Source organism: Gouania willdenowi, chromosome 22 (assembly GCF_900634775.1).
Source record: "Gouania willdenowi chromosome 22, fGouWil2.1, whole genome shotgun sequence".
Classification (NCBI taxonomy): domain Eukaryota; kingdom Metazoa; phylum Chordata; class Actinopteri; order Blenniiformes; family Gobiesocidae; genus Gouania; species Gouania willdenowi.
Window position 1 is genome coordinate 32057446 of NC_041065.1, and position 72089 is coordinate 32129534.

Sequence of the window (72089 nt, forward strand, 5' to 3'; positions counted from 1 at the left end):
TAAGTCCTGTGATCCTCAGCTTTTTAGGGACAGGAACGATGGTGGAGGCCTTAAAACAGGCTGGTACGGTGCATGTCTCCAGTGAGGTGTCTCTAACGTGCGCTCACTGTGTAACAAAGTGGACGAACTCCAGCTGCTGTTAGGTAGAAACAGAGACTTCTCCTCATCTTCTGTTCTGTGCTTCACGGAAACGTGGCTGTGTGGAGCGGTACCGGACTCTGCGCTGCAGCTGGCCGGCTTCCAACTTCACAGAGCGGACCGAGACGCGGAGCTCACCGGGAAGATTTCTATAGCACCTTTCACAGACAGAGGTCACAAAGTGCTTTACAAATCCACTCATTCACACACCAATGGGACAGAAAAAAAAGCGGCGGGTCAAATATCCCGTCCGGGACCACTAGCGCGATGAGGATGTGGCTCTTTTCTGCGTCAGAAAGCCTAGTGAGGTCAAGCCAACGCGCTCGTTCTTGAAGCACCATGTTGCTTATCACGCTACCCAAGGCCCGCACTAGGTGCAGAGACACACACCTGCTACGGATGAAAATTATTTCCACTGTCGCTGGGTCCTGAGACCAAGCGAAAACCCTCACACAGTTCAGCTTGGTAAGCCGTGTGAAGGGAGAGGACATTTAGAGCTCTCACTGAGAGCGCCGCTGCAGTGTATGTGTTGTCCGGTGGGTCCGACTGAAGACGGTCGGTAGCATGGATCTGTGGGGAGACCGAGCAGGCTGGCATGGCAACAGGTGAGCAGCAACCGGCGGCTCCACTGTCGGCATTCTGAGCAGTCCGAGGCTCTCCACATCCTCATAGTCAAGGGTGGAGGAGCCCGTCACATGAGCCTTACCACTTAAAGGGCAGTCCTTCCATGGATGCACTACTTCCAGCAACAGCGCCGGGAAAACTGGGAGGATTTATCCCGGCGTGCCCTCGGAGGGGGGAAGCTTACTCACATAGCGGGACCTAGTGGCCTCCGTTATGACCACGTGTCACGGGATGACAAGGTGCATCACCGCGCGCCTGCACAGCTCCACGGTGTCCACGCTTGGGAGAGAGGAGGAATGCGACGAAGGCGGCAGGTCACTGGGTTGGAAGGAGCAGTCAGCCGGAGCTGAGGCCAGAGTTTTCACGCCTTGCAGCAGTGAAGGACATCACACACGAGCCCGAAGGAGTCAAGTGGTAATGTCCGGGAGCTCTGGACCTGTCGGTGTAGAGCTCAGAGCGGCAAACAGACACTGAGTAAGACAGCCGCTTGAGGACCAACGTGCGCCGAAGCAAAAACATTGGAGGAGAGCCGACAGCCGGAGCAGAGGCTCTGAATTTCACTTACCTGTGAAGGAGCAGCGATTACAAAGCAAGGTAAGCACTGGTTGCTTCTCGACCTGTTGTGGTCTACGCAATGCGTTTATACTTATCGGCGACTGGAAAACCCGAAGGAATCCGCCTGTGGACAGTTTAGCTGATAGGAACGTGAGATGTACACGAGAGAGAGGTGTTTAAATGAGATACTGTACATCCGCCCTCCCTCTATTAGAGAGTGGGAGTGTCCCTGGCGGATGGAAAGTTCTTTCCAGGCAATCAGGGCTTGGCGGATTGAGAAAAGTGCTTCTGAGGGTTACAGAGAGTGTGTATCCCATAGTGAGACATCTCACGAAATATTATAAAATAGAACAAAATACTAATAAATAAAAAACTAATAATTAAACAAAAATGTACTTCAAAACTAAAGTAAGATACAATTAAAAGGAACAAATACAGTGGATATAAAAAGTCTACACACCCCTGTTCAAATGCCAAGTTTTTGTGATGTAAAAACATGACACCAAGATAAATAATTTCACAACTTTTTCCACCTTTAATGTGAACTATAACAATGCAATTGCAAAACAAACTGAAACCTTTAATAGGGATAAATAAAAAATAAAAAACTTAAAATAACCTGGTTGCATAAATATGCACACCCTTAAATTAATACTTTGTTGCAGCACCTTTGGCTTTTATTACAGCACTCAGTCTTTTTGGGTAAAAGTCTATCAGTGTGGCACATCTTGATGAGGCAATATTTGCCCACTCTTCTTTACAAAACCGCTCCAAATCTGACAGATTTCGAGGGCATCTCCTGTGCACAGCCCTCTTCAGATCATCCCACAGATGTTCAATGGGATTCAGGTCTGGCCTGTGGCTGGGCTATTCCAAAACCTCGATCATTTTGTGGTGAAGCCATTCTTTTGTTGATTTGGCTGTGTGCTTAGGGTCATTGTTGTGTTGAAATATAAAGGTCCTCTTCATCTTCAACTTTCTAACAGAAGCCTGAAGGTTTTGTGCCAACACTGCCTGGTATTTGGAACTGTTCATAATTCCCTCTACCCCAGTTCCAGCTAAAGAAGAACCATGCTTCATTGCAGGTATGGTGTTCTTTGAGTGATGAGCAGTGTTGTTTTTGTGCCACATAAACCTTTTGGAATTATAGCCAAAAAGTTCAACCTTGGTTTCACCGGACCATAAAACATTTTTCTTCGTAAGATAAGGCTTCCATCTTGCCTACCCCATAGCACAGACATATTAAGACGATGGGAGATTGTTGTCACATGTTCTACACAGCCAGTACTTGCCAGAAATTCCTGCATCTCCTTCAACGTTGCTGTCAGCCTCTTGGCAGCCTCCCTGACCAGTTCTCTTCTCGTCTTGTCATTAATTTTGGACGGACTGTTCTTGATAAAGTCACTGTTGTGCCATATTTTCTCCACTTGATAATGACTGCCTTCGCTGTGTTATTTTTAATTCCTTGGAAATTCTTTTGTACCCTTCACCTGATTGATATCTTTGAACAATGAGATCCTCTGATGCCTTGGAAGCTCTCTGTGGACCATGGCTTGTGCTGGAAGATGTGGCTGCAAAAATGTCAGGAAAAGCTACTAGAACAGCTGAACTTTATTTGAGGTTAATCAGAGGCACATGTGTGTAGACTCCAATTTAACATGAGTTTGAATGTGATTGGTTAAATCCGACCACAGTCCTGTCCCCAGATAAAAGAGGGCGTGCACACTTTTACAACCTCAATCTCTCAGTTTTTATATTTACTTCACCTCCCTGAAAGGTTTTATTTTGTTTTTCAAATGCATTGTACAGCTTATAGTTCACATTAAAGGTGGAAAAAGTTGTGAAAATATTTATCTTGGTGTCATGTTTTTACATCACAAAAACCTGGCATTTGAAGAGGAGTGTGTGGACTTTTTATATCCACTGTTATCTCCACTGTGAGGAAACAAAATCAATGACATCATTCCAGACCGTAATGATTACAAAAAATAAATAAATGGACACAAGGATGCATCAGTTATTTCAGCACTGGGGCCCAGCATATTTTACAGTATCAGAAGTTATCATTAATCTACGATGTTTCAGACTCTACAATTCCTGGCATCGATGGTCTCATCCACAACAACAGAACAACTTCATCCACAGATCTTCTATAGCTCTGATGAGATGTTTAAACGCTCTGAGCAGGTGAAGCTGATTAAAGCTGACTCATGTTTTCATGGAGCGACGAGAAACGGACGGAGTTTCACTGACATGTTAAAATTAAGCGGCCACTGGTCGGCTCTGATTTAGGAGTCAGTGATGATTTGCATAGTTTTTTGACAGTTTAGATGGTGTTTGAAGTGGCCAGGAAGGGAGGGGGGAGGGTGGTACATCTAATGAGCGATCCCTAGAAACATTTCCTCATTAAAAAAAAATGTTCTTTTCCTCACTGTGACTGAGGTTAGGTGATGGCAGTAGTGAAAACCTCAATATCTATGCGATTAGGGTTAATCGTTCAGCATTATCAGCAACATATACACAACAACACTAAGATGTGGAGGAGACAGTAAACACAGAGACAGACAGACACAGACACACAAAAGCCTGGCTGGTGTCTGTGGTGCATTCACTGACCCTCAGAGGGCTGGGACATACTCACATCCTGGTTGTACTCCAGGAAGACATGGAAGTTGAGGTCCTTCCTGAGGACAGGATGAGCTGCTACTCTGCACAGGAACACCTCGTGCATCGCCACCGTCTTCTTAAAGATGGCCAGGTACTCTCTGAGGGACACACAGGGTGTGTGTGAGTGTGTGTGTCACAATATGTGTGTGTGTCATAAACTGTTTCAATCTCTCCCTTCTGGAAGGAGGTTTCGGTCCATCAGGACCAGAACCTCCAGACACAAAAACAGCTTCTTTCCCTCTGCCACCATCCACATGAACACACCCCAAGTCACCCACTGAACCCCCCCCCACCTATATATATATATATATATATATATATATTTATCCTTTATTCTCTATCTATCCCTCATCCTTTATATTTATCATTATTATTATTATTGTTGCTGGGTTGTTCTTTGTTTTTTTTAATTTATTTATTTTATTTTATTTTATTTATTTTTTTTGTGCACCAACTACCAGGACAAATTCCTTGTACTGTCCTTAAAACTGTACATGGCCATTAAAAACATTTCTGATTCTGATTTCTGGTGTGTGTGTGTGTGTGTGTGTGGTTCTCACGCCTCCAACTCCTGTTTCATCTTAGTGAACTCCTCTTTGGTCATCGATCCTTCACCTTCTCCAAGTTTCTGCAGCTTCTCACGAGACGCATCGAAGTCTGGTCTGGGAGGGGCCGGAGGGATCTACACACACACACACAGTGCAGTGTGTACAGTAGAAAAGATTTCTCTGTGTGTATGTGCACGTGTGTGTGTGTCGTACTATGTATCCTGCATATTCTTCATTCTCCACAAACGAGTCGTGGAGCCAGATGAACTCCTCATGCTGTCTGACCACCGAGAACTCATTGAGTTTGAAGTTAGGGAGGGAGCTCTGTGATGACATCATCACCTTCCATCATCATCATTATCACTATAATCATTGCATCGCCACCCTCCTCCTCTTCCTCACCTTGGTGTGAACAGTGAACTTCACCTTGTCTCTCTCACTCAGAGCGTCTGAAATGTCCACCTGTAGCGTAGCATCAGTCTGTAGGTCTACGTTTACTGCTCTAGGCTGGAACACACGCACATGCACGCACACACACAGTCATGTGACAGGGTTCTCTCCAGAATAATAATAAAAAGAACAGACAAACAACAACAAAATACACAAAATTATGATAGAAATGAGCTCGAACAGAACATGAACTGAAAATAAAAGGGTACCTGCATTCAAAAGTTAGAGAACTAGTAGATCTCCTATAGTAAATAGAACTGATCTCTTTACTACAGTAGATCTGCTCTTCTTCACCCGAGGACCCCTTGCAGCCACTTAGCTTCCCTCGATGTTGCCTGTGTGTATCCTCCTCTTGGAAACCATAGTTACCGCCCATTATAAACAGTTGTTTAAACAGACGTAGCATGTAGCGACACATTAAGCTGCTCTTCATGTTTACAACTCAGATCTTTCTACATGTGAACACATGATGTGAATACTGTGAAAACCGTCTGGTTGAAACGGGTTCATCTTAAAAAGACATCGCCTTCATTCTGGTCAGACTGGAACATGGCTCGGGAAAAGCATTTTTTCTGCCCTATTAAAGCTCTACTGTTGACATTATCTGTTTTGTAACCCTTAATCCCATAAGTGGGTGAGGGGTGGGACGGGGGGCATGTCCATAACACTCCCAATATTACTGCAGGTCCCACATATACCATGGTTGGTATATATATATATATATATATATATATATATATATATATATATATATATATATACCATGGTTGGTATATGTATGTATATTAAAAACAAACACAAGCATCGCTAGTGCACCGTGTGATACCCCTACACTGTTGTAAAACATTCCTGGTGTGTATTTGTGTTGGTGTGTGTGTGACGGTCATGTGACAGTGTGTGTCACATTGTGTTAGTGCGTTTGTGAGTGTTGTGATCATGTAACACAGTGTCAGTGTGTGTGTGTGTGTGTGTGTGTGTGTGTAGTCATGTGACACACTGACTGAGTTTATGTTATTGTATTATTGTGTGGTCATGTGACACAGTGTCTGTCTCTCTCTCGGTTGTCGGTTCCATTCCCGCCCTGACGCCCTGCTGCTAGCTAATATTAACGTTAGCCCTGACACACACACACACAAGCACACGCACAGGTACGCTGACCGTGTGTGTGTGTGTGCCCGTGCACGCGCACAGGTCACTCACCGCTCGGTCCTCCTCCGACAGAAAGTCCGGTCCGTCGTCCAGTCCTTCCTGCTACGGACACACCGACACTCATTAGTCACAGACAGACAAACAAACACACAACAACAGACAGAGACAACAGACACAGACACCGACCATCATGGCTGCCCACGGGTGGAGACCGGAAACGGACTGACGTCATCGCGACCAGGAGCTCTTTCAGGAAGCGCGGGAAATAAACAAAACACGAAAAGAAGAAAAAGCGATAAAAGGCGACACTACGAAGTGATCGATGTGAAATATCACCAGGAAATGTTAATAAAGGTCCATTGATCATAGATTTAAACAGGTGAATAAGTAAACATTTATTAAATAGTCTGCTGAACTGAAAAGATTGTGAGGTGATCGAAACAGTTTAAATCCTTCATCCTATAGAAACATCCAGATGTTGATGTGATCAGATCTGTCTCCAGACCTCTGTCTTCGGGGGGCTGTAAAAACCCTGGGTGGACACAATCACTGATGCAATTCCATACTCAATAAAATGGGCTCAGATATAAACAGAGGCACTGATTTAACAATTGGCACCAAATAAGAGCACTTAAACCTTTTTATAACAATTGGCTTAAAAAATATATGTCATATAACAAGAGCTATTACAGTGTGTGTGTGTGTGTTATCCAGGATACACACACACACGTCTGTATGCAACCACCTTCAGGTACATTGGGGGTCGCCGGTCTCTATATTTTGGGGGTCGCGGGCTGAAGGTCGAGTCCCACTGGGTTAGAGGTTTCCACAGATCAAAGCTGCCTGGTTGAAATGAATATTTATGTCCACAAAAAAAGTAATTTGTGATATCTGTGATGTAATCTGCACACACCAATGCTTTTGCACGCACGGGCGTGGATGTGACGGAGCTACAGTCAGCTGATGGAGCCGGAGTGTGATTTATTCATTTACTGAGTCGTCAAAGCCACAGACTCCGCCCACAATGATGCTGAAACACTTGTGCTGCTTCTTCATGTTTGTGATTGGTCAGACGCTGTTAAGCCCACCCCTTTAATAATTGAGTAACATAATTGTAGTTGAGATCACTTTGTAATTGTCATCACAATTCAATTAGAATTGTCAATTACACACAAAATGTGGGGACATTTCTTTAGCTATAAAACACGTTGGTAATTATTAAAACATGTTTCATATCCCAATACAGGTGGGAAGGGTTAGTTAGAATATAATTGCATTTTATTTAAAAACGGACAATACAATTTAACGTAAAAAACACAGGGAATAAAACTAATGTTTTGTACAGTTCGTAGCTGTCGCTAATTTCCAAATTTTGGCCCAAGTTGTGTTTTATAATCCAAATGTAAATGTAAACATTGAAACGAATAGCATATAGTACACATTAACATCCTACAGCGATACTACACACCTTATGTAAAGCATTTGTTTCAAAGCACTGTATAAAAAAATAAATAAAGTTAATGGATACACTTATTTTTCATTTAGCAAAGTTAAACCCTTTATGGTAAAGTTTTATTTCTGAAATTAAATTAACTTCAGTTAATTTACCTGTTTCACATTAGTCTAATGATTAGACAAAATAATGAATATAAAGTTAAACTTCAGGCTTGGTAATAATTGTAATTCATTGTGTTTTTACTTTAGTAATTAAGAATGTACGTGAATTTTTGCAAAATAAGGAACAATTGTATTTGGGAAAAAAGACAGTCACTATAATTGCAGTTAAACATGGATAATAAAAAACACAATCGTAATTGAAATATTTGACTCCAGCTTGGTTGATGTGCACTGATCCAAGTTTAAAAAACCCTGGTTAAAGTGAACATGATAACTGTTTAAAAATTTATTTTTCCCCACTCATGGGACTTTATTTTTTACTTTTTAAAAATATGTGATTTCACATTTTGTTGTTTTACAAGTTTTCAAGAAGAATAATCACAATTTTGACCTTTTTCAATAAAGGTTGCATTTTTTTACACATTTTAAACTTTTCGGGTCCTGAAAAAAAAATATTTAAAGGGGGCACAACAGAAAAAGTTGAGGAACCATTGGGTTAAGTCAACCTTGTTAACACAAATATATCCTGATATGTTGATCCAGTTTTGTAGCATCTCTGGTTCTCCAAATCCTCTCAGGGTTCCTCCTCCCTATGGAGACTGAGAAATGCTCCACGCTGAGCTTCCCGTGGAGCATCATCATAGAAAAGTCTGGTTACATGGAGAACATGCAAACCCTCCCCTCACTGACACCTGGACCTGAGCAACATGAAGGTCTACAGACATATATAGAATAGATCTGTTCCTTAATGTACAAACATGATCCAAGAGAGCACAATCCACCTTATGTGCTCTGACTGTTACCTAATGACCGCAGGTGGGCATGGCGTGGTATGTTGAATACCCAATGAACACAGGTGGGTGTGGCCTATTGTGCTGAAGCAGAGGAGGCAGGACTCATTGTTCAGCCACAGGTTTTTATTGACCCGTGGCTTCCTGTGATATCAGAAACAACTTCTTTTTAAGGCTCCGGATATCCAATCTGCTTCCTGTAGTGTTTCAAAATAAAAGTGCACTCTAATTGGGGTGTTTCAAAATAAAAGTGCACTCTAACATTCAAAGTAAAAGTGATGAGCAAACCTTCAAATGACCAAAAGTGACACAAACCGTGTGTGTGTGTGTGTGTAGCAGTGCTGGGTTTGTGCATAGCTTCCTGTTTACAAACACGTTTCTTTTGATAATAAATAAAGTCACAGAGTACGCTGAGGGGGCGGAGCTTCTTCCACTGTTTGGCAAAATCAGAGAGGTGACTGTCAGGTTTGTGACTGGTCTGTCAGCTCCACGAAGGGGGCGGAGTTTGCATATTATTATATTAATGAGATATCCTTCATGTTTGAAACAAAGAAAAGGAGGAACACACAAAGACAAACAGGGACAGGAACAGACGCAGCAGACCAGAGGCGGTGTGCAGAAGGGGCGGGGCTTAGATCTGATGGCACGGCGGCGGTTGGCTGGGCTCTGTTTGGCTACGCCCTCACAGCGGTTTTCCCTCCAGAGAGATGACCACGTTTCCTCCGAGCTTCTCAGCCAGCGTGGTTCGGTCCTGGATGTCGTCCAAACCGTTCACCTGCCACTCGTGTTTGATTCCTGAGGAAAGAGTACACACTTTAGTTACGCTACTCTACTACTTTAGGTTCTAGATGTAAAACAGGAACTTTATTTTTAAAAGCTTTTGTTCCTGAACGAGGCTTTTATTTTGAAAAAAAGGCTAAACCATGAAATCATATTTTTATTTTGAAAAAATGCTTTAGGGAGACCAGAATGAAGCCGATGTCTCTTTAAGCTCAAACACGTTTCAACAGTGTTCACATCCGTACACGTACATGTAGAGATTAATCAGTATCTAGATACAAACTTGTGCGATGCGAGTGAATCGATTCATTCCGTGTGCATCGGCTCAATTTACGGGTGAAATCGAGATGCATCGGTCACTGCGTGCCTGCATCATCCATCCACCCATCTTCAGACCCGCTTGTTCCTGTTTTCAGGGTCATGGGGCAGTTTTGTCATGTTGTATTACATTCAATCCTGTGTTTCCGAGGCACATTGAATGCACTGCATTGAATCACTGCTGTGCATTTTGTTTTGAACATGAACTGAAGCTCGGAAGCAAATTGATACCACAACAAAGTTATAATAACACGGAGGCCAGTAAGAGCAGCAGCAGCAGCAGCCATTGATGAGATTTACAACGTACCTAAAAATTTAAATCTGTTGTAGAAAGATGTTAAACTTGACCAGACGCAGGTGGTTTGTAAAGAATGCCGTGCTGCTAAACCTTACACAAACTGAGGGCCTCACTCGTATCTATATTTTGCTGTGTTTTTTAAGTGACTAAAAAGAACTTGCCTAAAGCGATGCATAGTTCTTAGTAGAGATTAAAAGCAAAATTAGCACATTGTTAAATTTGCTGCTTATAATGAATACAATAAATCCTCTGCCTCTAGTACCACTAGCTACTTATTTACTATTTAAATTTTTGGTATAATTTCCTTGCATCATGTTGAATTGTCTAGTATTGCACAAAATCGCATTGTATTGTGTAGAATTGAACATTGGATCAAATCGTGAACCTTAGACAGGGAATTCAATGTATCGCTAATGCATTGTATCACTGATCATGTATTGAGGTACGTATCAAATCGTTGTCTGCGATGGAGATTCACATGCCGAGTGTAGATGTAGAATGAGCCGTTGTGAGTTATAAACATGACGAGCAGCTTCATGTGCACTACATCTGGTTGAAGCACTGTTTATATTGAATGGTGCACTCAGGCACCATCGAGGGCAGCTAAAGGGCTGCAGGGGTCCTCAGGTAAAGACGGGAGCATCCGAGCAGTTCACCTGTATTAAATAAATGTGGCTGATGAATGTGTTTCTGGGTTATTCAGAATAAAAAGAGTTAAAACCACCTGTGCACGCCTGGAAGTCCTTTTTGTGTCCAAGTGTGAAACCATTATTACGACTGTACCAATTAAAAAAGTTAAAAACAACAGACAATCCCACCTATGTTGCTGAAAACTGAACGTAGGGGGCGCTATCGCTCCATAGGGGAGCAAAATTACAGCTTCGGGGCCCCTACGCTCAACAGCTCTGGAGAGAACCCTGATAGGTATATATTTTAAAAATATTATAAAACTGATCAATAAACATCCAACCCTGTCTTTAAATGTCAGAGTGAAAATACATGGATGAGAATTCTACGTGTGGTCAACTGTATGAAATAATCCAGTGGAAAGTGTAAGTATGTACTAACCTGTGAACTTCTTCTTGATGGCGTCTTTGGAGCTGGCGTAGATCATCTTACTTTTCAGAGGAGCATTCTCTGGAGCCCTGGACACACACAAAGGTCAAAGGTCACATCACTGTGGTGAACCTCCGCACTGGTTGTTCAACAAACAAGTTGTCTGAGATTTAAGAGCATGTTAGCATCCATGCTAAACTCTACACACTAGGGCTGTACATTGCCATCAATCTGACATTACAATACACGATTCACATGTCACGATACAATATAACCCGATACTAAACACAATATACTTCATAATATCAATTACAAATGTCACCTTTACAAGTACAAATCAGTATGAAATACAAATTATTTTATTTTTTAAACTTGTAAGAACAAGTTAACAGTAAATAACTGTAATTCAAGAACCAATATCAAAAACAAGTGCTATGTTTATCAAACTGTCAAATCACATTTTTCAAAAAAGTTTAACTTTGGCTCCTACAACAGATTCTGTTAAGTTATTAAATTAATTACGAAAAGCTAACCACATCCATCTATCAAAGGGCCCAGTATGTTTTATGAAAATAAAGCTAAAATTCATTGAGGAGTGAGGTAGTTTAACAAGGTCTGATGGTGCGTTCACTGACACCTAGCGACAGAGTTTACATTCTATGCTAATGTTAGCGACATTAAAGCTGATATCCGGAGTTTCTGAGAGGACGTCTCGATGCCCCGCCCTCAACAGCTTCACTTCCTCCCCCTGCCTCTGCAATCTACTAGAAGCCACGTCTCTACTTTTTTGCACGCGCATCGCGGAACATAACAAGGTTGCATCAAGTCGCATTGATATAAGTCTATGGGTCGGGTAAGAGCTAAAATCATATTTACCTGTTTGCTGTTGTGACGCGCGGCCTTGTTTCCGTGCACAGTTCCACATTCACTTTGTGTTTTTGAGACTGTCAAAGTCAAAGCCTATTGGCTGGGCGCAGTCAGCGATCGTTTCCATTTGTATAGGGGTCTATAGGACGAAGGAGGGACTTATATACAATAATGTATATGAATGGTCACCGGCAGTAGACAACAGTTAAAGACTAGTTAGGTATTTTTTCGTATTTCAAAAGGATCATACATCAACATATTTCTCAAAAACTCCGTATATCTGCTTTAAATGTTTTTCCATAAAATACATGATTTAAAAAAATCAATTTGGGCATTTTTTTTGATCAATACAATAATCTTGTGGAGAAATATCATGGAACTGCTTTTACTATAAAGAGATGAAGGTGATGATGTACGTACCAGAAGATAAAGACCAGGTCCTCCTTCTTGGACTCCTTGGTCTCGTAGGTGGCGTCGTACAGGCCGTACCTGCAGTCGTTGAGGGGGAGGAGCTTAACGAAGCAGGCATAGGGGTCGTCCACAGTCTCTCCGATGTCCCCCACCAGGATCTGCTTGCCCTCCTCCACGATGATCTTCTTCCTGTCCTCGCTGAGACAAAACAGCACTGCCTTCTTCCTCTTCTTCACCTCGTCCTGGGTGGAGCTCTTCCTCACCTTCATGTCGTTGAACACCCTGATCACCTCGTCGTTCACGGTCACACCTGATGCCTGGGGAGGGACACACGCCGCCACATGAAAACACGACTAACAGGAAATCAAGAACCCTCCATCAGTGTCAGAGGTGATACCAACCAATCCTGATCAGAGGGCGGAGCCTCAGTCTGATGACAGAAACAATACACTGATACGCAGATGTGGAGCAGAGAGGAGGAGAAGTGAACCTCAACTTCTACTAGGATAGGTTCTGGTGTCTCAGCCAATAGGAGCCAAGAGACCTGGTATTGGCTGAAGATGAACCAACCAGAGTGAGAGCAAGCTACTGTTTGTGCCACGCCTTCAAACTTTATCATATCACAGTAAAAAAAACTGAAGAACTCCACAGTCATATGCTCCATCAGCACAACCTTAGATCATTTTTTACTAAATCTAAAGACTTATGACAATAAAGTTTAACTAAAACGTTTGAAACTCACATAAAGTTCCTTCACAGCTGTTTGGTTCTATTCAACTTTATTAATAAAGCACAAATTAAAACAATAGTGATCTCAAAGCACTTTCAGGATTGTTTAAGTTTATATACATTTCAGTCAAAATAGCTTAATTGAGAATTATTTTCATTTCTGAGACAGCATTTCTCTGATGGCTGTAAACTCAGGTTTAGAGATGAATTCAGAGTTAAATAAACCTGGGTTTCTGCTGTTAATCTTGGTTAGATGATAAACTCAGAGTTAAATCATTCTCCAGAAGTCTTTGTGGAATGTTATTCTGGGTTCAATGATGAATCTAGGATTAAATATACCTTTCATTTACTTTAAATCCAGAAACTCAGATGTCTCTAATTCAGAGATGAATTCAGAGTTAAATAAACCTGTGTTTTACAAGTTGCCCAATGACTGGTAACCTGGGTTAAATGATCAATGTAGAGTTAAATTGTGTTATGTTTAATGTCGACTCAAATTAATCCTAGTTTCGCCAGATATTAAAATCAGACTTGCTGCAAAATTCAGAGTTGATATACACTTGAATCTTTAATCCAGACACAGTTAACTAGGGCCCAGTGATAAATTCAGAGTAGAATAATCCCTATAGTTTTAAATTGTTAAGTGAATCAGAAAACTGGATAAAGTTATCTCAGGTTTAAATGGTTCATTCTGAACCTTTGAATAAATGAAAGCAGACCCACACTAGTGACTCTTTACTAACAGGTTAAATAGTAACATTTTACTAAGTTAACAGTAGAGGTGTCCCAATCCGATATTGATATTGGATATCGATTTGATATAGGTATCATATCAGAAGTGAAAACGTATTGGGACATCCCTAGTTAACAGGTTAAATAGGAACATTATACTTAGTTAACAGGTTAAATAGTAATCTTTCAATAAGTTAACATGCTAGATACTAACTAATTAGTTAATAGATTAAATGCTGACCGCTGCCCGGGCTCGTCCTCGTGTTCCGGAGTCCATTTAACCCATTATTTTAAACGGTATACCTTCCACGGGCCACGCAGACGCATCGGGCTCGGGTAATTGGCACGGCCAGGGCAGGGTGCTTCCTGTCCGGCTGTCCGCGGCTATTAATCCCGGTGGAGCAGCGGGACAGTAAGATGGCGGCCATGGCCACACGGCCAGAGTTCGTCCCGATCCACCTGCTCCAAACCCGCACCGATACCAACCAAACTCTTAGAAACCGTGTTAAATTAGCCAACTGACCGTATGTACCAGCGACACTTAACGGAGACTTTAAACACGCACAAACCGTCTGTCACGAACGGGACCACAGCGGCCATGCTGGCTTTTAACATCACGCCGCCGGAGAGTCGCACATAACGGTCTGTTGGAGCAGGAAAAGCCGCCCCAAGCCACGTGTCTCAGTCCGCTTCGAGACCGGAGTCAGGCCCAGCTCTGGGCCCGGTTCTTACCATGATGTCCCGGTGTCTGTCCGCGGTGCTTCGCCGTTAGATGAAGGATCTCCGGTGTGAAGACAGAAGGGGAGAGGAATGTGTCCGGTACACCGGGGAGGAGCAGTGGAGGGGCGGAGCCTGAGAGCCGCAGTAGCACAAGCAGCAGGGTTCAAGCCCCGCCCACCGGCACAGACAATTATAAAAATACTAAATCAATAAACATCTGATCACATTATTATTATTATTATTATTATTATTATTATTATTATTATTATTATTATCATTATTATTTTTAATAATAATAATAATGATTTAAAAAGATCAAATTTAGACCTAAAAGTCTACATTAAAAAGATTAAAAATATACTCCTATTGGTGTTTTTCAACCTTGGGGTCAGCTGGAGTTTAAATGAGGTCAACTGAAATGTAAAGTAATTGATACAAAAAAAAAAAAAAAAAAATACTGACTTTTAAATTGTTCTTTTTCAAATTAAAACAAACAATCTTGAACAACTGTTCAAAACTTTCACTTTGCTAAATCTAATTTAAAATACATTTCTGAGCTGGCACAACTTGTCACTAATCGTGTTTACTCTGCATTTGTAACACAGTAGAACAAACATGGGCAAAAACAAAGGATGAAAAACGTCTTTGGGGTCGCCAGAAATTCTTAATATTGTTTTTGTTTTTCTTCTTTTTTTGTGGTTTGTATATATTGTGTGTTTGTAATATTAGTACAGTGCCCATCAGAAATATGTGGGAGCAGCTTAAGTAGTTTTTTAAAATTTGTATTTATTTTTTCAAGCATGTGACATTTAATACATTTTGTGCATTCACATACATATCAAATATTCCTACACACATCCAAAAATATATCACCATGTGATGTTAATAAATACATATAAACACAAAATGTCAATGTCTTCCCAATATGCCTGTAAAAACCCAAAACCTATATACAAAATTATATCTACAATCATCCGTGTATAATCCTGTTTGCAGTGGAAGAGACACCCAATAGTTTCTTCACTGTACTTCGTGTCTGTGTTCTGTTAATATTTTAAGTTTGAGCCTTTTTTAAACAGTCTAATGCTTGGACATTGTTTCAGGTCTTGACTGAGTTTGTTTCAAATTCTCACTCCACTGACTGAAGTGCACATCTTCCTCATTGTTGTTCAAACACTCTGAAGTCCAGATTCCCCCTGTAATTATAACCCCCCTGTCTATCAGTAAAAAGTTTCTGTATGTTATCTGGTAGTTGCTTGTTTCTAACTTTGTGCATTAATTTAGCTGTTTCAAATTCTACCAGATGTGGGAGTTTTAGTAAGCTGGAATTAATAAATAAGGCATTAGTGTGGTCCAGGAATCCTGTCTTATGAACCAGTCTGATGGCTCTTTTCTGGAGTGTGCATAACGGTCTGAGTGAGGATTTGTAGCTGTTGTCCCACTTTTCTACACAGTAATTCAAATAAGGCAGTAATAGTGAGCAGTATAAAATATATAGTGCTTTGTTGTTTAAGAGGTATTTTTGCTTTGCTGAGGACTGAAACACTTTTTAATATCTTAGTTTGAATATGTTTATTATGAGGTTTCCAACAGATGTTTTCATCAATTATCACACCCAGAAACTTAATTTATTTAACCCTTTCTACTTTTACACCTTCTATCATAACTTTTATATCAGTCGTCTCCTTATACTTACCAAACACCATACATTTTGTTTTATCTACATTTAGCGATAGCTTATTCATGTCAAACCACTTTTTAAATGTGTTTAAAAAAACCAAAATGAAGTATTTCAGAGATTTTACAGATGTCATTTATATAAAGAATAAATAGTTTAGGTCCCAACACAGACCCCTGGGGAACACCAGAAACAATGTCCAAGCATGAAGACTGAAAATCCTCCATTTTCACAAACTGCTGTCTGTTGCTTAGATAAATTTTCATCCACTGTAGAACCACATCCCTGATACCATAATGCTCCAGTTTATTGATTCAAATTTCATGATTTATTGTGTCGAATCCTTTTTTTTTTAGGTCTATGAACACGCCTACTGCCCATTTCTTTTTGTCTATGGAACTGGTGATTTCTTCTATTGATTCAGTTAATGCCATTGAGGTGGATCTTTGTGATCTGAATCCATATTGGCTTTCAAACAGCAGTTTGTGTTTATCAATAAATTTGTCCAATCTATGAATGAAAAGCTTCTCTAGGATTTTGGAAAATTGTAGCAGTAGAAAAATGGGCCTGTAGTTATTGAATTGGTGTCTGTCTCCAGTTTAATAAAGTGGTATGACTTTTGCAGTTTTCATTTCTTTTGGGAATTTACCAGATTGGAATGACAGATTGCAGATGTATGTTAGAGGATGAACAATTTCTTCAATAACCTTTTTGACTATTGTCATATCTATGCCAACACAGTCGAGTGAGGTCTTGCTTTTACATTTATTTACAATATGTATGTTAATTTTCATGTTTCTTTCCACTCATCATCTGCTCCAGGATTATTGATATTGTCTGTCAGATTCAGTCCAACATTTACAAAACACTCATTGAAGTCATTAACCACATCATTCATACTGGCAATGTTCTTTTCATTATCAGTAAAATGTTGAGGTTATGTGCTTTGTTTTGAGCTGTTTCTAATGACAATATTCAATATGTTACAAATGCTTTTCATGTTGTATTCTAAATACTTGTGTCTTTTAGTGTAGTTCTTTATTAGACGATTTCTTTCATATAATCATTTGAAGGTATTTAAAAATGTTTCATAGGCTTTGTCAATATTGTTTTTGCCTAAAACTGACTTTACATTTATTGTCTCTTCTGTCCTCACTCTTTTAATTTTTTGTCCCATAATCAGTTTTTTTCTCCTGTAGCAGCTATCATATATGACAGAAACCAATAGATGGTCAATTATATCATTAATTAATAATCAACTTACTGTTGTATTGTCTGTTAGGTTTGTAAATATATTATCTATTAATGTGGCACTGTGAGACGTTATTCCACTGGGTCTTAGGATTTTAGGATAAAGACTCAGACTGTACATTGTATCAATAAACTCTTATTGGTTTGTGATTATTTGGGTTCAGTTAATCGATGTTAAATTCCCCACAGATAAACAAGACCTTCTGACATGAAACTGTAAATGTTTCTTCAACTCAATCCCTGAAGATATCCAAGTTGGGACCTGGTGTTCTATAAATGCAGCTTACAATTACATTCAACTGTAATTCATTCAAACACATCTTTCATTGCTGTTGTTCTCTCGACCACTTTATATTTCAGGTCTATACCCACATATATAGCTACCCCTCCACCCGCCTTCCCCTCTCTGTTTAAGTAGTTGAACTCGTATCCATCTAGTTCAAAGTCAGCTCTCTTCTCAGTGCTTATCCATGTTTCAGAGATGGCAATAATACAGAATGGTTGTTTGAACTGACCTACATACTGTTTGATTTGGCTGAAGTTTGAATATAAGCTCCTACTATTGAAAGGTATGATAGAAAGTCTATTGTCTGTTTGAATTGTCCCGTCCAATTGATCTTGAAAATAATAACGTGTAAGTTGTCAGTGATGTTGTAGTAGAAGTTATTGTCCGGGTTGACATCCTCACCCAAGTCCTGTTCTTTATATTCAGTGTAATTCTGGATGTTCACCGTTTACAGCTGTTTCTGGAGTAGTGTTGCATCATAACATGGTTAATTCATGTAGTTTTACCTTATTCCAGAACTCAGTCATATCTCTCCAGCTCCTCAATGTCGCGGATCACCAGAGGACCTTCGCCTCCTCCAGTGTCCCGTTGCGCTTGCAGCTGGAGGGCCACGTCACCTGGATCTGCCCCTGCTTCTTCAGGAACCGGGCTTTCCTGGCGATGTCCGTATTCCTCTTGGTCAGATGTTCATTGATGTACACATCTGACCCTCTCAACTTCCTCCCTTGTTTCAGGAGCTCCGTTTTGTACTTCCTGTTGACAAACCTTAATATGACAGCTGGTTTGCTGTTGTTCCTCCTGGGCAGCGTGTGACAAGCCTCCACGGTGTTCTGGTCCACCTCTATTCCCTTGGACCAAAGGAAAGATGCCACTTGCCACTTCACGGAATTGGACAGGTTGTTTTCTGCGATCCCAGGTGGAGTCGCTGCTGCCCGAGCGCAGGAGCGAGGTTTATTATGCAGGCCGGTGATGATCACATCATTGATGCGGTTGTGCTGCTCCAAATCAGACACTCAGTTCTCCAAGAAAGTGATGCGCTTTTCTTTTTCGGCATTCTGGACTTTCAGTGCTTTCACCTCCTCCATCAACCCCATGATGGTTTCTGCTGTAGCCTGACAGCAGACACTTCCTCCGACTAAATATCTCAATGTCTTCTGGTTTCACCTGAGAACAGACAGATGAAACCAGGACATGAAAGGAAAATACAAAGTCCAAGCTTTTATGCTGCAGCCTCCAGGAGCAGGCACATCTTCATGACAGGTCTCTTTAACACTAGAAGTCCCAGGGATTTCTATATCCCCCCAGAAGTCCCAGAGCAGGGTCAAATGAACTCTAGGACCAAACTGACGACTCTGATGGCTACAATTTGCCTCTATTCATTTGTAAATGAATCACCTGAGAAATCAGCAGGGGGGAGAGCCTGACTCTAACAATGGAAGTCTGGAATGTTAGGGGGAAGTGCCCTGGAAGCTAAAGTCACAATGCCCCGTTTATTAACTCGTTCTGCTTGATGCTGGGGGAGAACAAACACAGACTACAAACATTGAAAGAAACAGAGTCACCTCTTCCAACACACCTGATTCAAATGATTATCAGGCTTCTGCAGAGCTGGATGATCATTTGAATAAGGTGTGCTGATTAGCGGCCCTCGAGGACCGGAATTGGACACCACTGGAATACCATGTTGTCATGCAGCCTTTTGTGCTGTGGGGAATAAATAGCTGGCTGCTTCCACCTGCTGACACTCCACACTTATTCTACTCAAAATGCAGAGAAGGTTTACCACTCAAGAAGCGTTGGAATTGATCCTGAACAATGCAAACCCTTGTGACTCAGATGGGGAGGACATAAACCTTCAGCCAAATTCGGATTCGGACTCTGAGCTGTCTTCAGGTTAGATTTCCCAAACATCCTATTTTCATTTCCTGACTTTATTTTTATTTAAAACCGAAGAAAAGAATAATTTGAATTTGTTCACATTGCAGATGACGCGACTGCTCCTCATCTGGAAAAGAGAGCTCGGTTGGAGAGTGAGCCCACAGAGACGGCGAAAGAGGGCACAGTGTGGCATGAAGAACATGTGGGTACAATTCTCCGTTTCACTCCAATGGAACCGTACGCTGCAGATGGAGAGCCAACAGCAAAGGCCAGAAGAAGAATCAGGAGTCGCCTTCAGAGCTTCCTCTGTTTCATTACTGTTGGCATGCTCCGTCCCATTCAAGAATGGACTATTCAGCATGCACGGCAAACGGAGCAGACGGACTGGTTCATGATCCTCCATGAACTAATGGCATTTATTTCTGTTATTATTTTGAGGGGGGTGACCAAGGTTCCATCTCTGCGTGACAGCTGGTCAGCATGCCTGGGAAACCCACTTATCACTGGAATTATGTCACGAAACCGTTTCCAAGACATCATGCGTCACCTACGATTTGATGACATGTTTACGCGCAGTGAGCGAGTGCAGACAGATAAGTTTGCTGCAATTTCGGATGTGTGGGGATCGTTTGTTACCAACTGCATCACATGCTACAACCCTGGTCGACACATCACAATTGATGAACAGCTTTTCCCATCGAAGACTCGCTGCTGTTTCCTGCAGTACATTGCAACAAAACCCGACAAATTTGGCATAAAGTTTTGGGTGGCTTGTGATTTGAAAACAAAGTACATCTGCAATGTCCTCCCATATCTTGGAAAGGACCCCAGTCGTCCCAGTGAGGAGAGACTTTCTGAGAGTGTGGTGATGAAGCTGATGGAACCATTTATGGACAAAGGCAGGACGGTCACCACGGACAATTTCTTTACATCACTGACACTTGCACGACGACTGCTCAGCCGGAAAACCACCATCCTCGGGACAGTCAACAAGATTCGCCGGGAAATTCCTCAGTCAACTAGAAAGATGGACCGCAAGGAATTCACCACTCAGGTATGTTGTTGGTCTTTTTTATTCCATCAACACCTCTGAGTGTGTCATTGTGTTTAAAACCGCTATAATAACAACAATTTCTTCTTTTTTAGGTGTTTTCCACCACTGGTGCCACGCTGACGGTGTATGCGCCCAAACGAAAAAAGACCGTCTACATTCTCAGCAGCATGCACAGCGTGGTTGAGACTGAGGAAACCATCAAAAGGAAGCCAAACACCATCACCCAATACAACACCACAAAGTGCGGAGTGGATGTGATGGACCAGATGGTGCGGGAGTACAGTGTGCGCACAGGAACACGGCGATGGCCAGTCGCCGTGTTCTACAACATGATCGACATGGCGGCACTCAATGCACATCTGCTTTATCAAGCATGCACCGGGGTGCAGGAGAGACGGGTGGACTTCCTGGTTCAGCTAGCAAGAGAGTTGGCTAACTCTCATGTGAGTGAAAAGAAGGCACTCAAAGAGCAACTGCGCCAACAACAACCGCCTACACCTGGCCCTGGGAAAAGGGCTAAGTGTCAGATCAACCATTGCTGCAAGAGCAATCGCGCAACTGTGCGATGTGTTCATTGCCACAAATACACATGTGGCAAATGTAGGAGAGAGATACCGTGGCAGTGCCAAGTATGTCACGAGTCTCAATAAGAGGATGAAGGAGATTCTTCTAAATAAAAACCATTGAAAACAAATCACAGTTGTTCTTTTGCACATTTCTCACACCACACTGTCATTAAAAATAAATAATTTTTGTGTTCTCTTTGGGTCAAATGACACCTCTCTGGGTTTTATAGGTAAAAAGTTCATTTGACACCTCAGTGGGACTTCTAGTGTTAAGACACTGGCTTTCTTCTTCAGGTTCACACTTCTATGATAGATTCTTTCTACACAGTTCCTGCAGAATCAACTTTCTCCTCAAGCTTGGCGGTGAGGGTCTCCACCTGAGCTGAAAAGTCCATGACGTCAACTTCCAGGGCCCCAATGCGCAACTGATAATTTAACAGAGCGCTGTTGTCCTGTTGAGCCTTGTCAAAGGAGGCCTGCAGGGTGTTGTTTCTACTCTGAGTCGTATGGAGCTCCTCACACACCTCCTCCAATCGCTTCTGCAGGGCACGCTCACTCTCCGTCTTCTCACCAAGATTCTTGGTTAACTTTGCACATTCCTGACACAGTTTGTCCAGCTCAGCGTTTTGTTTGCTCTCAGCCTGGCTGGTTGCTTGGTTCAGAAAATCACAAAGAATAGAGTTCTTCTGCTGAAGACGTGCCAGCTGGGCATTGGGGCCTTTCTCCAGGTGATCCTGGAGGATTCCCAGATCTATTTACTGAGATGCCTTTTCACACCAAGCCACACCTTATCAACTATCACACAGAGCGCCAGGGGGAGAATACAGAGGTGTCCCTGCTGAACATGCCCACACAATTAGATGGACATGCTCTCGTGATGAAACTGCAAAGAATGTTTCAGCTGCAGCAGATTTTCAGAAATCAGTTTCTATGATAAATGGGATGAACACTGGTGGATACCAAGAAGGCTTTTCAGCTGGATATCAAGATCCAATGTGGGAGATAAACCAGCCAAATATAGATGACTTTAACTCTGAGTATGGAGACAGACAAGCAATGCAAGGTGAAGGAATCTTTGATGGCATGGCATTGCCAGAACACTTCCTTGGAGAGTACTACAGTCAGGCTTGGGGAGTAACAGATTACAAGTAACAGCGTTACATAATCTGGATACAAAAAACACTAACTGTAACCCGTTACAGTATATTCAAAATGTTATAAAAACAGGGATTACTTCGGGGGATTACATTTTAAAAGTAAGCGCAATATACATCAGTGCATCAGACATACAGTGCACGCGCACGCATTGCGACACTTCACGGCAGATATAGTGGTACTTAGAGTAAGGTAACTTGTAATTGTACCGGATCACTTTTTTTTAAAGTAACCCTCCCAACCCTGACTACAGTCAGGTGACCAGTGTGTAAAGGATGCTTTGTTGATGTACGAGTAAGAGGGCAAAGACTCGCCTGCAGGCTCAGTTAGCTGTTGTAGCGACTGGAGTTTGACGATGACTTGCACTTCCTTGATGACCTTGGAGTGAAATTCAAAACCTTTGCTTAGGTGTGTGGAGGAAAGAAGATCCAAAATGAAGCCAAGCCAGTGATACCTCCCCTGCCTAGTGCTCCTTCATCCAGCACTCATACATTAGCATCAACTTTAGCGAGCGCTCAACAGATCCGTCCTCCACCTCTGCAACAATCCAGACTGGCACTAGAGAAACAAGCAATGTGTGTGAAAAGGTGGAGAAGAATTCAGCCACAGTGAGAGAGGGAACAATGGTAATGGTCTTCTGACAGGAATCCCCCACAAGAGCATCAAACATCTACAGCTGGTTCAGAACGCTGCCGCTTGGATCTTAAAAAAGCTTACAATCACATAAGGAAATCTAAATGTATAAAATAAAATTTAAAAAAAATCTGCATCCAGGTAAAAGTTTTCTCCTTCAGTGAAGTTTGGCATTGACAAAAACCAAGTGCCTCAGCTTTGAGGGGTTGATCCTGGTGGATAAACTGATTTTGTTCATGGAGGGCCCGCGAGCACATGCCCGCTCACTAACTACAGGTTTTATGCGCGCGGTTGTTTTTACACGTGTAGATTTTTAAACTAATGTGAAACAATTATTAAATCAAACAAAGCAAAGTAAGAATAAATGGTTACAAAATCCTGCAGGTGAATCCTGTATAGAGGTTTTGCACTGACATCACTGTTACCACGCGGGTTTTGTTTATGCTTCCATCTTGGACGGCATCAGCATGTCAGCAGACCACCATTCAAGTTGTGTGACTGTGATCATGATCTATAAATGAAGCTACATTTAACAGGGTTTATATATTAAGTTATACTAGAACTACCTCTGAATGCCTAATTGTCTAACGCATTGATGTGAGACACGCATTTCACACGCTGCCCCACACCATGTATATCTCACACAGAGAAAGTACCAGGATAAAGGTGCGTTCACACCAAACACGACTGAAGTGACTAGATTACATTCAAAAACAATGTAAATGATGCAACTTCAAGCAAACTAATTTCAAGCGGCCCGACTTGCGTGATTTGTTAAAAAAAGTTACAAAATTTAAGCTTTTTAAACGACAACTCCCCCAGCCGTCACTGTCTGTAGAGCCAAGGCAGCAGCCCCTCCCTCTCGCTACAGTGAAACGGCTGCAGAGGGAGGCTGCACACTTTCTCAATTTACCAGGGCAAAATTAAAGCGGTTAACTTTTTGAATGAGCCTACATTCTGAATGAACTCATCCTTTGGTAACTTCGCTAGATGGTCATATAAGCGTAGCTGTCTGTGATATTCACAAGTGCTGTAAATCGTACAGCCGGTGAAGAAGTGATGCAGCCCTCTCTCTCCGCTGTCACTGGCTCCACACACACACACACACAAGATAAGCACCCATGCACTAAGAAATGTTAAACGTAAAAAAAAAAAAAAAATACATTTGTACAAATGTATGTGTCTTTTGTTTTTGGATTGAAGGAGAAAACCAGAATATCCGGAGAAAACCCAGCAGGCACAGGGAGAACATGCAAACTCCACACTGTTATGGTTGGTGCCTCATGGCGTCTCAGCCTGCCCTTCCCTCTCTCCTAACACACCTGATTCACATCAGCAATCAGGGAGGAGGAGGTGGAGGAGCTGTATAAAGGGCTGAGAGGACCAGAAGGAGTGAGGCACAACAACTGACCAGCAGCAGACATGTGGAGAGTTCTTCAGCTCCCCACTGGACATCTTTGTTTGTTATTTTAGTTTGGACTGGAGATTCCTGGTAGTCCTGTTTTTCGTGTTCCTATAGTTTAGAGGGTGGACGCTGGCACAACGGCCCTGTAGGGTTGTCCTCTCTACTTTTGTTCAGTTTGGCCAGGGTCTCCAGTCTCTTTTAGTTTGTTCTGTTGCTACTTTTAGGATTTTGTTAATAAATACTTTTGATAATCGTTGCTTTCTGTGTGGGGTCCTATTTATGTTGCGGCCCCTCAAGCATTGATATGACATCCTAGAGGGGGTGGTAACAACACAGAAATGACCCAGGTGTCCACCCCAGGGGTTTTGAAACCAGATATAGAGAATCTTTTTGATTTGATATTGTTTTAAAAATAGAATAGAATCAACTTTCTTTCTCATAATTATGAATTTACTAACTTATAATTATGACTTTCCATTGTGATTTTTTAGTGGTGGAAATGGGCTTTCATAAAAAACGTTGCGAAAAAGATAAAATATTTTGAAAAACAGAATTAAAAAAACAAACAAAAACAGTTTGTATTTTAACTTATGAAAGTTTTATGCTTGTGACATGTTTTGAGTTTCAGAACATTTAGGGGGTATGCTACTAATCTAGATTACTTCTTATCGTGCTAACTTCCAGGATTTAATCCGTGTGTGCTGGTCTACAAAGCTCACTGAAGCTGAATCACTATGGCAACTAATCTTTTACAGCTAACCTGGTCCAGACCAAGTTTTTTTCTATCTTAAATGTTAGCTAGTGACAAAGTCCCGCCTCCTGACCAATCAGATCTCTTATAAAACGAGCTGTCCAATGAAAGGTGAGGTGTGATCACGTCACTGTGTGGAGCTGATGTGATGCTGACCATAGAGAGATGTAATCCTTTCATTTACTGATGACATCCTATAGGAAAAATAAGATTTATATCTGATGAACTGATAAAATAAAATCAATAAAATAAGTCAGCTGATAACACCTGCGTGCACTTTCACACCGATAAATTAATTAATTAATTAATTAATGTAATCTGAGAGCCTCAGTCCTGTATATAATATAAATATATTCCACTTTATGATGAAGGCTGATCTGTATGAACACAGTATCACAGCCACAGTAACATGTTAAAAAGAAAAGAGAAAGTGAAACTTATGAGAATGTCCGTTTATAATCTCACAAATGTAAACAATAATGCGCAGAAATTCCTGCATTAATAACTTTCTGCTTTTACTGCAGCACCAGTCGTGTTTTTGGTCTGAATTATGAATTTTACTTCTTCATATTTTTAAACTTAAGCAACTTTTAACCAATCAGGACCAGATTATGAAATAGATCAGATGTGATAGTGAGTATATAAGCTCCGCCTCTTGCACTACTGTTACTCTTCCCTGTCATTATGGATTTATATTTATTATATTTAATATCATAAACTGTGAAGACGCTCTACCAGTTCTCTCCATTGATTGGTCAGACTCTGCAATCTCCACCTCTTTCACGTGAACACGCACGTATGAGGGTGAAATCACTTTTGATCGACGTTCGTAGTTCAGCACATATCTGGAAAGGAATGTTTGCTTAGTTCAAGCAGCTAATGGAGATTAATTCAATCTAGAGTAGTAGTCTGGCCCTTTGTAATTACTGAGTCTTATATTAGCATACACTGCCCTTAGAATCATTGTCAATGCAATAAGCAACATAATCCATGGAAACGGGTTCCAGGGTATCAAGTACAACAATATGCCTACACCGATCAATGTGACCAAACTAACAAAAGGAAGAGAGGCTGCATCCTTGGCAAGGTGATACGTTTCCCAAAATTCACTCATCCTCATACGTCTCTTGACCTCTTCGAAGTCAAAAGGCACCTTTGTCCTGTTGGCTTTCTTAGAAACTTTCCTGATGCTTGATTGTTCCTGTCCTGATGGGATACATTTGTCTTTCTTTCTAAACAAGTTCTCCACCTTCCTGTAGACACGTTTTACACTGCTTATTGTGGAGCGGGAAGCTTCTCCATCCTTTCCTTTAGACTCCATCCCTTTGTGATGACCTGTTGCAGTAGATGGCGCTATCTATGATAAGTGCTGTAAACGTGTAGCAGTAGAAGAAGAAAGCAGCCCTCTTTAGCTAGCTGCTAAGCGCTAACAGCTAAAGTCCTTCTTTTTTTCTTCTGTGTAGTTTTACGGCGGTTGGCAACCAAGACAAGGAGCGTTACCGTCCACAGCTCAAAGACCAACGCACGATCTAATCAGAGCCGTTTACAGAGTTGTGACAACGGAAGTTCGAAATGTTTGACCGTCACGTGATTCACGTAGAATCAAATATGAAAGATTCGAATCCATTGATTTCTAGTGACATATTAAACTGAGATTTTCGGTAATTCGTCATCAATAATTTGCATTGATTTACAATATTTTATACAGTACACCGTCATATGTATGTGTCACGTCCTGTTGGTCTCAGCATTGGTTCCCTTTGGCTTCTCATTCATTGTAAAAGCTGCAGCGCATGCGCCGTCACTCTCTAATCATTAAATCTGTGATCGATCTCATGGGTCTTATGAGGACGTGTTAAACACTGTCAGCTGATTGGCTCAGCCGGGGTGATTGAAGCTGAGAAGAGTTTGATTAAATGTTAAAAGCCAGCATGGTCACGGACGGCTTAGATGAACCAGGCTTAATCCATAAACCTGGTTTGATGAAATACCCATGGGCTGCATTGTTGGTGTGTGTGTGTGTGTGTTAAATGGGGCGTTCCGTTCATCACGGGAACACCCCCTATCTGAAACGAGAACGCCCACCGCTTCTTCGGCTGCCAGTTGCGTAAAAAAACAAGGTGGCGACACCTTGTGGATGTTTTTTTATATACTGCATATGTCAGAGGAAATAAACACACAAAGTTGATGTAAGAACAGTATGTGTCCATTTTAAAGAGGACAACTTCCTACACAGTTTTGAGACTGCTTTGAGTTATACATTTACAAATATAAAAGCATTTAAATGTACTGAATGTCTAAATAGTAAAATACAAATAAACACAAAATACCCACCGAGCATTTTAAGGTCTATTATACGTCTAAATGTTCCTTAGACGTCTAGTCTACCAGAGGTATAGAAATGAAAGTTTTTTTAGATGTATAAATGTAGACTAGGTGTATAAAGCACACGCGCACACACACGCGCACACACACACCTTAAGTAAGTAAGTAGTTTATTTATAAAGTGCTTATTGCAGATAAAATCACAAAGTGCTGTACAGAGTTGTGGTAAAAGTACAAGTACAACACAATAGAATAATAAAACAAGAGTGCATAAATATCATAAGAACAGCAACATTAAAGGAAAAATAAAAATTTAAATCCAGTAACTAAAAGCTTTACTGTAAAGTGTAGTCTTCAGCAGTTTTTTAAAAAGTGACCACACAGTTGAGCTCCCTGAGAGACTGGTGCAGGTTATTCCAGAGTCTGGGAGCTACAGCCTGGAACGCCAGGTCTCCTCTGGTTTTAAATTTAGTTTTTGGGGTCTTTAGGAGACCCTGACCTGAAGACCGAAGGCATGGCCCTGATGAGTAGGGGTACAACAAGTCTGAGATATATTTAGGGGCCTGACCATGTAATGCTCGGAACGTGAGAACTAATATTTTGTATTCTATGCGAAACCTAACTGGAAGCCAGTGCAGAGTAGCAAGAATGGGGGTGATGTGGGATGTTCTAGAAGCACCAGTTAAAAGTCTGGCAGCAGCGTTCTGAACGATCTAGAGTCTGTTTAGAGTCGACTTATTAAAACAAGTAAAAACAGAATTATAATAGTCAATACGAGATGATATAAATGTGTGTATGACCAGTTCTAGATCTGAATTTGATAAAAGATGCCTCACTTTAGAAATATTTCTCAGGTGGAAAAACAGTTTTTAGTCAATTGACGACAGTGTCCCTCCAAAGACATGGACTGATCAAAAACAACCCCAAGGTTTCTGAGGCTGGTTTTAACAGATGAGCCCAGATCACCAAGAGAGTTTTTAATTAGAGGATGTTTTTATCAGGAGCAATGATCAGAGTTTATCTGGAGATAATTTGAAGACAACCAGTTTTTGATACAGGACATACAATCTAAAAACTCTGATAAAAAGTGAAACTCTGAGTCATTAAAGGAGCAGTACAACTGGATATCATCAGCATAAAAATGATAAGACACATTTTTAAAACCACGGCTCAACCGACCAAGAGGCATCAGATACAATAAAAACAAAACAGGCCCCAGAACAGAGCTACTCCACATGACAGGTTGGACATATTAGACATTACATCATTAATAGCAACATTAAAGGTTCTTCCATTAATGTAAGAGGTAAACCACTGGAGAACAGTACCAGAAAACCCCATCTCAGATTTGAGTCGATCAACCAGTCTACTGTGATCTACAGTATCAAAGGCAGCTGTCAGATCAAGTAAAACTAAAACTGTGTAACGACCAGCGGCCATCATCACATCACTAGAAACTTTCAGAAGAGCAGTTTCAGTGGAGCGGATTGATCTAAAACCAGATTGATATTTATTATAAATATCAGGTCATTTCAGATGGCAGTTCTTGCAAGGCTAGTGACTGCATTCAGTTTAGTAAGGCATCATTTAATTATTATTACATTAAAATACGGGATATTTACGGGAAAATACTAATACGAGAAGATGGCGGGAAACATTCAAACACTTAAATATTGCACTGAACACTTTTTAATTCAAAATGAGCTACCATGGCATGTTATACATGATTTAAAAGCTTATTTTCTCAAGAAAACTACCACATCACTCTGAACATTTGTCCCATCAGTAGGAATAAAAGAGCACTCAACAAGATAATGAAACAAATAAATGGCTGTGAATATTTAGCAATAAATCCATTACGAATCTTAAGTTAAAAAAAAAAAAAAGTATAATTAAAATTGTCCTATGTATATGCCCTACACTCCATAATTCAGGGTTCCAGAGTGTAAATAACTCCTGGTACAATTCCGTGTATAAACAAAGTTTAAAGTGTTTTATTTTGGTGCTTAACACCATTTTCTTTTTTTACGTTCAGTAGTAGTTAACTTCCGGTTAAATGTTTGATGCTTTTATTTTGGCGGCATCACTTCCTGTTTGCCGTATCATGCTTGAGGGAGCTTGATGGGATGGAAACAAACGGAGAAGTACAAGAAAACAACACGGAGCGGCTTTAAAAGTGTTTCATGTTTAGCTGCCCCCTTGAAGAGGCATAAGGTATGTTTAAAATGTTTGGGAATACTGCATGAATGTTTGGTGTGGCCAGAGTTGTACTTTTGTTGGGTTTTTATGATGTTTGTCTGAACTTATGCAGGGATGTAAGAGCTTAGCATTTAGCTTAAACTTTGTTTTTGTATATTTCAGCTCTTACGGTGAACTTAAGGTTTACTGCCAATAAACGTGTTTCATCAGTAAAGTCTCAACCTTCATCCGGGGGATGCTTCAGTAAGAGCTTACCTCCAAGAAGAGGGAGAGCTGGTCGCCAGGGAGAAGCACGTGCTAAGCTAAAGTGCTTCAACGAACGTTACGGTGACGGCGCGGAGCAGCAGCAACGACCCAAGGATAAGGTGACGAGCAATTGCTCTCAAAATTGAAAGTATGGAAGAACAACTAGAGGCGTCGCAATGTGAAATTGATGAAGCAGCCATTGAAACATTACCAAGGTGATCAGAACGGCCTAGTGTGTCCACTGAGAAAATGTTACTATTTCAAAAGGATGAACAGACTAAAAGAGAGAGAAAGTTGGAAACCATTTATGAACATTGGAAAGGCCAGGTCAGAGTATACAGAGAAGACCTGAAAAGTGATCAATCAGACTCACGTTTAGCAGACATGGCCGATGACATTGAAAAGACAGTAAATGACATGTGCCATTGACAAAACAATGGCACAAGCACCAACACCGACCCAGACTTTCCACCCAGCCGATGCAGGCCAAAAAACAATCGCGGGATAAAAGAGGAAGAATACAAAGAGGACGATCAAACCAAACCAGCGGTACTTGGCTATCTTCTCACCCAGCCCTTTGGCCAACCAGATGGAGAACCTCACGCAGGGGATGATGTACCACACACAGATGTCGAAGAGGTAGGAGAAACTTTTGGCTTGTGTTTCTCCTGGACAAGCAAGAGCATAAAGTATACTGAGACCTGCTGTACCAAGGTCTGAACCCAGGAATAGAGGATATGTTCGTTCAAGGCTGATGACATCAACGCCTGGAAGAAAGAAGTTTACCCAGATCTCGTTGCTGGTGTAAGTATAAATTCAGGCAATTGCGTCATCAATGAAGACATACTAACAAGATAGTTACTCTGCAAAATAATGGTCATCAAACATCCCACCAAAATTGCAATAAGTCCAGGAACTAAACTCCATGGGCAGAAGAAATCTGCAGGAAACGACAAAAAGCAAATAAGACACTAAATATAATTGTTTTGCTTTAACCTGTATTTTTACTGAATCCCAATGGGATTTAAAATTTGTTTTACAAGGGAGCCCTGCCAAGACGGCAGTAATACAGAGTTCATTACAAAATCATCCTCCACAATAATATAACAATTCTAATATGTTTACACATTATTTTTTTTTATTACTAGGTTTTATGGGGATTTTTATTTCATGTGCTGGAGCTTTTATGTCACACAGCTGGATTGCCACACCTGGAGGTGAGCCAGCAGCGACAGGATAGCTGTACCTGTGCTGACTATCAAACAGTCTGGTTAGAATGCACGTTTAAGGTTTTCTCTTAGTGTTGTACCTGTGCTGAGCACCGCCTTGATCACCTTAGTCACCTGTCCCTTCAGCATTGAATCAAGGACCACGTCAAAGAGTTTAAAACCAGCCAAGAGGCAGATTAAACAAATTAAAAAGAGGAAGATTCCCACGTTGATGTCATGCCCTTCATATGTGACGAAAAGGTGGACGCCTATAAAGGATAGAAAAAGGTTAAAATTGCTTTAAAAGCTGAGAATTGAGGGAATGTAGGAGGGATGTAGTTTATTTTTTTTTTTATATATATATATATATAACCCCCCTCCCCCCTCCCGCAGAACACTCCCACCCTGTTGCACCTAAAAGAAGAAAAAAAAATAAAAATTTTAACCAATAGAGTAGAGATATGAATACGACATCATTCTGATAGAATAAGTGAGGGATCCACCTGTTTGATTTCATCCAAGATGGGTTGCCAGAGAGTAAAAAACTTACTGACACAACCTCTTATAGAATATCGTATCTTCTCCAGTGTTAGATGAGACAAAAGATCAGCAAACCAGATTCTAAGCGATGGAGGGTGTTTGTCTTTCCATTTAAGCAGTATAAGCCTTCGGGCAATAAGTGTAGTAAACGCGATCACATCTTTTTGTTCTTGATTAAATTTAGAAAATTGAGGTACAATACCAAATATTGCAGTTGTGGCGGCCGGTTCAACATTAATCTGAAATACATCCGAAAGAAATCTAAATATGGATTCCCAAAAGTGTGTCAGTTTTGAGCAGGACCAAAACATGTGAGATAAAGTCGCTAGCTCAGTTTCACAGCGATCACAATGGGGGTCTAGGTCAGGTTTAAATTTTGTCAGTTTCACTTTTGACCAATGTAATCTGTGAACAATTTTGAATTGAATTACCCTATGTCTTAAACAAATTGAAGAAAAATATATATTATCTATCACAGATTGCCATACATCTTCAGGGATTACAGTTGTAAATTCCTCCTCCCACTTTCCTTTGACACGAGACAATGGTTCCAGATCCCAAGGAGGGATGTAGTTTATTGGGGATATATCTAGATATTTTATTTATAAGGGTGGCAAGTGGTGGTGAAATGTTTCCTGAATCTTTAGTGGGTCAGGCATTTCACAAAGCTTTGTAAATGTTCACCGTAACCTTAAACGGCCTATGGCCATGCTTACATTTCTCCCAACAGTCACCACCAGGTGGGCAGTTTGCTCCCATCTTGTTTCAAAAAGTCCGAGAAAGGTATGAGAAAAAAAACATACAAACACAATATGTGATATTACTATAAATGCATTAGCCTTATAAAAATCAGAGATGCTCTTTTTGTTCTCCTACTGTGTTTTTCTTGTGCCATACTTTTATCATGCTCATGGATCTGGCTGCTGCATCTCTAGTGGCAATGGCAGAGATGACTGAATTGTCCACCTTTAAGTATTAATGCAGACATTAACATTTACAGGTACTTCATCATTTATCATTTTCTGTTTTTCCCTTCCCTATTTTCATGATTACCTGGATGATACGAGTTGTTAGTGGCTTTATGATGACTTTGATCAGGTCAAAATCATTCATACCAGACTTCATTTGGAAACTATCAACAATTAAGGAAGTCAGGTGGTATAAAGCACCAGTAGATGTCTCCAAAATGAATAGTATCAGCACAGTCAGTAATATATAAATGACATGAACTGTAGCAGCGGCGATAACCCTGAAAATACAGAAACACACCCATGAGAACATCAGTCTGAATCTTGAGGTTAGATTACCTTTATTTATGACACAAGCTTTTATTTACCTGCTAAACTTCTTTTTGTGTGCTGCCTGTATGACGGCCACAGAGGCGTTGGAAACGGCCATTCCCATAATGACCTCCATGAGAGTCAGGATCGCAGACTGTGTGTCAAGCACTAAAGAATACATTTATGATTTATTAAAAACTCAATTTAGAGTAAGTAATGGATAGATATTTTACTATGAAACCATTTCAGACTGCATGTTGTTCAAGAATACCAAATTTATGATTATGTTTAACTTTTTTTTTTTTTTTAAAGGATTTTTTGGGCTCTAGTGGCCTTTATATGACAGTTGCTCGACAGGAAAGGGTTATATTTATGTTTAACTTTAATCATATTCAGTTTAGGACATTGCACTTGAGTGGACAATAGTAACAACTTAAGGCGGTCTGAATGCTTTCATGTACCAGCACATGGTGTGAATGTACTCACATTGAGCCGACAGCATGCTGCTCACAATAGAAAATGAAACACTGGAGCTCTGCAGTATGATGGTGACTACCATTCCAATCATTGGCCAAACCACAGGGTGAGCTCCCAGAACATTGTCCTTGAGGAGATCACAGGCAGCTTTGCCTGATCACAAACACAATTACTGTCAGAAAACTGCATTAACAAGCATCTGCTTTAGTCCTGCCAACATTAAAGAAAAGTGACCCTGGCTCCAAAGTATATTTACCTGATAGGAGCTCCAATGCAGAGGTCATAACATCCTGTATGGAAATGGTCACGTAAAGAAGCATGAGCAGCAGAATAAACTTCCCAATAAACAACACGACCTTAAAGATCTTTCCCTTTGTATCCAGCTCTGCAGAAGAAACACAAAATCACAAAGCAGTGAATCAGAGTCGAGTATTGTAAAATAATTTGCAGTTCCTGGATTGGTTATTATGGCGAGCTGCTGACCTGACCACCGGACTGCAGGGTCTGTGTGCTTTTCCTGTTCAGAGGTAGTTCCTCCTGAACCCTTGGTTGTTGATGATGATGCACTCTCCTCTGATAAAAGGAAAATGCAGAACAAAGGAAAACAAAAATGTTGTCACAATAGTTTTAGGAGATTCAACTTGTCCAAAACAATAGTGCATTACCCAGAGAGGGGGGTGATTAGACCCCAGTTCTGGTCTTGGAGCCATGACTGGAATAAACAAATCATGTCTAAACGACCAAACAAATTAGAAAGTGTCTATTCGTACGGACAATCCCAGGTGCTATTGGTACGGTTACCAAAGTACATGTACATAGCATCTAAGGGTTAGGGTTAGGTTATAACCCAATATCGCAACAATTTTTAGGCTAAGTTTTGGTCTTAGTCACACGACCTAAACTGGCCAAATAGGGGCGCTGCGTACGGATACAATAACGGTATATTGGTACGGCAACTATACGGGTCGCCACTGCCAACAAATTATCTGGTGCCAAGGGAAGAAAAAAACAGAGTGTTTTACCACTATCATGGTCAATTGTAATAAAGCCTATGTGTGCCTGGGACCAGATTCCCATCTGAAAGAGTGTTCTCAGCTGCTGTTTTATCCCCCAAGGTTTACAAGTTTTTCATAAATATGTTCCAAAAATCTGATTTATTACTCTATTGCCATTTGCAGTTGCAGAGCCTTTTTCGAATATTTTTTGCACAATGTCTGTTTTTTTATTCTGTAAATGCAGTGACCAAAATATGACACAAGGGGGAGTTCAGGATGAAAATGCTTCAAAAACAAAACTGAATTTTACTATGCATCTTGCTGTTCTTACTGTTCACAGGAATTTAAAAGTATTTTCTTACATTTACCAACGACCTGACTGTTTGCACTTTTAAGACAATTCAGAATTGTTTTAATTTCTGGATGTTTGCTTTCATTTGCAATTAATTATTTATTTTTATGGTTGTGCCTCTTATTATACAGTTAGATTTGTTGTGCAGCCACTGGAACATTAGTACAAAATGAGAATGTCTTGAGTTTACGATGTTTTCTGTTGCCACTTTATTTACACAGCATGTCCTGTGCTTTGAATTTTGTCATTGCATTTGTCTTCTGCTCAGGTCATCTTAAATAAAATGTACATGAATAATGTAGCATGAGATTTCTCATAAAAACAGAAACTTTTTTTATTCAAGTGAATGCAATAAGCCTCCGTAATTTTGCATATTTATCATAGATATGATTAAAGTTGTTCTTTCTCTCTCTCGTGTGTGTCAGCTGTACATACTTAAACAAACACATTGAAGTAAATATATTTAATACCTTCAACACTGGATCCATCTGGATGGGACGCCGCCTATTGGACAGAGTGAAAAGGAATGAAGGATGAAATAATTCAACAGCAACATCTGGAGTCCATAATTAAATATTAAATGATAATACAGATTATTCCATACCATGCTTTTTACATCACCACCACACCTCTGTGTGTACACCTGTATATTTCTATTCATGCTTTTTTCCAGGCCTGGAAATATAAAAATAATACAAAATACAATGAATGGCCTTTTCACTCATTTAGTTGTTTTTCTAGATTGCATGATGAAATAAAAACCATCCATCTATCCAAAAATGTCCAAATAACTTTTTTTTTAAATCATCTTTTTCACGAAAAAAAAAAAAAAAACACTTAATGTCGTTAACATTAGCATAGCACGTAATCTCCCAGTCACTAGGTGTCCGTGAACGCACCATCAGACCTTGTTAAACTACCTCACTCAATGACTTTTAGCTTTATTTTCATAAAACATACTGGACACTTTGATAGATGGATGTGGTTTTTTTTTTTTATGAAAGAATTGAAGAAATTAACAAAATCAGAATTTGTTGTAGTAGCAAAAGTTAAACTTTTTTGAAAAATGTAGTTTGATAAACAACCCACCATGTGCATAGCATCTCTGCTTCACAGCTACAATAGCTGCATGCTAACCGACCACTGGGTTACCAGCGCCCTCTGCTGGTCGAAACTAAAGTACACTGACTAAAATGGAATATGTATTATGAAATAACTCATAGCTTTCAAATTTTTGCATGTTGTAGGCTGTCAATCACTAAAGCTTCTGAGTTTCCTGGTTTTACTCCTGGGCCATGGTTGCACTGTTTTGTTTATTTATTTTAATTTTAAATGTGACCAGCAGTGGCTTGTTTTAAGATTCACAAGGATTTAACGTAATTGATATTATGTATTTTAATTGTATTTTTCGTGTTTGTTACAATCATATTTCTAGATTGTGCCTTCTTGTAAGACTCTACATTTAAGTATAGTTAATAAATGACTAATAACACATGTCATGATTTCTAAATTCCTGTCAACTTAATTTTTTTTTTTCTACAAAAAATGGTGGGCAGCCAGTGAACTTCTCTACCACCACTAATGTTTGACTTTGTATGTACAAAACAGACTTTGTGTCTGTCTGTTAATTGACTCAGGTGTGTTTGGTCTGCAGTGAGATTGAAATATTTCAGTTAAATTTTGTTCAATACTTACAGTGTTTACCTGTGTTCTGTTTGTTTTACTTGAATTTAAAAGCCCTTTACTATTGTACTTGACTTTTGAAACATAATGAATTCATGTTACAAAAAAATTAAAGCAGGAATTGATGAATTTCTGTCTTTTCAGTTTAAATTGAGGTTTGGAACCATCTAGTGTAAGTTTCAATCAACAGTAATGACAAAATATAGGTGTATATGCACAAAATGTTTTCCTTTTACCAAAAATGTTTGGGCCCCATATACTGATTTTGCTTCGGGCCCCCAAATGACCTGGTCTGGCCCTGCATGCATAAGTCTTCCAGGTGCATGCCCTCGTCCGTTCCAACCTCCCGCTCCTGATGACCCGCTGAAGCTGCGTAAACACGGCAACTCACTGGTGGAAACATGCACTCTGGTCTCTCACACATGCACACTACAGCTCTTGCACATCCCTGTACTTACCGTGTGTATGGCATATCAGGCTGCTCGTCCCCCTCGTCCAGGTCCGTGGGTGCACACCCTCGTTACGCGGCAGTAGCCAGTCCTTCTGTTGTCTCCAGGGGGAATCCCACGAAGCGTGCGTTGTGGAAAGCGCTCCCACTAGACACATTCATTACAGACTATACATTATTTAACACTTTTTTAAAGCAGTGTATATTTATGGTGCTTGTGATTGGCTGATTTTTCATGCTGACTTACGTGTTTCCTTCCGCTGTGGTAGACGTTAAAATATCAGTTATTAATCTAACACAACGTGTAACTGTGTCACATCCTGATGGTCTTGAGGAAGATAAACTCTGTCACATTTTACAACCTATTTACACCAGTTCTTTGTTTTTTTCACTGGAACGTCTTCATTCATCGTCTCTGTTCTGAGTTATTTCCGGGGTTGTTGGCGCTCAGCACTAATCTCGCGAGAACTGCCACTCAGGTCATTTCAGATGGCAGTTCTCGCGAGGCTAGTGACGGCGTTCAGTTTAGTAAGGCATCTTTTAATTATTATTACATTAAAATACGGGATATTTACGGGAAAATACTAATACGGGAAGATGGCGGGAAAGAGTGGTAAAATACGGGAGTTTCCCGGGTAAAACGGGATACTTGATAGGTATTAGACCATTTTTAATTAAAAGTTAAAGGAACTCTTTTTCTCTACTGCGTATGATTGAGAGGAATATTTTTGGTCATGTTGTTGATGTAATGTGTTTGTTGATGATTTTAATTGATTTTACTGATGATTCTAAATGTTCTTATTGATTTAAAGCTGTTAAATGTTTTATCATGTAAAGCACATTGAGTTACCTTGTGTATGAAATGCGATACAAATAAATTTGCTTTGCCTATAACGATTATGGCCATTAAAATGATTTTAGTCCAATATTTAGAAATCAGTTCTGCAACATGCAATTATTTTAAATAAACAACTATTGAACAATGAATTAAATTAAATTGTCTAGATTTGGTCTATATCTAGACGTTGAAATGCAGTAGAGTATTAGATGTCTAAATCTCGGCTATATCTATACTGTATAACGGCTATCTTAATTATTTTAGTTCAGTTTTTGGAGATCAGTTATGCACCTGAGAGTTGTTTTTTTTTTTTTAAATAAATAGTTATCAGATAATGGATTAAAGTGCAATGTCAAAATTCCATCTAAAAACAACTATTGAACAATTGACAATTGCTGTTAGCTGTGGTCCTGAAGGAGTCACCTGTGGCCAGATACCTGCACAGTGAACAGCATAGAAAAGCTCCTGAGGACAAAAAATAACAATACATAATTTGATTAACTTTTATTTTAATTATAATATATTTATGATAACGACAATAATAAAGCAGGCCTCATCTCCCAAAATAGGTATCTCCAGAAAACGATAATTTTAAATTCCCTTGGGATTATTAAAGTATATCTTTATTGTGTATGTGAGAGATGTGTCTGATGAATCATGGCATCTTTGGTTGCTTATGAAACTTAGCGGAGACAGATAGACAGTCATTCGGCTGCAGAGACGGAGCTCTGGTAGTTGGTATCCTGCCGGGAACATCCGTGGGCCAGTTCGACCCAGCAGGTCGTCGAATCGGGCGCTGGTCATCCACAGGTACCGCTGGAAGCGGTCATCATCCAGGTGCAGCTCCTGAAGCTCACCGAGTTGGATGTGGCGCTGGTTAACCTGGTGAAGCCAGGAACGCCGACGGTTCTTCTCCTTCTGAGGATAAAGGAGCAGCGAATTTGTCTTTGGGGTGGCCAGAAATTCTTGATTCGTTTTTTTTCCTTTTGTGTTTTGTATATATTGTGTGTTAATAATATGGACTACAAGTCTAGAATAAAGTCTGTGTACCTATAAAAAAAAATTCAAATTGACACTTTCACTGTGATTAAAATTATTTATGGTAGTAGCTCTGAAAGACTTAAAATAATAATAAAAGTGACGTAATAAGAGCTGAATGTGGAGCAGGAAGTGACTAAAATATCTTCATTCATTTATAATTAAACGCTTCACACCAACAAAGTGAGAGCAATTTGTTTATTTTACATCAGCACAACAAACAAACAAACAGTGTGCCAACCAAAAAGCATAAATAACTGAATTAAGAAAACAAACTAAATAAATACACAGTAGGACGGAAACTCCAGTGTAGTGTGTGTTTCATGTGTATGAGTATGTGTGTTTGTATTTATTTGTGTGTGTCTCTCTAATGGGCTAAACCAGTGGTACTAAGGGGTGTTTAAAGGGGGCGTGGCCTACAGTAGACAGAGCTATGGAAGCCTGTGAGCTCCAAACACAGAGAAAAAACTAAAGCAAAATGAAGTTATTTTGGTCCAAAAACATCCTTCCTGAGTTCACATCGTACAGATGAAAACATCGTACGAGCTTTTCTTTCTTCAAACAAACTCAAACTTAATCAATTTAAATTTCAGTGCAAACATGAAGCGTCTCCAATGGCTTCCTACTGGCCTGTACTGGTTTCTATCACAGGGATGTAAATAAAACAAAACAGAGGTAAAGGGGAGGAGCTTAGGCTAAGGGGTGCGTTTGGTTCAGTGGCGGGAGCGCTTGGCGGGCTGAGCGGAGCTGTGCTCTGATAGGCCGAGCCTGCTGAGTTCTGATTGGAAGAAGAGCTGCAGTCGCTGCGCTGCTTTGTACTCGGCGCTGACGCGAGGGTTGAAGAGAAGACAGTTGGAGAACATCAGAGATACATCGGAGACAAAGTCCGCTGTAACACACACACACAGTACAGTGTGTAACAACATCTCAGAGAGACACACATTAAACACGACGTGACACACACTGACCTGTGTTGGTGTACACACAGTTGTTGACTTTCTCTCTGATGGTGCTCAGAGCGATGGGAGACGTGATGATGTCATAGTAGTCAGGAACCTGGAGACACGAGAACAAGCAATCAGGTTAACAGCTTAAAAAGTAACTAATTACAGAATACACCAGTGGTTCCCAACCATTTTTATATCGCAAATTTCTGGCGACCGCAGAGACATTTATTCTTGATATTTTTATACCGGATAGTATTTGAACTAGATTTGTATTTGAGAAAGAGGAAGTTCACAGTATTTGTATTTGAGATTGTGTGTGGTAAAGCAGTGTTTCTCAAATGGGGGTACGCGATGGCACTACAGGGGATATTTGAGAGAGAGTGGAAAATGAACAAATAAAGTGTCAGTGTTGGTCCCTCCACAGTCGTGATATGACAGGAAATGATAAAAACTAAAGAAATAAATCTATCCAGGAGCCCTTAAATCAGTGTTTTTCCACCTTGGGGTCGGGACCCCATGTGGGGTCGCCTGAAGTTTCTGAAAAATTCATTAATTATATTCTTTTAAAAAAAAAAATCTAGTGCAACTAAAATGTAGTAAAAAAAATTATCTGAGCTCAGACATGATCAAAAACTAAATCTAGAAAAAAGTATCTTTGGGTTAAATTCTGTTAATTGTGTGTGTTATCACTCATTCATTCCATAATTATGATTTATAGATGTTTTTAAATAGTTTTCTGAGCAAAATGTCGCAGTCGGACAAAGGGGGAACTTGAGCAAAAAAGTTTGAGAACTACTGGGGTAAGGGTGTGCGATATGACGATATTAGATTGTTAAGGATTTCAACATGACGACGATCTCCTAAATCACGGAGATCGTAGAATCGTCTGCAGTTCACATTTTAACCCTTGCGGTGCCGTGTCTGTCATAAGTCTGTGGTCCATACACAGAACATCCAATGGTTTTTTTCTCTGCCAAATCACACCATTTGCTAGTCAGCATAACAGACATTAATTAAGATTAATTAAACGCTTAAACAGAGCAGAAGTACGCCCCGCTCCCCCTCCCCCAGTGCAGGGACACACAGAGTTAGCTGTGCTGCTTCCTCCGTGTTAGCGTCTGTCTGTCAGAGGCGCAGTGCAGATGTCTGTCTGTCTGTTAAACTCCATCAGTTCTGAGTGTTGAAACACTGAAATATGTTTGAGAAAACACTGCATGTGTTTCTCTTCTATAACTAACTGTCGCTGCGCTGTAGCAGAGATCTTCTGCTGCTGCAGCAAACGGGGCTGTTTACACATTCTTAAAGAGACAGTACGTGATTTACTTTTAAAAACTACTTTCATCAACTCAGAGCTGCCCTGAAAAAAGCAAAACTACATAATTTAATCACATTTCAGCCTTAATGAAAGAAAAAGTCAAAAGTGACACAAAATGTTGATATTGTGCTGCTAGTGATTAATAAAAGGGTCTTTGTAGCATTTTTCTCCACTGACTTTGACCCATTATTGTTTTTCTTGTAAAACTATTGAAAAAAAATTAATAAATAATAAATGGAGTTTATATCACCTATTGCAATTTTGAGGAAAAATGTAGAGATATGAATATTGGTCCATATCACCCAGGACTAATGTAACCAAAGCAGTAACGTTTTATCATGTAAAGGATATGATTGTCTAAACTGTGTGAAATGAGGCGTTCAAACACTGCTTAAAGTAGGATTTTATTATTATGAGTGTGTTACCTCAATAACAAATATAAATCACTAGAATGATATGCTGCCTTGTTATGTAGCAAGTGTTGCTAATGCTAATGATACACCACTTTAGTTAAAAAAAAGTAAAAAGACTGTGTGTGACTAAAATATCTGTCAGCCTTTTTGTTTGATGTCAACTGTACTAGGAACCAGTTTGATGAATTGCTTACAATTAATTTAAAAAAAAAGAAGAAGATAATTACCTTGTCCTAAATGATCATTTATTCCTTTTGTCCAATTAAGGGCCATCATTTTAAGAAGGTAATTTGGTTTGTTTTATTGGTAAATAACTTTAAAATTGTCTAAATGATTTGAATGAAAAAAATCGTGATCGTGATTTCACAAAGAAAAAAATCGTGATATATTTTTCCCATATCGCCCACCCCTATACTGGGGTAAATAATACAAAAATAATAATGAATCATTTTTAAAAAACAAAACATAATTTTAATCAGTAATTTTTTATCAATTTGTAATCCACAAACACTGGATTACACACTGGATGCTCTTAAAGTTTATATCAGTGGGCGTGGTAGGCCCTCTGTGGAGCACTAAGTGTAATAGTGGGTGTAGTCAGAGCTATGGCGCCGCCCACCTGCGTCCTGGAGACCAGTTTGATGAAGGGCCAGCTGTCCTCGTGTCTCACCATCTCTACGACCACCTGTTCACACGCCGACAGTTCGTGGACGCCATATTTCCTACCTGAGGAGCGGCGTCCTGACGAGGGGCGGGGCTGCTGAGGAATCGCCGCCTCTGTGGAAAAGCAGGTCACATGACGTCTGAGTGACATTCAGCTGCTTCCTGATTGGCTGAAGAAGCAGAGCTCACCTGGTTGTTTACCAGCAGACGCCCTATGATTGGTGGACGATGGCTTGGGCGTTTCTTGATTCCGCCTAGCGCCCCCCGCGCGGGGTGGGGCTTCACTTCCTGATGTCTGATTTGCTTTGGCTGTAGGGGGCATGGCCTTCTTAGCTGAAGCCCTGTGATTGGACATGTCAAACACTGAGCATCACTGGTGGCGAGCTACAGACTGACTCACTGACTGACACTCACTTGGAGGCGGAGCCTTTACCAGCAGGGGCGGGTCTGTTTTTGGGCGTGACCTGCACAGCCTTCTCTTTAGGGGGCGGAGCCAGGCTTTTCTTGGTGCTGCTGAGATTCACAGAGACTTTGAAACAAACTCAGAATCTTTGATGTTCACATGTTCTTAAACTAACCTCAGAGGCTCCTCCTCTTCCACAAACTCCTCCTCTTCCTCCTCGTCATCAATGGAGGAGCGCTGACGGGAAGGAAGTTGGTTTGTTCTCCGTTTGGGTCGACAGTCTGGACAGAACCAGTCTCCCTCTGGAACCACCTGTTATCACCACGTGAATAATATTATTATCATCGTTTTTACTATCATCATTGTGATTTTTGATTATTTTTTTATCATTGTCATTTTTTATCATCACCATTATCATAATTTGTATTAGAATCATTTTCATAATAATTATCATTAAAACATTTTATCATTATAATATTTTGTACCTTTTTTTAAAATAATTTTACTATCATGATTTATTATAATTTTTTATTTATTCATTTTATCATAATTTTTATCATTATCATTTTTATTATGATTTTATTATTTTAGTATCATCATTTTTTAAATACATTTTTATCATCATCACCATTATCATCATTTGTATTAGTCATCATTATTTTCATAATAATTATCATTAAAACATTTTATATACTGTATATATATAATTTTTTGTATCTTTTTTAAAATTAATTTTACTATTGTGATTTTTATTATAATTATTATGATTTAATTATAATTTTTATTTATACATTTTATTAATATCATAATTTTTTATCATCATCATTTTTATTATGATTTTATCATTTTAGTGTCATCATTTTTTAGATCAATTTTATTATCGTTATCATTTTTATTATTATTATGATAATTTTTTATTATCATCACCATTATCATTATTATCAACATTAATGCAAAGGCCCTGTTGTCTCAACCATGTTTGCTGTGGGCGTGGCCTATTTCCTGAGTGGGTGGGGCGTGCATACCTTAAGGCGGGGCCTGAGGCAGTGGGTGTGGTGTCCTCGGTCACAGGCGTCACACAGCAGCATGTTGTCTGCGTCTCCTTTACGTCTGCAGATACGACAGCGCGCGTTGAGGATGGAACGAGACCACACGACGCTACGCTCCAACGTGGACAAGTGAACAAACACCTGGACACACACGCAGAACATAAAGGGATGTGTCACTGCAGTCCACCAGCCAATTAGAGGCGACCTGTGAAGAGGAACTGACCTGTGATAGACTGGAACAGGACAGCAGAGATTCCCGCCATCGTTCCAACACTGACTTATAGACACACCCACTATCACTGCCATCTGACACACACACACACACACGCACAAACGCACACACGCACACACACGCACACACAGTCAGCTGAACAACATTGAGCCGTGAGCTGTGATTGGTCGATGCAGTACCGTCACTGGCCTGGTCTTCGTCTCTCTTCTTATTTTTCTTCATCTTCTGATCTTTCTCCTCGCCTGTAGGGGGTGGATTTTAACGGACTGTGACTGTTATCCAGGGACAGGTCAGCCAAACTATTGCACGGTATGTTGTTGTAAATAAGCAGCCTGTCGCTGCTGCTGAGTCACCGCTAACAGCAGCTCAATAGCCTGATATGTTTAGCATTGCGTAGCTGAGAAAAATGCTGTGAATTAGTTTTTCCACATTTATTTTCATAAGCATTTTCAACAGCAGAATGTGCACCTGGAATATGAACAGCTTACTTTACATTACTGTGCTAAGGCTGAAAAATTACTGTTTTAATTTTGGAGCAGCTGTTTTGTGCTTTATATGCACATCATTTATGGTTGTTTTATAGCAGTTGATCAACAGTGGATTATTATATTATTACAGCACTGATATGAAGCTGTATGGACAAAAATGACCCAAAATAAATAATGCATTCTTTAATTCTAAGTAACTCAAAAGTTACTTTTTCCAGTAACGCATTACTTTTTGGTGTAAGTAATCAAAATAGTAACCGAGTTACTTTTTTTCAGTAACTAGCACAACACTGCTGTGCATACACCTGCGTCATATGTGTGCCTGTCCTTAGCCTCACTGAGAAACCCTAGTGTTCTGGTGCATGTGGTGGTACGTGGAGGTACAGCTGGGATTAAACACACTCACCCAGAGGAGCTCTGAGGAAGCGTCTCTCGATGCCTTCCTGAACGTGAGCAAGAGCATGAGCGAGGACACTTACGGTGCTGCTGACGCTCTGAGGCGTGGCGCTACCGCTACTAGCGGCGCTCTTCACTTCCTGTACTCTGTAAAGAAAGCGTCCATGCTGAGCTGTGCTGTCTTCACTGACCGTGTGGTGTTTTCAGCTCTCACCTGTCTCTAACCCTCAGGTGAGGAACGACCTCCGTCACGTCCACACCCTCAGCGCTCAGCAGCTTATAGTTTCCTGTTTCTATTGCCAAGCGCCAAACACGTCTGTCCATCACCTGAGGGGGCGGAGCCATGTCAGTCACGTCAGACCACCTGTGACTACAAGTGAGCTCACCTTTAGAGTCCCCAGAGTTCCCTGGTGGATCCGGTCCTCGATGTCTAACAGCAGGTCCCTCAGTCTGACCTCCATCAGGGCCTCGGCCGCTGCAGTGCATTCTGGGATAGATCGGGATGACTCAGGATCGTCTGTGGGAACAGGAAACGCTTAACATAGGTGAGATTTAACAGGTGGGACATACTAACAAATATCCCACACACTTTGGTCTCAAATAATTCTGATTTCTTTTTACTATTTGTTCCTTAATTATTCAATATTCACACTGTAAATATTAGAATTAAATAGAAGAATTTGAAGATGCAAGATACTGTTTTATTTCTTGATGTCAATTTTTTATATTTTATTTTAAACTGTTTACGTTTCCATTCACATGATCAATATAAATCAAGTCATATTAAATCAAAATTATTCTATATAATTTTAACTGTATAGAATTTAATATACTGTATTGTCTTCATTGAGAAGGTATTTCTGGCTCCAGGAGGACTTTAATCCAGGTGAGATGAGGTTAGATGGTTCCTTGTAGAGTAAAGGTTGCAGACCCCTGACCAGGGGAAGAGGGTTAGGAGACCCCACTATAACAGCTGGACCTTCTGGATTAAATTACATGGGTTGAAGCAATGCAGATACTAAGTTAGTTATGCTACTGTTAAGTTAATTTAAGTACAGCATTTCTGTAAAATAAAAAAACAGAATACATGTAACCTGTTGTTATGCTTTGCTGTTATTTAAAACACTTGTTACGTCTTCTTTTAAAATTATATAAAATAAATAAGCTGTTAATTCCAATAGTACATGTTTGCACAGCCGGAAACCATCGGTCTAGGACCCTCGAGGTAGGACGCTACTGTTGTGTTTTTTTTTCTTCGACAGAGCACCAACTAGAGGCCAGATGTCTGAGCCTGAGTTTGAGGCCTGGGACCCATTAGTTAACTCATTCAGTGCCAGCCATTCTGAGATTTTCTACCCCCCTCAGTGCCAGCCGTTTTTGAGCATTTTGACTGATTTTTAAAGACCCACAAAAAAAAAAATTGTTGCTGGCTTGTTTCGTTTTTTTGTAATCAGCTGTTGAATAGAGCAAGTTTTACACAAATCTTCAGTTTCAGAGCAAAAAGCTGAGAAAAAAGCCTTTTTGTAAAAAAAAAACCCTGTCAGTGACTTTAAAGCTTTTTTTTGCGTTAGTGACAACTCTAACATCTGAACATCGTTTCCTTATATAAAACTAAAAAACACAAAAACCAGGCTTTTGATGGCAAAATTATTATTTATCTATCTGTAACCCCCCCGATCTTAAAAAAAAAAAAAAAAGGGTGCGACCATTTCAGAAAGTCAGTAGCATCACTGAAAAAGTTAGTGTAGAGCCCTGGTGTGTGTGTGTGTGTGTGTGTGTGTGTGTGTGTACCTGAGCGTGCGTATGTGTGTGGGTCACCCGTCCTCAGCGTGGTGTGTAGTCGTTCTCTCTCCTGTATCAGGGCGTCTCTCAGTGAACTCTCTCTGAGGCCTCGAGGGTTCAGGGCATCGATCAGCTGATCAACCTCCTCCAATGAGCTGTAGAAAGCCCATTGGTTGGGACGATTGATGGGCGTGCTGCAGGTGCTGAGGGGGGCGGGGCTTCCAGCCATGATGGGAGATAAACACAAATAAATACAGATATAGAATAACTGAACATTTTTGTATTTTTGCACAATTTATAAAATTGACGTTTCATTTTTGTATCACCATAAAATGTTGTGTATTTTTGTTGTCGTTTTGTGTACTTTTTTGTAGTTTGGTTTGTTTTGTGCCATTTATAAAATTTATTTCATTTTTGTAGTAGTTTAGTGCATTATTTTAAAATTTTGTGAATGTTGTTGCAGTTTCATGCATTTTTTAAAAATCATTTAGTTTTTTGTTGTTTCGTGTATTATTTGTATAGTTTTGTGTATTTCAGTTTTCATTTTGTGTAATTTTGTTTGTTTTGTGTAATTTATAAAATTGGCGTTTCATTTTTGTAGTAGTTTTGTGTATTGTTTAAAAAATTGTGCATTTAAAAAAATATTTTTTTGTATTTCTGTTTGATTTGTGTAATTTTTAAAATTGGTAGTTTTGTGTATTTTTGTTGATGATCCGCCTCCTCAGAACCCTCACCTTCCCTCTGCTGGCTCATCCATCTCTTCGTCCTCTATGCTGCGGGCAGCCGTGGCGTTGTGGGTGGAATCTGTGGAGGGCCGTAACATGTCCTCCGTTAACCCAAAGCTGTCATCCTCTACAAACAGTGCGGTGGCCGATGGGAGGAGCCAGTAGCGGCGATAGAGGCGGTCCCTGCCCAGAGGCAGCAGGGAGGTGCAGGCTGACGCCCTCTGGATACGATCCTGCAGCTCTCTGACCTGCGGCACAAACATCACCGTTACCATGGGAACGCCACCCGTGACATCACAGCATCACCATGTGACCAAACCTTTTCCTGCTCTCGCTCCAGCTCCTCAGGACTCTGAGCGCAGAGTGGGTCAGCAATCAGCGGCGCGGGGTCCCTCAGGAGGACTTCACCTGGAAAACACACCGCGTTACCGCGGTAACCACCAATCATTCCTCCTTACAGATGTTACTGACTCAGCGAGACTTTCTAATGTCTCGCCACATCACACACAGTAACACATAAACACACGTAGTAACACACTGTAACGTGTCTCCACATCACACGGTCACCAGATGACCCACAACACCAAGATTATTAAACAACCTTTACCTTCTGTCCTCGTCTCCTGTCCATCCTCCGGTTCACCAGGAGCCTCACTGATCACAGAGCACAGTTAGCACAGTAAACACACACACGCGCACACACACACACACACACACGCACACACCTGTTGACATCCTTCACTTCTTTCTCCTTCAGCCTCTGCTCTTTACGAAGTCGAACCCTGACGAAAACAAACCACACCTCAGACTGAGTGTGTGTGTACCTGTGGGTGCGTGTGTCTGTGTGTGTGTCTACCTGTGTGCTGCCTCCTCCCTCTGGCGTCGGTGTTGCTCCGCCCTCACTTCTCTGAGCTCTTGACGAGCAGCTCGTTGATCTTCTACACAATCATCCATCACGTCTCTGCTGGACGACAACGTCAGGAGTTTACACAGCAGAGCACTGAGGATCTTCAGCTTCTCCCCTGGACGGACGGACGGACGGACGGGCACGCGCGCGCACACACACACGCACACACGCACACACAATGTAACACAAACTAACACTGTGTAACTCAGTAACACACACACACTTACCGGCGTTCAGGTCGTACACGGCACTGTTCTTCAGCTTCCTGAGGAGGGCGGGGTCACTGAGCCTCAGCTCCACACACGGGTCGTCCCTCAGCGTGAAGCCCCCCTGCTTCTGATAGCGCAGCTTGGCATTGCCATGGTGACAGTCGGCGCCGGACGCCATGATGTGCAGACGGAGGATCTCTGACAGTGTGCAGCTGTCTAGGTCCAGAGCCCTCAGCCCACAGCCCTGAGTCATGTGACTCCACGCTGAGGAGAACACGGCCACGGCACGGAGCGCCGAGCACGCCGCGTCCTCATCCAGCGCCTCACAGCGGTCTGTGGGCATACAGACACACACAGTAAAACAGCTGCTCTGTCACAGCCCCCCACCCCGTGCAGGCCCATACCTTCAGCCTGCTCCTTGGACACCTCCTCCTGCTCCTCGTCCAGCGTCTGAAAGATGGCCGACAGGAAGAAGAAGAGCAGCTCACAGAGAGGGCCCTCAGGGTCAGAGGTCACCAGCGCCTCCTCCAGGATCTCTGAAGTACCACATACACAGGTCACAGTGTGTGTGTGATATGGAGAAAATTTTATATCACGATATAGGTAGATTTATATACTGGTATTTTTCCTTAAAATTAAATGAAATTAATGGAAAATTGCTTTTCATTATATATTTTATGGTTTCTATAAATAAATAATACATTTCTCAGAACCTTTAGGATTTCACAACCAGCTTCTCTGATTGTTATGACCTTAAACTCCTGATTTTCCATCAGTTTTTTCCAAATAGTTTAAAACGTTGTGCAATTATTTTTTATAATAATGGTCAATTTTCCCCAAAAAAATTATTGCTTTTCAATCATTTCATATCAATACAGAAAAGAGCAAATTCACAACAATTTACCAAGATATGGATAATTTCCATCACAGTGTAAAGGTCTAGTGCTGAGAATATTACATTGAGTAAGACATTTGTGAGACACTTTTGCAGCTATTTATCTTGTCATATTGGCTGTAGTGACACCGTTTGTAACCAGACTAATTGATGACCCAATCTGGGTTTCACCACCACATACCACAGTATCCATTTAGTGCATCTTTGTTTCTCTAAACTAAACACTTCACGCTCATGTCTGGTGTTAAATGATGTAGAATTAGCTCTAACGCTGCTGTAAACTAGTATCTCTGGGTGATGCTAACATGCTACTAGTAACACATTAGTTTGCTACCTTCATCATATTTTAGCTACAGAAACACAAACATTAAATTAGACATAGAAACCATAGAGGGTTGTATCATACAATAGACACTCTTATATCACACAGCGTTGTGCGTGTGTGCGTGAGTGTTTGTGTGCATGCGCCTGTGTGTGTGTTCACCCAGAGAAACACCGTCTGGAAACTCGTCCTTCAGACCAAATAAGTCTCCAAACGCCCTGAGAAACTCCAGAACCATCAGAGCTTCTCCAAACAGCTCAGGAGGCAGACGTGTTCTCACCGGGACCGGAACAGGAAGTTCCTGAAGGAAGCATCACACGGTAATATATGAAGCTGGTTGTCACGGTAACATGTGATGCCTTCACTGACCTTCAGGTCGTCACACTCCAGGTCCTCCCTGGGTTTGTTCCACTCCTTCAGACGCTCAACGTACTTCTTCTTCTCCTCCTTCAGCTTTTCTCGTTCCTGTCAACAGGAACCAAACCCTGAGCTCACAGACTCCGCCCCCTCACGTCTAGCTACGCACCTTCTCTTTCTCCAGGCGCCGCTGCTCCTTCTCCTCCCTAAAGTATCTCCTCTGCGCCTCCTTCAGCCTCTCTCTCTCCTCCCTCTCCTTGTGTTTGACGCCCTGCGAAGCATCTTTGAGCCGAGCCCGTGCCGCCATTTCCTCCCTCTGCTGCAGCAGCTTCAGCTTCTCCTCTGCAGCGCTCAGTAGGGGCGAGCACACCTGAGACAGGAGCCGGTTCACACATACCAGAGACATCTGCGTTTAGGGCAGTGTCAAACTCATTGTAGTTTGGGGGAAGAAGTTTGATCTTAAATGGGCCACAGATTTTAGGGTGAAAAAATGTACCATTTCAACAACAATTTCCCAAAATTGTCATTTCAATGCATAATTGATACATAAAGTATGTATATGTATACGGCACTGATAATATCCAGACAGTAAGTCACAGATATCAGTCCCTACAGGATTTTATCTTTTAAATTTAATTTATTATCTGACTAATTTTTATTTAATTTTGGGAAATTATGATAAAATAATTGAATAATAATGACTATAATAATTTTAGTTATTTGAAAAATTTGAGATTTAAAATGACTGCAGTCATGTGATTAAATCAGGGGAAAAATGTGATTCTCCAAATATTTTGGTTTCAATAAATTTGAAATATTTAATCATTTACACAATAATTCATGTTTTTTGTTTGTTTTTTTTTGTTTTTTTTACTTCCTTCTGCGTACCAAATTGGCTACGTGCACAATAGGGATGTAATGATTAGTCGTAAGACAGTTAAAAATCGATTCATAGGTATCGCGGTTCACAGCGATACTGTGAAAATTGAATCGCAGTACTTTTTTTAAACAGCACAGGGCGCTATACAGAAGTGTTGGCGGTGAGCGGAATCTACTACTACTTTCTTTCTGGCCGCCTTCTACTCTTAAACATGTTCATAAATGATTCCTTACCCCTTTAGCACCGAAAGAATATCTTTAATATTACGTGAATATCTGTAAAAGTCACATTTTTTATTAGCTCTGTCTGCTAGCACATAGCATCTCTTCTTCACTGCTAGATTAGCTGTATGCCAACCAATTGTTAAGACACAAAATACATTTTCAGTTGCACTTTTAAAAAGAAAAAGAACTATTATGCAGTTTTGCATGGACTTCCGGTCCATTGTTGTTACGAAGCCAGCGAGCAGAGGGGAAAATGGTATATCAAGGGGTCGGAGGTTCAGCATTACACTGTTGTGTACCTAGATCTACCTTTTCTTCATGGTATAATTCCTGTATTAGCTTCCACTGCTTCCCTGCTGATAATGCAGTACTTCAGCAATGGCTAGCCAAAATCCAGAGATAACTTCATTCCAAGTAGGGACACAAGAGTATATAGCTGGCATTTAATACCCAGTGATATTGTGCTTACGCCAAATAGAAAACGAGGACTTGCGGAGATGATTTGAACTGGCTCTGAGTCAAACAGATTGGCTGCAGCTGCGGACGTGTTTTGGAGCACTTTGCTAATTCAGATTACCAAATTCACCATTATACCAGGTGAGTTTGCATTTTATATTCTGTATTTAGTTATAGTAACTGGTGCATGTAGTATTCAAAGTTGAAGCTGCAGTGTGTGAGGCACTCCACGCTCCCTCCTACCCTCTTCATAGAGTTTCTTCATAGAGACTAGTGAAAAATGTAGGAACTTTATCTTGTGCTATTGGAGAGTTTTCTGATGTTTTAGAGACATTAAAACTCTCTCTATCTATCTATCTATCTATCTATCTATCTAAAGCGTTTCAAATAATACAGTACAAAAAAAATTCGGCCGCTCACACCGTCCCGTCATTGGACCAGAAGTGTTGTGCCTCACACTGTCGAATGCGGAAGTACATTTTCTTTGCCCGGTGCAACAAACCAAATGGATGGTCTAAAGCAGTGGTTCCCAAACTTTTTGTGCCCAAGGTACACCAAAGGACAAGTAAAAATCTGAAGGCACACCTATTGCACAAAATAGCCTTTATAACACATTATCGCTCATCACGTACAATATCATGTACAAGAAAGCGCTTCGTTTTCCCTCCGTTTCTCTGTTTTAATGTTGTCCTACAGCCTTTTTCACTGTCTAATAATTCTCACCTGCGCAATCGCGGGAACAGCAAAATATTGCGTTCTCCTTTTCTTTCTTTTTTTTTTTAAAGAATTGTTTTTAGGTATAGAGTTTGCCTCTGTATTATAAAATGAGTGCATACAAAGTAGTAAATTCAAATATAACTAGAATTGCAAGCAGTTATAAAAGGTATAAAGTTTTTTTACTAATGCATTTTTTTTGGAGTCGTGTATTTTTGTATCTTTCTGTTGTGTTCTTATGCATTTTTTGTATAATTATTGTTTTTGTTGCCATTGCAGTGTGATTCTGGAGTCATTTTGTGTACTTTTGTATCTTTTTTGGTGTAGTTTTGTGCATTTCTGTTGTCATTTTGTGTAAATATTTAGTTTTCATATTTTTGTTATATTTTTCCGGAATGTATGTTTTTGGAGTCATTATGTGTATTTTTTTAATCTTTCAGTTGTCTTTTTGTCCATTTTTTGTTATTGTTTTTGGTTGCCATTGTAGTGTGATTCTTAAGTCATTTTGTGTACTTTTTGTATAAATATTATTTATTTTTTTTGTTTTACTTTACTCATTTAGTATATTTTTATTATAAATAAATACCGTGCGTGTGTGTTCCTGTGAAATGTTTGAGACGCTGACAACCAAACTCCATAGCCATTGCAGAGCTTAGCTTCCATGCGCGGCACCACAGAGAATGTGCATTTTTCCAGATGGAGTATTGAACGGGTTGAGTTCAATACCGACTCTAGTGAAACAGCGCATTAGTGAGCAATTACACGGACAGTTATATGGTTTAAACAATGGGAAACTTGTCAGCAAAAGACTCAGCAGTGGCTGACTGTTTCAAATGACCTATTGAAAGAGCTTCCGTTTTTGAGACACAACGATAGCACGGTACAGTGATGGAGACGGAAGAGGAAGTGGACTCCGTGACCCACGACTTAAAGGAAGTTTGGGATCATGGGCATAATTTTAAATAACCATGACATATTAACTTAAATAACTTAGCAGTACAAAAACATTTTAATATTGACCTTTTTTAAACCCAAACAAAGTGCGACACAGTGACATCATATGACCCAGAATTGGAAGAAGCGCGCTCATCACATAAATACATAAACAAGGTTTTAAGCAAATTTTAAACTATTTTCATCTTCTCATATAAACAACTTAAATAACTCAGCAAATGAATTATACAATGTTGAGTTCACATTTTAACAGTCCCGTCATTATGAGCTCAACAGTAGCCCTTTGGTTTCAGGCCTTTTCCCATGCGTTTTTTGCCGTGCACTTTTCAGGTGTTCTCAGCTGCGTGGCGCACAGCCAAAGGCTGTTCATAGGGTGACTTTCTCATCAGTGCGATTGTGCTTACCTGTTGAGGTGCACCGCGGAGAATTATGCGCGCACACGGAGCAATATGAGCGCGCGCTGGCATGCGCTTGTTGCGGCACATGCACCCAGCATTACATGCTCGGAGCACTCAGGCTCTAAATCCCACGGCACACCTGGACTTGACTCATGGAACATCAGTGTGCTTCGGCCCACCGTTTGGGAACCACTGGTCTGAAGGGCCGGATTTGTGTGCGTGTGTGTGTGTGTGTGTGTGTACCTGTCCAGGTGAGCTTTTGGGGCTGCAGGTGAACACTGGTGGGGGGTCGGGGAAGAACTGAGACAAGCTGCATTCAGACAGTCTGTATTTGGTGACAGTAGACGGCTGAAACACACACACACACACACATACTTTAGTGTGTGTGTTAGTGTGTGTGTTACCTTTAGTGTGTGTGTTACCTTTAGTGTGACTGTGCCGTGGATCAGTTCACAGTGTTGTTTGAAGAGCAGCTTCAGTCGTTCTCTGGTCACAGTCGACTTCCTGCGACTGAACACATGGGGGTAAAACTTTCAAATCAAAAGCTTCAACACTCTTAGCCATGAGGCCACAGTTACAGGCCATGCTGATGATGTCATACTAACTTTCGCCACATTTTTTTCCACTTTCAAGATATTTTCCGCACTAATAAACCCTTTCCACCACTTTTTGACCTAATGTCACATACGTTGACCTCTTTTCACCATATTCATGATTATTTTTGCTTTTAACCATATTCACCACTTTTCATGCCTATTATTTGCCAGTTTAAACCAATTGATACTTTCAACCCTTATTACCACTTTTTCCAGTCTGTTCTTGCCCACTCTAATTTGTAACTTTTAACCAATTTCTGTGGTTTTTAAAATCTCATTTCCCCACCTTTTCCACCATTTTTGGTCACTTTGGACCCATTTTATTTCTGGTTAAAACATTAAGGTACAGTGGGGATCGTTGGTCTCTGGCACTTTTATTTTGGCGGTCGCTGACTGAAAAGGTTGAGAACCACTAGTGTAGAGTACGTTAGTGTGATATTTACAACACAGACCTTCACAATAAAACACACCTGATCTGATTGGCTCTGACAGTGAATGTCTCTTTGTGTCCATCCATTATCCTCACCTGGTATTTAAACGCTGAGGGACTGAAACACACACACACAGTGAGTACACATGGATGTCAGACCCGTGGTCAGACCATGTGACCTACTCACCTGTTAACCTGAGGTGACCTCTGGAAGGCGGAGTCTTCTTCATCACTGTCACTGATGATGATGGTATCACTGTCAGCTGGTTTCACTGCTTTGGTGTGAGTGTTGGACTGAACATAGAGAACCTGAAGGACCTCACACACATGTCTGACACACACAGAGTCAGTGACTGCAATGGTCACTCACACTCCTCTGTAACCCTGTAACCAATGGTAACAGTCCTACCTGTGCACCCCCATGCACACGTCCACCTTCTCCCCAATGAAAAAGCGTTCCCTGATGAAATCGTACACACTCTCACTGAGCTCTGACAGGCGCTGGCGGCGTCCGTTAGCGGCCATCAGCAGGACGGGACGCAGTAGCGCTGACGGGAATGAGCTCAGCGTCTGACGCGCTCGCCGCTCGCTCTCTACCGCCTCCAGGTAGGTGAGACCCGCTCTACCAGTCAGAGAGCAGCTCCACACCAGACTGTTACACAGGATGGTCCTCTCAAAGAACTCACTGAGGACGCGCACACACAGGGCAAGGCAAATGTATTTGTATAGCGCATTTCATACAACGGCAACTCAATGTGCTTCACATGATCAAACAGAAAACATTCAATAGCTTAAAATCAATAACAACATTTGAAATCATCAGAAAAACAGTTAAAATCATCAACAAACACATTACATCAACAACAACATGAAAAATCTCCCTCTCATTTATACGCAGTAGAGAAAAAAAGTGCCTTTAACTTTGATTTAAAAATGTTCACATGAGATACTGACTTCAGCTGTACTGGCAGTTTGTTCCACTTCTTTGCAGCATAACAACTAAACGCAGCATCACCATGTTTACTGTGAGCTCTGGGCTCCACTATCTGACCTGTCCATGCAGTTATTAAAAGATGTTCCAAATAATTACCTAAACAGTAAATTCCATATCTCATTCAGAGGCTTGTTCTGTCTCATTTGGACTATGATTCAGTCGTTTGGTCAAACACTTCATTAAAAATGTGAAAAAGTTACAATTAGTGCAAAACAAAGCTGCACGAGTGGCTCTAAAATGTGGAGATGGTTGTGTACAATAAGTAACTTTCTAAAAAGTATTATTGCTACACAAACACCTTTTATGTTTTACCAAAAGTTGCCTTTTAGTAGAAATACACATTGTTATTGAACAAGACATTCAGAAAGGCAGTGTTTCACTCTGAAAATATGAAAGTCTAGTCTAAGCCAACGTACAGTTACGTTTCGAGCCATGCAGCAATGGAATCACTGACCACATTATATTAAAGAACAAAAAACCAGTTATAGCTTTAAAAGGCAACTCAAATTATATCACGATAGAGGCATATGAGCATTTAAAAAAATTCTAAACATTTTTCTCTGAATTACTGTTGTAACTAAACAAAAGGCTTGATTGTGTTTTTTGCATTGACGGATAATCAGCTAAGGCTGTGATTGGTCAACTCCAAACCTCAGCCCCAGTCACACCGCCATGTTTCAACTTTTTGTGGAGCGATACGAGAGTTGTTTCTACAGTGGACTGAGTCAAAGATTGAACTGAGACTGACTAAAAGTGCCAGAGTTTTATTTTCTTTCATGGCTGCAGCACCGCCAAAAAGAGTCAATCACAGACAAAAAGTGTGTGTTTACTGTTACTATCGCTACCACTGCCACATCTCTACAGTGTGTGTTTCATTCACAGTAAACAATGACCAACATGCTGTGGAGGCTGCCAAAGGAGTAGACATGGCGTTATGTTTAAAGTGATCTTTACAACGCTGTCCCGATCTCAACTTTCCGTGGCTGTGGACCCGGGGTCTACTCACCCCCGGCGTGACTGTTGACGGGACCAGTCGACAGTCCGCTCTATACACTTTGTTTACAAGTTACCCATGTTTATATTGAATAATAAAGTGCAAGTTTTGAAACCGTTGTTTTAATGTTTGTGTCCAACAATACACACATGGTTATGTACAGTAGGTCAGTAATAAATTACATTTTTGTTTTCTCTCTTCATTTGTCTGACAAGTGAAGATAAATTACAATTTAAGATGATTAAAAAACATAAAACATTTTTTCTGTGACAGGAAGATAAACAAGATCTTTTTAATGCTCATTTGTAACAACAACACACAGCTACAACCCCTTAGCGGCAGGGCGGCCAATCACACAGTGAGGCGTTCCCTCTACGCAGAAGTAAAAGGTCCAACCTCCACGTCACGTTGGCGGCATGCCCCCGGCGTAGGTCCTGACGTTGAACCTTAAACCAGGCTTAACTCTGCTAATATTGGGTGGAGTAGTAGTTAAGCAAGCAGGTGTGTAATCTGAGGCTCATTGGTTCTGATCTCACTTGGTCCATCACTGTGGGAGGTTGATCAGTCCCTTATAATAACCCTAACTGCTCCTCAGGGAGGAGTAAATGCAGAAAACACATTTCGTGTTTGTAGCTTTACATATACTGTATGACAGTAGAGTATAATGTATTTTATTCTATTTGCTCAATTTGAGAAATTCCACCAGTTTCTGAAAGCTAATGAGTTGTTCTTTACAGCCAACATGGTGTCTTTACAGTAATTTTACTCACACATGACTAAATCATTAAAGTTGCGGCTTTGTTTTGACGAAATCGATACGAGGAGCAAAGTCTGAGAGAGAAAAAGAGAGAGAGAGAAAGAGAGCGCGTCCATCCAAGTATTTCTCTCCATCACTTTCAGTTTTCCTTTTGATAAAGATGTAATGTCCTTTATTTCTTGTTCTTTAAGTCCACGTAGAGGTAAACCATGAGCTGACCCTCCATGGTTTCCATCATCTGGTCTAGACCTCATTACCATATATAAAGCTCAAAGTCAGCATGGGATGGAAACTTTCAGTTTCCACCAGATACGTCTCGCTGCGCCACAGCACCGATCCGGTTTTTCCCCGCTGTCCGCTGCATTGAGTGCACGCGGCGCACTCCGGTTGGACGACTGTGACGTCACGAGATAGAGCAGTTCTCACAATATTTATATAATCGTGCGAGAACACAGTTAAATGTATGTGTTATAAACGCAACAATAAACAGATAAACAGGTCAGTGTTCCTAACGAAGGAGAACTAGAAGGTTGGACTCTGGATTTGTCATAAACATTTTTTTTATCAACAGCCAACAGAGAAGAAATAAAACTGCACCAGTAAAACATGAACTACATCAAAGATGCTGCAGTTTACAGTGTAGTTACAGTATGAGAGCAAACAGTATAGTGAATGTGATTTTGTTTTTACACATTATGACATTTTGGTGATGTAGTTACTTGAAATACAATCTGAAGTGTTTTATTTTGAAAAGTAACCCGATATCTTACTGCAGAGCACATGCTTAATTTCCTGTTTAGCTTCATCCGCTCTGTGCTGATTGATGCGTCGTGTTCCCGTGTCCGCCAGAAATAGAAGTCCTGCGTTTCTCTGGCAGAGGGCACCAGACTACCGCAGCTGGATAGGAGCAGACAGGCACCGCAGCAGACCCGGTGGAAATTAACACACAGAATAAAGTGGAAACCTATCAGCTCTGGTGACGCGGCGGTGATGTAACGCAGCGGACTCTTCTCGCTTTGGGGAGATATTCGCTCCACACACACGCGCCTTTCTTGTTTTTATTCGTAGAAGAAATGACCTGTTATTTCAGCCACTGCTTGAAAACCTAATATTGACACTAAAACATTAAAACATGTTGCCAATATCTTATCTCGAATCTCTGTCAATTTTTACTTCAACTATGGTACACCAGTTAAGTCAACTATTCGTCAGAATGGATGGCTTGGGAAAAAAAAAAGGGTGCGACCAAATTCTGTGCTGGTGCGACCAACTGAGAAAGTTAGTCGCACCAGTGCCAACACTGGAAAAGTTAGTGTAGAGCCCTGGTAGAGGTTAAAGGAGGTGAAGTCGGGAAGTGGCAGAGTTATTGCACAATGTGATTTATTTTTAGGTTAACAAATTGTTTTATCATAATTTTAATTAGTTAATGTCATTAATCAGTACCCTCTGTAAGAAATAACAATTCACTAACTTTTAAAGCTATAGGGAACCATTGCAAAAGAGTCAAAGAGCCACATGAGGCTCCAGAGTCGCAGGTTGTAGACCCCTAATCTAGGTAAACAGCAGCTGAGCTAACTAACTGTAGAACTTTAGTCCAATGTTTACATCTTCTGATCACAAACACACTCATACGCTGTGAAATGCTGTCAGAGAATCAGACGGTCCCTGAACGCAGCACACAGGTGAGTTTGAGGTGTTTTTTTTTTACTTCTGAGGATGTCCGAGAACCACTCAAGTATAGTTAAAGTTAATATCACACTTTAAGGTAATGTTTACGTAATTAAAGTAACTTTTCTCTTTTCATCACAAACACACGATGTCACAAAACCCAGTCCCTGAACGTAGCACAGTTTTTAGTTGTTTTGGCTAAACTTCGGGTGTGTTCGGCTGTTTTCGGACTCACTCGTACGTCCTGAAGATCTCGTGGGTGATTTTACAGAGGAAAACCTCTTCTTCAGGCCTTAAATCCTCCGGTGGTTCCTGTCGGACGAAGTTTCGGCGGTGAAGAAGCGGCATCCCGGTGCTCTGTGGGCTGAGCGGGACAAAGCGGGTCAGGAAGTCCCGGTAAAGCCGCGCTAAATACCGGGCGGAGCTTCGCGGCTCTTTTGTTCTACTTAATCCGGCACCATGTGCTCGGAGAGCCGGCTCTCAGCACCCAACGGCTCCTCCGGCATGGCTCACGCTGCTCCGCCCGGTACCGGCTCCGGTCGGACAGATAACTTACCGGCTCGTGCTTGGATGAAGGTGGTCCTCTTTCCGAACTGACGACGAACGTCCCGGATCGGCTCGGCAAGTTTTCAAACACTTCACGGACCGCGACAGAGCTCGGAAATTACAGCTCCTTTTTCTTTTTCTTCTTCTTGTGTGGTTTATTGGCGGGTGGCACTCAACTAAGAGAAGTGCATTTTCCGCCACCTACTGTATCGGAGTGTAACTTAAACTAAGCGGACCCATGTAGCCCCCCCCCCCCCCCCCCCCCCCCCCCCCCCAATGCCCCGCCACTAGGTTCCCCCCGACACCAGCTTCTTTGCTGTCACTTTCCAACACGTTCCTAACTTCCTCCCATGACAGTTCCCTCATATTCAGACATTTCTTTTCTCCTTTTACAATTATCTTAATTTATTCCGTTTTTTGTTTAACCTGATCAGTGCAATTGATCACGTATGCAATGAATAGGATTAATCTATCCATGGGAATGTTCCACTGAAAACCTCCTCTCTCTGATTGATTTCCATTGATACTTTGTTCCTTCTTCTTGTCTCTGTTCCTGGACTGCTTGCTTCTGTTACCATCTTCCCCATGACCTCTCTCTCTTATTTTCCCTTCTGAACTCTTTTCACTGCCTCTGCATAGCTGATACTGTATCATTCAATCTTTTCACTTTCTCCACTTCCTCTGCTTCCTTTCTAACCTCAAACTTCCTGTCCATAACTCAATGTTCTCCTTCACAGTTGCAGCATTTTAGCTTCATGTCTTCTCTACTCTCCTCCAACCTGTGATCCTCACCACACTTTGGACACCTCTGTCTTCCTCTGCACACCACAGCCACATGTCCAAATCTCTGACACTTGTAACATCAGAGTGGGAGTAGGGTACATAAGCCCTGACTGGGTAGCTCATGTACCCCACATTACTCTCTGAGGGAGAACCACTCCTTCAAACTCCTTCCTTCTTCAGTTCTGAACAGCCTCTTCATTCTTTTCACTCCTCTAATCTCATTTTCCAGCGTCTCCAAACTTTCCTCAAATCCAGTTCCTGACACGACTCTTCTTGATACTTTGTTTTCTCTAATCACAAACCTATCCAACACCTTCATTCCACACACACTCTTCATTCTCATTGCTTTATTTTTCTGTATTTTTGTTTCATAAACAATCAGCAAACTCCTATCCCTCACAAACCTTGTCATTTCTATCTCTCCCACTTCACTTTTTAACTCTCCAGTTAATCCAATAGGACTGCATCTCCACATCATCTGACTCTAGTTTCAACATTATCTTGAGTTTCTAACTTTTTCCTCCTTATCACCCTCTCTCTATCTTCACCACTACTTTCCTCTATCTCCTGTTTATTCTTTAACCCTGCTTAGCTATCATTTCTCATCTATTTCCTCCTTTTCTTTCTAGAGACCAGTCTGGGTTTGTTCTTCCTTCCTCGTCCTCTGTTTCATCCTCATGTGAGTCAGGTTATTGTAATTATTAAAATTAAAAACCCTAGACATTTCTAATGCAATAGTAACAATAATAATATGATAAAAATGCTAATAATATTCTTATAATAATGCTTTTTGTAATGATTAAAATAAAAACCCTAGCTGTGATATTAATTTACTTAATTTTTTTGTATTATATGATCTGTATTTGTTAACATAATGCAAAATATCTGTGTATATATGCATAAATTGTCTATTTCATATAGTATACTATATTTATCACTGTTATAAGGAGAAAGGTTTATATGTGTAAGTGATGTGTGAAAGGTTTTACTGCTTAAAGGTCTAATGTCATGCTATTTTTCACTCATCTCCATTTGTCCTAAGAACCCCAAAAATATAGTATTTGAGGTTTATTTTCCCAAACTCGCCTGTTTTCCAGAGTTTTATGGCGTGCCAAGTGTAAAAATGTAGTATAAAAGTTGTAGCAAACACCTTTTAATTATTTATCTCACTTTTTTCATATTTAGCACATTTTCCTACATTTAGCCACATATATAGATGTAAAAAAAGCATTCAATCTAAATGGTATATCCATCCATCCATCCATTTTCATACCGGCTTATTCCCATTTAACAGGGTCGCGGGGGTCTGCCGGTGCCAATCTCCGGCTCTCATAGGGCGCTGGGCGGGGGTACACCCTGGACAGGGCGCCAGTCCATCACAGGGCAACACAGACACAGACAACCATTCACTCTCTCATTCACTCCTATGGACAATTTAGAGACTCCAATCAACCTTACAGTCATGTTTTTGGATTGTGGGAGGAAGCCGGAGTACCCGGAGGAAACCCACGGAGCACGGGGAGAACATGCAAACTCCACACAGAAAGGACCCAGGGGTCCACCCCAGGACTTGAACCCAGGACCTTCTTATGCTGCATTGTTTGTCTCAAAAATGAATTTACAAGTGGGCCGATCCACAAACGCACTTTGCTCAATCCACAAGCACAATTGAAGATTTACACATAATTCGTGATGAATACACACACATAAATGAGAAAACACATGTGTAAATCATGGATCTGAAAAATGTGAAAATTGTAAATATATTTGTGGATTTGATAAACATGTGAAAATTGTGGATCTATTTGTGAATATTTTTGAGACAAATCTCTTCCCATATTTATGTATGTATGAATTTACTTACTCATAATTAAGACTTTCCATCGTGATTTTCTATTTTTTTTTAGCGGCGGAAACGGGCTTTGTTGATATATTGTTAACATGTATTAACATAATTAATTTGCTCTCAATTGTATTTTTACTTTATTATGTTTGACTCCTGACCCCACCTGTTTGCACTGTGTGATGCGATGTATAACTCCGCCTGTTAATAAAAAGTAGTCCCGGTCATGCAACGAGACAGTTTGTCTTTCCTCCACATAGTGAAGCTATTGAAGCGAGTACACGAGGAGGCTGGGCTGCTGCGCATCACTCTGACAACAGGCTTTCATTAAAAGAATGTTCTGAATACATTTTTTTTTTAAAAAACAAACAAACCAAAATTTAATTTTAGAAAAAAGAAAAACACGGAATTAAAAATATAATAAAAGGGATTTCATAGGGCTCTAATCAAGCAAAAACCTCAGCAGTTTGTTGGTATTTTAACTTATGAAAGTTCTATTTTTTATGCTTGTGACATGTTTTCAGTTTCAGAACATTTAGGAATGTTGTACTTGTCAGATGAAAAAATGCTCCATTAGGAAGAGAAAAAAAAAGTGAAAACAAATGAGGTTCAATTGTTTATTCAGGTACCATTTTTGTAGATTTTTGTAAGAAGTCGTTTCAAGTGTTTAAAATGACCATATATCATTGTTAGAAGAACTACCAATACCGTAGTCATCAGAACCAACATCATCGTGGGCATGGATAATGATGCAATTAAAAAACTTACACCTAAACAGAAGAAAAAACAGTGAAAAAACATCATTAATGTCTCAATTACAAGCTCGAATTTATGTCTGACAGGCACCTTTGCCCAGTTGGCTTTCTTAGATTGTTCCTGCCCGTATGGGATAAATCTGTCTTTCTTTCTAAAGAAGTTCTCCACCATCCTGTAGACATGTTTTACAATCCACATCCTTTCCTTTAGACTCTATCCCTTTGTGATTACCTGTTGCAGTAAATATCTATGATAAGTGTTGTAAACGTGTAGCGGTAGAAGAAGAAAGCAGCACTCAACGTGGGGTCTTATAATTTGCTAACAGCTCAAAGTCCTTCTTCTTCCTCTTCTGTGTAGTTTTACGGCGGTTGGCAACCAAGACCTCAAAGACCAAAGCACGAGCCAATAATTAGGCTGGACGTTGCGTCATCACGTCACAAGTTTGATGACGTCAACGCGTGGCTGACTTGCGCTGGTTTTTTTGCACTAAATTGATGCCATAAGAACCAGCTAGTTTGACTTCTGCCAAACTTATACACATATTACCCAGGCAGGCATCGGTGAAGAGGTGTGTGGGAGCGGCTGTGTTAGGGCTTTTCGTTCGGAGCTATAGTTGGAGCTCGAGCTACTTCAGAGCTAAAGACCCGGTTTGGTTTTCCACCGCAGCAGCGGGAAGTTGGAGCCACGTCCTTGCGTCACCACAATACGTCAGTACGTCACTGATTACGTAGCAGTTTACCCATGAGCGCTTGTCCCATAATGAAGCCCATGTTTTGACTGTTGACATCATATAAAGACTATCCTATCCTATGTAAATATTCAGCTGAACAACTCTACCGTCTTTAACAGAGGCACAGGAATCTGCGACATTTGTGAACACAGGTAATTATCAAAGACGTTGTATTGTTTAACCATGACTGAGTGTTAGCCTTTGCTAAGCTACTTCGCATCAACTACACTTGCATAAGTACAGCAGATAAAGACAATACGTTGATTTTGATATGTTTGTTTATCATTATAGATGCTCTTAATGCTGACTGAGCACGTCCGTGATTGCACTGCTGCTGCTGAGATTCAATACGACCAGAATCAGAACAAGTTTGTGTCAAACTAACGTGTCCTGATGTCATTCATTCATCTGTGTTTGGATCGAGAACCTACTGTGTGTGACTGAAGGTATGCTGTATTTAAATGTTTGTGTCCTCATCATGTTGTTTAACTTGTGTTATTAATGATCGACACCTTATTGATCCACATTTGTTTTCTACATATTGCTGCTGTTTGATTTGTTTCAATAAATTTTGATTTGAGGAAATCTCCACTGCATTCTATTTAATTGTCCTACTCATTAGGTGAGTATTGTATGAACTTTTCAATTCTAAAAATGTATCAAAATAAAAAAAACCAAACCTAATAGTGTGTGTTACAGCAGGTTATGTTTCTATCTTACAAAAAGTGGATGTAAAGAGCAATTAAATTATCTGAATAAAATAAAATACATGTGTGCTTACAAGTAGGCAACAAACAATGAACAAAGTCCTTGTAGAATACAAAATAAGTAACTTTATTTACACAAAGTAAAAATGGATATACAGTATAAACCAACTCAATATATATTAACATTGACTGACAAAAAATGATTGTGGGTTTTCTGTTAGAAAGGGCCAAAGTCTGCCTCTATCTACTCCAGAACCAACACCAGTCCAACCAGTTCTACACTCGTCTCTGCTGCACGATGTGTTACCTCGCGCAGCATTGCTTGCCAGGTGATTTTTCCGTTCTTCACCTGTTTGAGTTGCACGGCGTGTTACCTCGCGCAGTGTTGCTGGCCAAGCGATTTTTCCGTTCTTCACTCGTCTCTGCTGCACGATGTGTTGCCCCGCGCGCAGCGTTGCTAGCCAGGCGGGCATTTCGGACTTCAGGTGACTCAGCATCACGTGCCTGGCGCATTGCCTCACGTTTCCACTCTTTTTCTGCACGTCAATTTTTTGGCATGATACAACCAAAAGTGATTTGTAGAATAGTAATAGTAGTGCGTGCGGCTCAGACGCTCCTCCCACCTTGCAAGTCCCTTTTGGTTTAACCCCCATTTAGTTTAAAATTAAATTTTTGAAATGTAATCACCAAAAAAGTCAACAATAATGGATGCACACCCTTGGATTATGAGTAGCGTGAGGGTTGAGAGAACTGTTAGCTAGCTTCCCCCCACCTCCTACTGAGTGACCGAATGTGAGAGTGTGTTAGAGACTGAATGTTAAATGCATAAAGCTTACCATTGCTCCAGGCGCAGGAGTTTCCGGGGTTAAATCTTGGTTTAACTTCTTGGTTTTTGCTTAAAATTCTGTTAAAAAGTGAAAAAGTATAAGTAAAAGAGTTTATAAGTTCAAAAGTATTTGTCAACAGTTTTTTTAAACTACTGTTATCAATCCAGAACCAGGTCAAAGATAGAAAATATCAATGTTTATTAACCACACAGACTACTGAAAAAAACGTAGTTTTATGGAAATGCCGCAAAGCTTGTTGATGGATTCTTGCGAGACTACCTCAGGCACCATGCGATTAGCTTTAGCATAGCTTTCTTAACTATAAACATAACATACGTAGACGCATACTGTGGATGTTATGAGACCTAATAATAGGCCTGTTGTTAACTTGTTGTTATGCTTTGCTGTTAATGAACAGGTTTTGTTATGTCGTTTAAAATTATATATGTATTAATATAATTACTTCAGCCACTGCTTGTTACAGAAAAACTTAACATTGACACTAAAACATTGTGCAAATATATCTTGAGTCACTGTCAATCTTTACTTCATACGAAACTACAGTACGCCAGTTAAGTCAGCATGCATGGCTATACTGTACAACCCCTCGACTAACAGCGAAAGTTGGTCACACCAGTGCCACAACTGGAGATATTTGCTCCACACACACACTCACACACATCCACACAGACCTCCCTTGAATTATAGTATAGATATGACCTCTAATGGCTTGTGGTCTGTGATTAGGTCAAATGTTCTACCATACACATATGGATGTAGTCTTTCACATGCCCATACCAGTGCTAGAGCCTCTTTTTCTGTTTGAGAATATCTGCGCTTGCAGTCTGTTTGGCTACGACTTACATAACACACTGGTACCTCTTCCATATTCTGTCCCTGTATTAGCACTGCACCCAAACCTACTGGGCTTGCATCTGCTATGACTTTAGTCGGAGCTTCTTTGTCAAAATATACTAAGGCACCTGCTCTGGCGAGTTCAGATTTTAAACTTTCAAATGAATGTTTTTGCTCTGATCCAAATATAAACGTAGTCTCTCTCCTTGTTAAACATCTCAGAGGTTCTGAGAGTGTAGCAAACTGTGGTATAAAGCCTACCAGTCCAAGGAAGCTTCTCACCTCTGCAGCATTCTTCGGCTCCACCACAGCTCTCACTCTTTCCTCTGTTGGTCCAAAGTCTTTTTGTGACAGTAATATTCCCATGAATACAAGTCTGTTCATATTAAACTGGGACTTTTCTGGGTTTGGTGTTAATCCACAATCAGAAAGTCTCTTCATTACAGAATGCAGGCGCACATCATGTGTTTCCTGGTCCGGAGCGTGTATGATCACATCATCTGAGATGTTTTCCACACCTTCAATGCCTGCCAGTGCACTAGCGATCTCATGTTGGTATTGCTCACGGACTGATGAGACTCCAAATATAAGCCTTTTATATCTGTAAACTCCGTTGTGCACTGCAAATGTTGTGATATTGCTGGAATCCGGTGTTAACTCCAACTGATGATATCCCCATTTGAGATCTAGTTTACTGAAGATTGCAGAGCCATTAAGTCCTTGAAGTATTTCATCCACTGTGGGAATGGGATATCTTTCCCTAATTATTGCTTAATTTGCTTTCCTCATGTCTAAGCACATTCTGATGTCTGTGACATCTTTCTTTGGGAGTACCACTACAGGATTTACCCAAGGTGTAGGTCCTTCTACACGTTCTATAATGTCCATGTCAATCAGTTCATTTATCTGTTTCTCAACTGCATCCCTTAAATGGTAGGATGTGCATCTCAATGGTTGTGCTATTGGTTTCACATTTGGATCAATGTACAGGCTAATCTGTTTAGAGTCTAGTTTTCCTACTCCTTTAAACACTTTTGGATACTGCTCTTTCAGAGTGTGTTTTAAGTCTGTGACAGCAGCCCCATTTACACCTATTTTCAGCACCACTAATTTAATAGCAGTCATTTTTCCCAGGAGTGGTTCACCATTACCTCTTATCACAATAAACTCAGCCTCCTCAGTCCCATCGCCAATTTTGATTTCACATTTAAATGCTCCTTTAACAGATAGTGACTGTGTTGAGGAATATGCATACAAACTCCTCTGCCCTACAGGTACATATGAATGACATTTTATATTTTCAGCTTTTAGCTTTTCCCACACATTTTCTGCCATGACATTACTTGTAGCACCAGAATCTATTAACATTTTCAACTCTACTCCTCCAACAGAAAATGTTAGCTTTTCAGACACTTCATCATCTTTTACAATGAATGCATAATCAACTTGTTCTACCACGTTCACATTATGCTTTTTATGTCCTTTTGTACAACATACTTTTGAAAAATGGTCCTTACCATTGCATTTGTGACAAGTTTGTCCTCGTGCTGGGCATTTGGGATCCTTACCCATGTGATCAGTATAGACACACTCTGCAACACTGTCCATTTTAATTCCATCCTTCATTTTTTCTTTTGGTTTCATGTATTTTCCTTTTTGTGTTGTAGAAATTCGGTTGACGGTGTCTCCTCCCATCTTTCCTGCTGTGACGCTCATTGCTTCCAGCTGCTCCTCCACCCGCTCACATTGCGAAGCCAACTCCAATGTGCAAACCAATGTTAAACCTGGACCATCCTTGAGTAGCTTTCTCTGTACATATTCAGAAGTGCATTTACTCAGGATAGCGTCCCTTATCTGGTTATCTTTATCTCCTTGAAAGTCACAATCTTTTGCAGCTTGTCTCAAACGTGTACAAGACTGTTGCACCGTCTCACCTTGTCTTTGTGACAACTTGTGAAAAGTTTGGCGTGCGAAGGCTGCATCACTTGTGGAACGAAGTATGCGTGGAGAGCAGTCACCACCGCTGTGTAATCCATTGCCTCACCCGTCAGTGGTAAGGTAGAGAAAATGTCCTGCATGTCTTGTCCGGCCAAGTGTAGTAGAAGAGCACGTCTCCGCTGTTTAGTTGCATCCGTGGCATCATCAGTCAAAATAAGTCCTTTCCCGTCCGCATACAACTCAAAAGACGTCAACCACCTTGTCCACCTCGGTCCGAGCGTTGCTGGATCCGTGTAGTGAGGAAACGGTTGAATGCCTGACTTCTCCGTGCTGGTTTGAAACTCTCCCCACCTCGACATCATTATCCTCGTCTATCCCATCCTTGTCACCATTGTTGTGTGCTCACCCTAATACTTAATTAGGTTGTGCACTCTGAATTAAATCAATACAACAAGCACTGTCTTGGTTGGTTTCTTTATTCCACCAGGCACAATCAACCATTAACAAAACATGTGGCTCCTTTTGGCTCCACCTCCAAAAACATCACTTCAGCAGAGCGGTGACAACAGACGAATGACGTCTTGGTCTCCCCACATTACTAACCAGAATCTTGAAAAAACCATAGACTGTATAAAAGATGAACGGGACAACCTCCCGAGAAAGTGAAGCTTTTTTTTTTTTAGAGCTCCCCCTGCTGACTGGCTGAAATATAGCTCATAAACTCTGCCTCCTCAATGTTTACGGATGGGATTTGGGAAAATGTAAAGTTAAAATACTCGTCATATAATTTTTTTCCAAACCTAAACTCTGCTGTGATCATTAGTTATTATCACTCTACATTGTGCTCAAGTGCTGATTTTTCTGTGAAGTTATTTGAGGTTGAAAAACGGGATTTGAAGTCATATGTGACGATGATTGACAGCCGATGATTGGGCAGTTTGCTAAATGGGCGGGGCATGTGTCACTGCAATTTTGCGGTTGACCTCATTATGAGACATGATTTATTGCTCTGGTTGAATGATGGAGTCCAGTCGAAGCATGGTGATTTTATATAAAAAAGATTTATTATAAACTAAATGAAAAAGAGTACAAAAGAAGTGTCCCATTCTGTGGGAGTAAAGACGGTCAGGTACCAAGCAGGATGGTCAAAAAGGCTCCAGGCAGAGGAAGAAGCAAGACCTACTCTAACAGTTTCACAGCTTAAGCTTTTATACAGATAACAGAAAAGTTCCACCCTGAGGTGAGGAGAAGGAGGGAGTCAGATGCCCAACAGTGGAAACGTTTGAGGATGATGAAGATGTGTATATTATAAGGAAGATTGGGCGCCACTCTTATCTGTCCTTGATAGTGTGTGTGCGTGTATATCTGCATGTGAGTTTGAGTTTGGCCTTCAGCAGAGAATCTGTGTTGCACTGAGTACAATACGATCTGTACTGTTTAATCTAACATGACTCAGCTGTTCAAAAGTGCAAAGAGTAATGCAGTCATCATGTATTAAAACATGACAAACTGTACACATGGACATACATTTGACGATATGATGATGAATATAATAATTGTCATAACACATGGTACCAGGGCCTCTCCCACAGTAGCGCCCCTCAGCGCTGTATTTTGGCTTCAAGAATGTTGAGTACGAACAGCTATAGTCCACGCCCACTAGAAAAAACACACAAATTGTAATATCTTTTTAATAAAATTTTTAAAAAAGAAAAAAAATTGAGTTATTGTGCGTAAAATTTTCTTTAACAGTGCCATAAAATATCTGGCATTTTTTCATGGGAGCTTTGGAAATTTTGGCAATATGTATATATAAAGAAAACTTTACTTAGGAATTATTTATTGAAACTAGTACAGTGCCCTTCGGAAGTATGTATTCATGTGGGAGCTGAAGTAGAGTTGTCAATTATGGCCAAATGAGTATGTGTTTAAAGGTTGGATGTACAAAGAGGTGTTCATACTCTGTACTTTGTAGTGTTATTAAGGGGTTTATTTAGAGGTGCAAAGTAAAATAACGTGCGATTTCCCTGGTTTATTTCTATGTGACATGCGCATGATAAATTGATAATAAAGTTTGTACCAATACGGCGGTTTAGGTAGAATCTGATAAAAGACAAATTCGTAGAAATAAAAATATTTGTTTAGCATTTAACATTTCTTAGTACAGGGGTGATTATCGTGTGTCCGTGTGTGTCGGAGCAGATTGATTATAAGCTGTATGCCGTTTTAAATGATTGGCAAAATAAACAGTATAGTCCAGATTCACAGGTGGACAGTGGAGATGGGGTTCACACACATGCACGCTTCTATGTCCTGAAATGGACAGAAGTGTCCGCTGTGAAAGCGAAAGTAAACGGGAGTGCATCGCTCCGCTGTAGGACTCTCTCTTTTAATATTCTCGGGCTGAAAAAACAAAACATAAATGCACACACATACAAACACACAGACACTTACTTACTGTCTGAGCCGCTAGACTCTGGAAGAAGTCGATGCTCAGCCACTTCACTTCAATTAATCGACATTTGAAATGATAAAACAACAAAGTGTCTATTTGTACGGTTGCCGTGCAGACAACCCCCGGTGCTATTGGTATGATTACCGAAGTACACGTACGTAGCGTCTTCTGCTGTGTTCACACCGAATGCGTTTTCTGCGGCACCGCACGCATCTGCCGCACGAAACGTACTTCTTCTCTCATAAACATAAACCACCAGTGAAAAAAGCCGGCGTGATTACCGGCTAATGCTATCCTAGCTCAGTGCCGACTTTCAAAGATGAAAACTACAGAGAGAATGTTTACCTGCTACTACCACCTCCTTGCTGATTCTCATCCACGCCAAATCCTTCCTAGTCTGGTCCCAGTTAAAAAGGCCATGTCATACAGCTCCAGGTGGTCACACACAGCTTCTACTCCATGGTTGAATGGGTGAACACACCGGTGTCTGTGTTGAAGGCCTGACGTCATAATCATCAAAGACTCTGATTGACTTTCGTCATGCAAAACAGCCGCAGGAGTTCAATATTTTCAACTCTTGCCAATGTGCGGACATGCGTAAAATCGAGAGCGCGCTTGCACGGCCAACGCACTTGACGTGTGGATCGCACCGCACCACCGCATAGGAAAGATTTCACATCTGGGACGCATCTATCCATTGACTTTGTATGTAATCTGCATGTACGGACATTTTGTGATGCATCCGGTGTGAATGCAGCATTAGGGTTAGGGTTAGGTTATAACCCAATATCGCAACAATTTTTAGGGTTAGGGTAAGGTTTAGTCTCAGTCACGCGACCTAAACTGACCAATGACTGACCTATCACGTGACCTAAACTGACCAAATAGGGGCGCTGCCTACGGATAGAATGTTGGTATTATCATATGATATAGCATAGTCACTGCCATAAAACAATGCAATGGGAGCTTCTACAGTATATCAGTGCTCCATGTTTGCTTGGCTGTGTGCGCGCACATCTGATGCGGGCTCACGTAGCTACTCAAGTTCTTCAGCGATTGGCTCTGGCCGCACACGAGACTTTAGTGGCTCTGCTTCGCTTGCGGTAGACAATTTCATGAAATTATTCATTAACTGTAGCATTACAGTACAAACAAATGTGACATCGCACAGCTTTGAACCAAGCTGCAGCTATGTAGCAAGTATGAGCTGTCTGTCCCTGAACACCAGAGATATTTGAGGAACAGACACTGGACAAAAAAAGGAGCAATAAGTCACATTACTGATTAACTGGTAAATTGAAACGTTATTATTACATTAATAAATCAAAACAAAAAAAGGATGTTATGTACAAAATATGTGATTAAAGGAACCAGAGGTGGTGTAATGAATTTACTGGCGCTCCTCATTTCTTGCGATCAACTTCGGTGTGTGTTGACGGCTGCCGTTAGTGTCTAGCAGTATTATAACATGCAAAATAAATGTTTTTTACTGTCCTCAAAAAATCTGTGTAATTGTTTTTGCAAAAGTGTCAAATAGTAGAAGTTCTAACATTTATTGTTCCTCACAGCAGCCTCACAGACGATAGTCAGTCACCAGGTTATTTGGATACTATTTGGACCGTAACACAGCAAAACAAAACAAAGGTGAGCAGCTTTTTACAAGCTAAAAGATCTACAGACTGCATGAAAACATGAGCAGGACCAGAAAACTGTTAAAATAAATCCTAAACTGTCCTATTGTGTGA

The 72089-nt window shown here is 40.7% G+C and overlaps 3 protein-coding genes and 2 long non-coding RNA genes across 6 annotated transcripts in view; 2 read left to right on the forward strand and 3 right to left on the reverse strand.

Annotated features, from left to right (window-relative positions):
- snx6 (sorting nexin 6) overlaps positions 1-6377 on the reverse strand; it is a 13021-nt gene extending 6644 nt beyond the window's left edge. Inside the window, exons 1-6 of one of the 2 annotated variants that reach the window (XM_028438498.1) lie at positions 6318-6377; positions 6183-6233; positions 4935-5039; positions 4746-4856; positions 4545-4666; positions 3959-4082 (exon numbers count right to left, since the gene is read on the reverse strand). In XM_028438498.1, the coding sequence (XP_028294299.1) occupies positions 3959-4082; positions 4545-4666; positions 4746-4856; positions 4935-5039; positions 6183-6233; positions 6318-6323 (519 nt within the window). In that variant the 5' untranslated portion in view covers positions 6324-6377. The remainder of the gene's footprint in view (positions 1-3958; positions 4083-4544; positions 4667-4745; positions 4857-4934; positions 5040-6182; positions 6234-6317) is intronic. The other variant, XM_028438499.1, reaches the window with a different exon arrangement.
- A 2267-nt stretch (positions 6378-8644) lies between these two features.
- On the reverse strand, positions 8645-14588 carry cfl2 (cofilin 2 (muscle)). The gene is made up of 4 exons (XM_028438730.1): positions 14463-14588; positions 12279-12586; positions 11004-11080; positions 8645-9334 (listed from the first exon to the last, which is right to left on the reverse strand). The coding sequence occupies exons 1-4, from the start codon at positions 14463-14465 to the stop codon at positions 9222-9224; spliced, it is 501 nt and encodes a 166-aa protein (XP_028294531.1). The 5' UTR covers positions 14466-14588; the 3' UTR covers positions 8645-9221.
- Positions 14589-29535: 14947 nt separating this feature from the next.
- On the forward strand, positions 29536-35142 carry LOC114456652 (uncharacterized). Its single transcript, XR_003672864.1, has 2 exons — positions 29536-29646; positions 29794-35142. It is a non-coding gene; the product is annotated as an uncharacterized LOC114456652 (long non-coding RNA).
- Positions 35143-38917: 3775 nt separating this feature from the next.
- On the reverse strand, positions 38918-59620 carry baz1a (bromodomain adjacent to zinc finger domain, 1A). Its single transcript, XM_028437639.1, is given in 29 exon segments — positions 38918-39625; positions 39705-39792; positions 42031-42415; positions 42489-42603; positions 42606-42789; positions 43503-43667; positions 43750-43832; positions 43938-44000; positions 44653-44789; positions 44857-44969; positions 45029-45159; positions 46434-46642; positions 47159-47397; positions 47469-47557; positions 47757-47803; positions 47875-47931; positions 48006-48171; positions 48284-48598; positions 48670-48801; positions 49645-49783; positions 49852-49947; positions 50009-50209; positions 53709-53813; positions 53888-53975; positions 54532-54609; positions 54679-54822; positions 54901-55176; positions 59140-59268; positions 59461-59620. Coding segments are annotated over 28 exon segments (4134 nt in total). The 5' UTR covers positions 59253-59268; positions 59461-59620; the 3' UTR covers positions 38918-39449.
- A 3922-nt stretch (positions 59621-63542) lies between these two features.
- LOC114456102 (uncharacterized) lies at positions 63543-68346 on the forward strand. Its single transcript, XR_003672790.1, has 3 exons — positions 63543-63714; positions 63854-64008; positions 67619-68346. It is a non-coding gene; the product is annotated as an uncharacterized LOC114456102 (long non-coding RNA).
- Positions 68347-72089: the final 3743 nt, after the last annotated feature.

Bases quoted from the DNA above. Each gene is read 5' to 3' on its own strand.
- cfl2 (XM_028438730.1), bottom strand. The intron at 11,081-12,278 runs GTACGTACATCA...GTGTGTGTCCAG, and splicing joins GACCTGGTCTTTATCTTCTG to GGCTCCAGAGAATGCTCCTC. The intron at 9,335-11,003 runs GTTAGTACATAC...CTCTTTCCTCAG, and splicing joins CATCAAGAAGAAGTTCACAG to GAATCAAACACGAGTGGCAG.